The 63,750-nt window shown below is 44.8% G+C and overlaps 1 protein-coding gene across 1 annotated transcript; it reads left to right on the top strand.

Moving 5' to 3' along the window:
• Nucleotides 1-34,213: 34,213 nt before the first annotated feature.
• LOC311117669 (cell migration-inducing and hyaluronan-binding protein-like) lies at nt 34,214-62,568 on the top strand (the record flags this gene model as incomplete). Its single annotated transcript, XM_084192601.1, has 10 exons — nt 34,214-34,298; nt 48,556-48,693; nt 49,535-49,673; nt 50,721-50,957; nt 52,758-52,937; nt 57,759-57,829; nt 59,005-59,100; nt 59,482-59,603; nt 60,546-60,693; nt 62,377-62,568. Coding segments are annotated over exons 1-10 (1,375 nt in total), but the record flags the coding sequence as incomplete, so codon positions are not given.
• Between the last annotated feature and the right edge of the window lie 1,182 nt (nt 62,569-63,750).

Here is a 63,750-nt window from a genome sequence, read left to right as displayed (position 1 = left end):
CCCTAACCCAACCTAACCCTAACCCTAACCCTAACCCTAACCCTAACCCTAACCCTAACCCTAACCCTAACCCTAACCCTAACCCTAACCCTAACCCTAACCCTAACCCTAACCCTAACCCTAACCCTAACCCTAACCCTAACCCTAACCCTAACCCTAGGTGGTACCCTAACCCTAACCCTAACCCTAACCCTAACCCTAACCCTAACCCTAACCCTAACCCTAACCCTAACCCTAACCCTAACCCTAACCCTAACCCTAACCCTAACCCTAACCCTAACCCTAACCCTAACCCTAACCCTAACCCTAACCCTAACCCTAACCCTAACCCTAACCCTAACCCTAACCCTAACCCTAACCCTAACCTAACCCTAACCCTAACCCTAACCCTAACCCTAACCCTAACCCTAACCCTAACCCTAACCCTAACCCTAACCCTAAACCCTAACCCTAACCCTAACCCTAACCCTAACCCTAACCCTAACCCTAACCCTAACCCTAACCCTAACCCTAACCCTAACCCTAACCCTAACCCTAACCCTAACCCTAACCCTAACCTAACCCTAACCCTAACCCTAACCCTAACCCTAACCCTAACCCTAACCCTAACCCTAACCCTAACCTAACCCTAACCTAACCTAACCCCAAAACCTAACCCTAACCTAACAACCTAAACCTAACCCTACTCCTAACCCTAACCCTAAACCTAACCCTACCCTACCCCCTACCTAACCTAAACCTAAAACTAACCCTAGCTCCTAACCCTAACCCTAAAACTAACCCTAGCTCCTAACCCTAACCCTAAAACTAAACCTAGCTCCTAACCCTAAAACTAACCCTAGCTCCTAACCCTAACCCTTAACGTAATTCTAACCCTAACACTAATTCTAACCTTAACCCTAAACCCCCTAGAAATAGTATTTGACCTCGTGGGGACTAACAAAATGTCCCCAGTTGGTCAAATTTTTGTTTTTTACTATTCTTGTGGAAACTTCTGGTCCCAACAAGAATTGTTAAACACGTCCACACACACACAACACACACACACACACACACACACACACACACACACACACACACACACACACACACACACACACACACACTCAGTGCATTTAGTGGTGAATGGGTTGGTTTTGGGGAGCTTCCCAGGTGGAATATGGTCCAGTACACTACTGAAGAATGCACTCCTTACCGTAGCGTGTGTGTGTGTGTGTGTGTGTGTGTGTGTGTGTGTGGTGTGTGTGTGTGTGTGTGTGTGTGTGTGTGTGTGTGTGTAGTGGGTGCTCAGCAGGGCAGAGAGTGCAACAGAGTGAGCGTGTCCACATGGTGAAGAGATGGAGCAAAGATGAGAGAGAGATGCTTTCCAGACAGTTTTTCTGTTAGCTTGGTGTTGGGGAGAGTGATCAATCTTTCTCCTCTCTATCTCTGGACCCCGGATAAATACTTGATCACATATTGTACTGCCCAATATGACTTCTCCCTCTAAGTATCCACCCTGAGTATTGTGTGTGTGGTTTCTCCCTCTAAATATCCACCCTGAGTATTGTGTGTGTGGTTTCTCCCTCAAACTATTCACCCAACACTCTCAGCCAAAAACTCCCTTTGTGGAGCATGGTAATATCCGGGTTTGAGTTTAATGGAAGAATGTCTTCATGAGTTTTTACTAGAGAGTAAATGAGGGTCAGTGTGCTTTGGGGACTCTCCTATTTTCTACTTTGTGTCTGAGCCACTGTAGGAGAGGTGGTTCACTGATCTAAAGCTTACGTAATGACAATCCCTCAGACCAGAGCCTGTATTCACAAAGCATCTCAGAGTATGTATTCATCCATGTGTTTTATTCATTGTGATCTAAAAGGCCAAACTGATCCTAAGTCAGCACTCCCACTCGGAGACGCTTGAGGCATACAGCCCATATTCATAAAGTATCTCAGAGTAGGAATGTTTAGAATCAGATCCCCCTTCTTAATCATTATGATTTTAAACAGTAAAACTGACCGTAGATCAGCACTTCTACTGGGTTTGAGAATACGGGCCCAGAAGATTGATGTAATGCCTAAGCTTTAGCTCAGAGGTATAACTCGTTCTGGAGTCATGCAGACAACTCAGGTTGAAAGTCAGTCCCATCAGGTTAGGATCAAAGGTTGAGTGTGTGTGTGTCGCTGTCTGCCTCGCTGCTGTGTTGCATCATTTCAACATGACAGCGTGGTTTCTAAACAGCCCTGTTTTCCACTAGTCAACAAGGAGAGAGACACGGTGTCACAGAGTTGTGTATTGTTAACAACATCAGCTAACCTGATCCTACAGTACATGGTCATTGTGGCTTTATGTGTGTGTTACTATCAGTTAAATCTATCTAGAGCGCTCACACACACACACACACACACACACACACACACACACACAAAGCTAACCCGATCCTATGGTACATAGCATGTCTGTTACTTAAGTCCAGTCTGTCTGGAGAATTACATTCTCAACCAGAACCAAGGTGTCAGTTACACAAAAACATCTCTCCTGCCATGTCTCCTGCCTCCTGCCTCCTCCTCCTCCTTTGTTTCTCCCATGTATCTGTAATTTGGTCTGGCGGTCTTCACAGGGTTTAGACTTGCTGTCACCACTCTGCCTTTCTGATCTCTCTCTTGGTCTGATCCAGTTTCTCTCTCTATTCTCTCTCTGTATCTTTTTTATTGGGCGATCTCCCCATCACTCTATCCAGGCTAATGAATAGGACAATGGGACATCTTCCCTGGCTTGTTACTGCGCCCCTTCTCTCTCTCTCTCTCTCTCTCTCTCTCTCTTCTCTCTCTCTCTCTCTCTCTCTCTCTCTCTCTCTCTCTCTCTCTCTCTCTCTCTCTCTCTCTCTCTCTCTCTCTCTTTTTCTCTCTCTTTTCTCTCTCTCTCTCTCTCTCTCTCTCTCTCTGTCTCTCTGTCTCTCTGTCTCTCTCTCTCTCTCTCTCTCTCTCTCTCTCTCTCTCTCTCTCTCTCTCTCTCTCTCTCTGTCTCTCTGTCTCTCTCTCTCTCTCTCTCTCTCTCTCTCTCTTCTTTCCCTCTATCCCATTTTCAATGAAATCCCCCTTTTTACACAATGCTTCCATACACACAAGAGAGCAATCCGCTACCGCTCAGATGTGTAGTTTTAATAATAATAAATAAATAATAATTATTAGTTTTAAAGCATAGTAAAGTGCCTTTGACACATTATGCAAACCTTAACGTTCACTGGAATAGATTGAATACCTCTGTCTGTGTGTGTGTGTGTGTGTGTGTGTGTGTGTATGATGTGAACTACGGTTCAGGAACTCATGTTGAGGTTTCACACTCACTACTTCTATTGACACATGGTAGACTATGGTTCAAACGCAGCATTCTGGCATATTGAGGATTCCAGGCCTTTTCCCACTTGTTTAGGCCTACACTTCGGTGTGTATTTACTATTCTGTGTGTGTGTGTGTGTGTTTGTGCGTGCATTCAGGCATAACCATTGTGAGCAGTTGGCATGGACATGTTCAGTTAAAGGGTACAGGACCATTGTGTGTGTGTGTTATTGTTGGGGCCATTGTGTGTAACATGGACGCAAGCCATTCACCGGAATTGAAAAGCCTCGGCCAGTGTGCATCCGATATGCCAAACAATGCATAGAGAAAGAGAGAGACAGAGAAATAGGGAGAGAGAGAAAGAGAGAGAGAGACGCACACCCTCTGTCTTTCTGTCTGCCTCCTCTCTTTATGCCAGGTCAGGGGGTGTGGTAGCCCTTGTAAGATGGGCGCTGCCCTCTCAGTCCTCCGTTGGGGCTGGGTGGCACTGACACTGGACGGGGGAGGAAATGACAAGGACGGGTGGTGTGTAAAATGTAAATTTCAGCATTGAAAAGTCCCCGGAACAATTTACATTAAAGTCTAATGGGTTTTATTGGCCCTAATAGAGGTCATGGGGTCAGCATCCCAAATGGCACTCTGTTCCCTATATAGTGCACTGCTTTTGACCAGGGCCCATAGGGCTGAAAAGGTTGCCATTTGGGACGTAACCAGGCAGTCAATATTAGCTGGGAGTAGAGGGGAGAAAATCAGGCTAATTCAGGATGAGATGAGCTAATGTGGGAGGACAGTATTGAACTGGCAGTTGCACACACACACACACACACACACACACACACTTACTTGCATGAGCACACACACTCCCACTCACACACGCACGCTTGGTGCATATGCACCCGCACATGAGATTGTGTGTGTGAGTGGGAGTGTGTGTGCTTGTGCAAGTAAGTGTGTGTGTAACTGCCAGTTCAATACTGTCCTCCCACATTAGCTAATCTCATCCTGAATTAGCCTGATTTTCTCCCCTCTACTCCCAGCTAATATTGACTGCCTGGTTACGGCCCAAATGGCAACCTTTTCAGCCCTATGGGCCCTGGTCAAAAGCAGTGCACTATATAGGGAACAGAGTGCCATTTGGGATGCTCCCTCTCCTCCCTCCCTCTCGCTCTCTCTTTCTCTCCCTCTGACACCTACACATATATGTACACACACACACACACACACACACACACACATACACACACACACACACACACACACACACACACACACACACACACACACACACACACACACTGATTCAAAGAGACACAAACACAGCAGTAGCTCCTCCCACACCGTGGTTGTTTTTGGAAGTCTAATTGGACCCCATGCCGCCTTTAATCCTGTCCAGCACAAAGCAGAACACCAAGTGTGTGTGTGTGTTGTCTGTGTGAGTGTGTGTGCGCACATGCTTGTGTGTGCATTGTGCTAGTGGTGTGTGTTTGTGTGTGTGTGTGTGTGTGTGTGTGTGTGTGTGTGTAGAAAAACTGAGCTTTCAATAGAATCCAACTATGTCAGGAAACAGCACGAGAAGTTATCTGTACAACACACAGGTTGAGTTGAGTCTCAAATGGCACGCTATTCCATATATAATGCACTACTTTTGACCAGAGGTCATGAGACTCTAATCAAAAGTAGTGCACTACATAGGGAATAGGGTGCCATTTGGGACACAAGCACAGTGTTAGATATACAACAGTCCGGAATTATGATATTCTTGCCATTTTGGAAGGAGCAGTGTGTACGTTTGTGCGTACACACACGTTACACACACATACACACACACAAACACACACACACGTTACACACACGTTACACACACGTTACACACACATACACAAACACACACACACGTTACACACATACACTTTACCCTGTGCCTGCCTACCTGCCTGCCAAGGAGTACACACTCCACTGATCATGTTGCGTGTTAATGACACCCGTATTGTCTTAGTGTGTTCTTAGCATGTGGAGTTTGATAGAGTGACATGGAGTCAGGTGGGGGATTTACTGGATGTGTGTCTACGTGACTGACCAGGTGAATCCAGGTGAAAGCTGTGATCCCTTATTGATGTCACTTGTTAAATCCACTTCAATCAGTGTAGATGAAGGGGAGGAGACAGGTTAAAGAAGGATTGTTATGCCTTGAGACAATTGAGACATGGATTGTGTATGTGTGCCAATCGAAGGATGAATAGGCAAGACAAAATATTTAAGTGCCTTTGAACAGGGTATAGTAGTAGGTGCCAAGTGCACAGGTTTGAGTGTGTCAAGAACTGCAGCGCTGCTGGGTTTTTCACGCTCAACAGTTTTTTCCGTGTGTATCAAGAATGGTCCACCACCCAAAGGACATCCAGCCAACTTGACACAACTGTGGGAAGCAGTGGAGTCAACGTGGGCCAGCAACCCTGTGGAACGCTTTAGACACCTTGTAGAGTCCATGCCCCGACGAATTGAGGCTGTTCTGGGGGCAAAAAGGGGTGCAACTCAATATTAGGAAGGAGTTTCTAATGTTTTGTTCACTCAGTGTATGTAGGTTTCATATTGTGTCATTACTTGTCAGTGGAAGACTGATCTCATGCTATAGGAATTCTGATGATCATAGCTAGAAAGCATCTCTTTCTGTCTGTTTCTCTGTCTCTCTCTCTCTCTCTCTCTCTCTCTCTCTCTGTCTCTATCTCTCTCTCTCTCTCTGTCTGCCTGCCTGCCAGTCTGTCTGTCTGTCTGTCTGTCTGTCTGTCTGCCTGTCTGTATTTTGGCTCTGTCTCTCTCTTTCTCTCTATCTCTCTGTCTCTCTCTCTCTTTCACTCTTTTTCTGCACTCTCTTCCTCCTTTCTTTCTTTCTTTCTTTCTTTCTTTCTTTCTTTCTTTCTTTCTTTCTTTCTTTCTTTCTTTCTTTCTTTCTTTCTTTCTTTCTTTCTTTCTTTCTTTCTTTCTTTCTTTCTTTCTTTCTTTCTTTCTTTCTTTCTTTCTTTCTTTCTTTCTTTCTTTCTTTCTTTCTTTCTTCTTTCTTTCTTTCTTTCTTTCTCTTCTGATCATCTATACCACGCTCCTTCTCTCTCCTCTCCTCTCCTCTAATGGCAGAAAGCTAGCTTCATTTCAAAAGGAAGGCCCTATAACGTCCAGTTCTTTTAATAAATAATGAACCTTTCTCTCTCTCCCTCTCATCCTTTTCTTCCACTCTGTCTATTCCTCCCAGAGCCCTCTGATCACCTTTGTCTTCCACCCTGCTGTGTGCTTCAGCCATGATGTAATACCAGTCTAACCTTATCTAATGTTTTGTATTGATTTATTTATTTATGCGGTGTGCACTGTCCAGAAGAATTATCACTGTGAATTATTGTAATGTTTGTTTATGTGCCAATCCCGTAAGGGGTGGGTTGCCAACTGGCGACTTGACATGAAAATACAACTTCATTCATCCATTCATACACATGCACGCGCACGCGCATGCACACACACACAAACACACACAAACACACACAGTCTTCACACACACAGAGAGGCTTTTTCACACATACACGTTCCACTCCAACCAAATTGCATCCTGTCCCATTTCACATAATAACAGAGGCTGTGGATGCACCAATAAGTCATTATCCTTTTATGCTTTTTGTTTCGGCAATGAGAGGGTTTTCAGACCGCCTTATCTATCGTCGGACACAACAACAATTCATGCAGAACAGCTTCAGTTTGCAGGAAATGACTGTCTTTTTAAGTGGTTATTTTCTAGATGTAAGAGCTGGTATTTACCCTTGCCTTGCCTTAAAGGGATAGTTCATCCAAATTAAGAAATGGATTTAGACATGAAATGCGGAAATGCTAATATCAGTGATGTTGACTTGCATTGGACTTTTTGCCACGAATGCAAAAAAAAATGATATTTTCGGAGACATTGGCCAGGTAAATAAACCAAACATGGAATGCTGTATTACCTTGTCCATAGACTGCTTAAAGGGTAAAGGAAAGCAGTATGTCACTTTGTAATTTAGGTTAACTATCCTTTTAAATGTGTGACTATGGTCTGACTAAAAACCAGAAGTGCTGAAGGAGAGTGTCTTTGGCTGGGAAAGACTGATCCTACGAGCTCGACAAACCTCTAGTAGTAGTTAGTGAAGAGTATAACTATAGTGCCCTGTTAGAAAGAAAACACACACACACTTGAGTGCTCGCTAACCTGTTATTACATAGGCCTGTGATTTACTGTGTGGTGCTGAGTGGACACCGTGGCACATAGTAAAGGGGCTGTGTCTGTGTCGAGTGCTGACTTCATTTATGCAAGTGTGTGGCTGAGTTAGAGAGGAAGAAAGAGTTCCACCCATTAATACACAGTGTGTTTCTGTGTCTGTCTGTGTCTGTGTCGTCTGTGTCTGAATGTGCATCGTCTGTGTGTGTGTGTGTGTGTGAGAGAGAGAGAGAGGTCTTACTTGTCTTAAATAGATCCATTCAGATCAGATGAGCAGACACTTGACTGAAGCCTTCCAGGAGAACCCTTTCTCCTCCTGAGACAAAGGGAAGGAGGGAGGGATCGAGGGATGAGAAAATGAATGAAATGAATAAGTGAAGACTCATCATATGAGGCATCTAGTCGCTGCTCTACTCTCACTAGACGAGCACCACTGAAACTAAAGCTCTGCTGAGCTTCGCATGTTAAAACGGAGGAATTCTCAAGACATCAGACAGGAATTTTTGAGACATATTAATACGGCATAGGCTTCAACTTATTGCTTTCAACGTCAAAACTAAAGATTGGTAGAAAGCCTAAATTCACCTAGGGTTTTAGCGTTTGTGTTTTTAGATTTTGGAACTGACTGTAAGTACGCCAGAAAACCTTTAAATATGTCAAGCCCGTGACTTTGTTAAGTTGGCTCCTGCGCTCAGTTTTCTCAGAGTGCTCCTAACGTTCCTCTCACTGGGGAGTTGGAGTCAGTCATATTGCTCTGTTGGGCTGATAGGAGACGTTAGGGTTAGACTATCGTACACACACACACACACACACACACACACACACACACACACACACACACACACACACACACACACACACACACACACACACGTGCAACAGCAAGCCATTTCAACCTTGCACAACTGTCTGCCAGTTTCCATCAAAACATTTCTCCAGATGAATGGAAAAGATAAGCACCATCTAAAATAATGTAAGTGACGTTCAACAAGTTATTAAACCATTTCAGCCTGACATGCTGCCCGCCAGACTTTGTTTTTCTAGCAGACAGACAGACAGACATATACACACACACCCTCATTATCTTTTTCTAGAAGACAGCAACATTTGAATAGAAAGACAGCTGACATTAAGAGGCAGACATTTCTGTCATTGAATCATGACCAAGCCACAGTGTGTGTGTGTGTCTTTCACTCCCTCTCTGTGTGTGTGTGAGGCACAGCAGTAGGTATTTTGTGACAGTGACTGGCACAATTAACAAGGTCTCAACAATGAACTGAGGGTGTGAGAGAAAGACAGGAGAAGAGAGAAGGATTGATGAACTGATGGTTTCTTTCTCTCCCTCTCCCTCCCCCCCTCCTCCCCCTCTTCCTCTCTCTGTAAGGTGTGGTCAGTGGTGCATGTTTAAGAGGTGTATGTTCAGTGAGCTGTGGGAAACTAAAGTCAGTCTTGACATTTTCACACATGCTGATGACTCTTCCGGAAGCTCAAATTTTCCATCGGTTTGTGTGTGTGTGTGGGAGTTTTTCTGATTCCTGACAGACAAGCTGTGCCTTTTTGAGGGGCTTCAAATGTTACCCTCATTACCTGTGTGTGTGTTCCCTCATTCTCACAGAAAGTTATATCCTTCGGTCCCTACCTCCCTCTCTCCCTCTCACGTTGACACATGACTCTCTCGCGGTCATACAGAAAAACACATACGCCGACGTTGTTACAGAAATACTCTCTACATTGTGGGGGTCGGGGGTCACCTTTCTCTCACAAACACACAACATCTTTACACCCCATGTGAACATGTGTTACCAATGGTTATACTGGCATAGCTAAACACCTGCTATCAAACCCGAGTCATCTGCATGACTCATGACTGTGCTAGCCCACTGAGCTAAAGCCTAGCTCACTATTACCGCCTCCGCTACACATACACACAACACAAAATACACAACACAAAACACACAGCTCAAAACACACAGCTCAAAACACACAGCTCAAAACACACAACACACAGCTCAAACTTAGTTACATTACAGAAAGGAAGCAGTGAGGGTTGTGTAAGAATCCAGGATAACATTCTAAAAGCCTGTTAGGGAAAACAACAGTCTGAGGTCAGAACATGGTTAGGGGTCAGAGGTTAAATAATACTATTGACTTAGCTATAAAGAAAGACTTTGCTCTTTGGAGAGCTGTAGGCAATAATTGCTTTGGGATAATGCACTGTCAGACTGACTAAGCTACACCTGGGAAGCTACTGAAATTCTAGATTAGTGCAGACATTTTGATTGATTGGTTGTTTGGTGGGTTGCTTGTTTTGCATGGACAAAGCTTCTGCATAGAAACAGATATAGGCTGCGTCCCAAAGGCACCCTATTCCCTACAATAGTGCACTACTTTTCACAATTTCCCTTTGGGCTCTGGTAAAAAGTAGTGCATTGTATAGGGAATAGAGTGTCATTTGGGATGCAGTCGTAGCTTCCCAAATATATAATACATCCCTTGTATGTAGCCTATATTCTCCATATAGAGCCTAAAGGGAAATTCTCATTTTATGACCAAACTCTCAACATCTGGTGTTGGGTCCTAGCCGGAATAGAGGCGCTTTGATGCTGCTGTGTGTGTGTGTGTGTGTGCATTACTGTGTGTGTGTGCATGCCTGTGTGTCTGTGTGTGTGTGTGTGTGTGTGTGTCTGGCAGTGTCTGAAAGGCTCTTGTGAAGATGAATAGTAATAGTAATGATGATGAGACAGTGTTCAGCACCTCTGTGTTGATTTATCCCTGAGCCAGCCCACACTCCCAGACCCTTCAATAAAAACCTGCCCTAATCAGCGAGAGAGAGAATTGAGAATGCACACAAATACACACACACATGCTCTCACACGCACATGTGCACACACACACACACGCCTCACACACACACACTCACTCACACACACACTCAGAGGAATAACACGTGCCACCTTAATTGTGGACCAGCAGAGAGGGGATGGAGTGATTTACACAGACACTGAAATCTTGAAAGACGAGTGTTTCACCCCTCTTCTTCCCTTATTCTCTCTTTGTCTCATAACAGCCTTTCATTTCCACATTGTGACTAGTCTGATTTACTGGCATCTTCCTCTGGTTGACAACATCTGTAGGAGGTGTGTGTGTGTGTGTGTGTGTGCGTGCTGGACATCCTGTTCCCCTTCAATCAGTCATTAGCACAGCAGGGTTCACATTTCACAATCAGGGCTCACAATGGGGAGAGAGCAATGTAATTCCAGTTTCAACCGAAGCCATTGAAATACAACACAGGGTCTGGAAGCCATCCTCCATGTTGGCTCTCTATGATAATACAATTTGTAAGCATTTGAGCTCAATTGCTGTTATCGCAGCACCAATATCATTGTCTGCATAAAAGGACACACATTGTGACTATTGTCATTGAACGTTCACTGCTAGCATGGCAGCCATTGAGATTCTAGTGTGTAAACAGAACATTGTTCTATACTGTCATGCTATTGTTGGCAGTCTGATCATTGCTTCCTCTCCCCTGGGGAATGAGAACAAGGACAAATAAGATACACTTTTTTTTATGAACCTGTAGATCTTTGAAAATTACAATAAAAACATTGGAAGAGAGATTCTAGCTTAAGCTAAAACCACTAGTATGCTAAACATCTGTAGTCTGTTGGTTCCAGTTAAGAAGGTAAGTAGCGCTGTGTTGGTTTTAATAATGGCCTGTTGTTTCACCTCATGACTGCCATCAGATTAGACCAAGTATCACCCTGTGTGTGTGTGTGTGTGTGTGTGTCACATGCCATGTCTAATCCAGGCCATTACACAGTTATAGTGCAGCTCCACAGAGGGCCCAATTAGAGTAGATTAGATTACATTATTATGGGGATGCTGGTCGCTCCCTACATGGGTGTTAAAGTGCAGAAGTGTGTGTGTGTGTGTGTGTGTGTCAGATCACCCCATGTGAGGCCAGCCTTGTGTTGTGTGTGTGTGTGTGTATAGTTGTGTGTGTATGTCTCTGTGTGTGTGCGTGCGTGCGTGCGTGCGTGAGTATATCACCCCACGCAAGGCCAGCCACAGCTATGTAATCAATGCTAGAAATGGATGCTTAGAGTTGATCAATCTGTGTTATCCTACATTAAGTTGGTCTTAGTAGTAACAGTGACATAACTATTGCATGAAGACTATACAAACCATACGTTTTGTATAGTTTTTTGTATACAGTAGTTTGAAAAAAAAAAAGGAACGCAGAATACTGATACCAGACTGCAGAAGCTGTGTCTGTGGCTCATCAATGCTTGGCAAACTGAGATATGAGATGTTTTTAAAGCATCCAAATGCTCCTTTTTCTAACCGGCGAGCGTCAAAACAAGACTTTGCCCTTCAGCTCACCACTCTATCTAATGTGATTTTCCAAGACTGCTTGAGACCATTCTTCCAGTCAGTTGTCCACCTCAAGGCCATAACAGGATATCTCCTGTGTGGGTCTCACTTTGCTGCAAAGTACTTCACCTCCCTGCATGAGTTTTGAGTTCCAGTTTCAGATCCAGTTGGTTTTCTCACCAGAGTTTGTGGACATGAGTGACCTGAACAGGCTTGTGCAGCTGAGGTGTCTGACGCTGATGAAAGTGGGCCTCATCGTTCAGCCAGCACTGGGCGTCATGTTCCACAATCTGACCAGACTGGAGAGCCTGAACCTTATCGAATGTAGGATCCTTACTCTCGAGGAGGAGCTGAGCAGAGACCTGCAGTACCTCAGTGTGATTCAATTACATGCTCTCGAGGAGTTCAGCATGTTGGACCGCTTCCCAGAGCCCCTGACCAGCCTGAGGTTTATGGAGTTCTTCGGTCCTCGCCTGCACTGCAGCTGTGATAATACCTGGCTGGACAACTGGGCCAAGGGACAGCAACATGTCCAGGTCATCTTTTGGCTTGAGGGAGAGCTGGAGATGACATGCAAAAATGAAAATGGTATCCAGATCTTCCACAGGTACTCGGAGGCCCACTGTTCCCTGGATGTGGGTTTTATCCTGTTCATCTACACCTCCCTGGGCCTGCTCCTCTTCATACTGGCTGTGCTGCTCCATCACCTGGCTGGGGACTACCTGCTGGCCTTCTGCCACATTGCCCGTGGCTGGCTAGAAGAGGCGGTGCGGAGGCCCAACCCCAGAGAGCGCTACCTCTATGATGCCTTTGTGTCGTACAGCGGTAGAGACGTGCGCTGGCTGGTGGAGCAGCTGCTACCGGGCCTTGAGCAAAAGGGGCCTCCTTTCCTGCGTCTCTGTCTGCACAGCAGGGACTTCCAGCTGGGGAAGGACATCATGGACAACATCACAGACAGCCTCTACGGCAGCCGCCATACCCTGTGTCTGGTGAGTCGTCACTACCTGCGCAGTAACTGGTGCTCCTTGGAGCTGCGACTGGCCACCCTTCGTCTGCTGGTGGAGCACAGGGGCGTCCTATGTATGAAAAGGGTAGAAGTGTCTTAAAAGGAGCTAAATAAAATGCTGTACACTTGTCGACAGTGCATCTGACTGAATCCCGGCCTAATTAACTACAAGGGGTGTGAATACTTTCTAGCTATCTACAGTATAGCTATGTATTAAAAACCAAATTCATATTTATATAAAAAGCTGATATAGTCGTACTGTATGAACTAGTTTCAGGATAAACCACTTTGAGATGGAAATACAACCATTTGTAATAAATATAAACTGATAGTCACTCCCTACATGGGTCTCAAAACTCAGAAGTGTGTGTGTGTGTGCGTGCGTGTGTCACAGTTCTGACTGAAATCAAATGCATTTGTAGAGAATTCATTAATTAATTTGATTTATCTGAACGTTAGCGTGAATCTCAATGTCAAATGTCACAGTGGACTAATTCGTTATTCTGTCTTCTCTAAAGCTTAACACAAAGTCACATGATGGATTAGTAACATAACTAATTCAGTCATTACCTTTCATTAGTTTAACACATACTGAACAGGATTACAGGGTGACTTGATCCTAGATCGGCACTCCTGATCTGAGGAGCTCAGGAATCATGAGTGTCCTTGTAGCGTCTCTGCTCATCTCTGTATCAGACACGTTGCTTTAGGACAGCTGTCTGACGGTACTCTCTGTGTAATCCATTATGGGGGTGTAATACAGCAGTAGAGAGACATATTAGGGCTGTAGAGATCAGCCAAGCTGTCAGGTGGGGAGACATCACAGGCAGATGAATGTGCTACAGACCAATATTCCATCTTGGGCAAATGACAGGGCAGCGCTGTCTAACCAACTGTTTAATACTGCGCCAGGCCAGGCGAAGAAGCAAGGCATCAGACTTGCAAATGTGAGTGTGAGGGAGAGAGAGAGCGTGTGTGTGTGTGTGTAACACCTTGACTCACATCAGACTTGCAAATAGGAGACATTTGGACACCTTCCCTGTTTACGTTTGTGTGCGCTCCCTGGCTCGTTGATGCATGGCACATGCAGATGAGCTGAACTTGTTAAAATCCCAGATTGAGCTTTCGGGAAAAGTTATCAACGCCATGCGTCAGCGCTGCTCGGCCGTGTGTCAGCTCCCATTTATCAGACAAACTGGCTTATTTATGTGTAGTTCAGTCTCGCTACTTCCCATCATGCAACAGGGATTGTTTGTGAGTGCCACGGATAGAAAAAGCCTGATGCATAATTTCTGTAAAAGAAAAATCCCACCTATCAAGCCACTAATATATTAGGTTGTTTTTCAATGGCGTTCTGTCGGCTCTGGCCCTTGAAGGTGTATCTCCACTGACTCGCATGGCTTGATAACACAGAGGGTGTTTAATGGAAGCCTCTCAAACATAATCCAGGTAGAATCAGGAATTCCCCAGGGCAGCTGTCTAGGACCATTGCTTTTTTCCATTTTTACTAATGACATGCCACTGGCTTTGAGTAAAGCCAGTGTGTCTATGTAAACGGATGACTCAACACTAAACACGTCAGCTACTACAGCGACTGAAATAACTGCAACACTTAACAAAGAGTTGCAGTTCGTTTCGGAATGGGTGGCAAGGAATAAGTTAGTCCTGAATATTTCCAAAACTAAAAGCATTGTATTTGGGTCAAATCATTCACTAAACCCTAAACCTCAACTACATCTTGTAATAAATCATGTGGAAATTGAGCAAGTTGAGGTGACTAAACTGCTTGGAGTAACCCTGGATTGTAGACTGTCATGGTCAAAGATGGGGAGAAGTCTGTCCATAATAAAGCGCTGCTCTGTCTTCTTAACAACACTATCAACAAGGCAGGTCCTACAGGCCCTAGTTTTGTTGCACCTAGACTACTGTTCAGTAGTGTGGTCAGGTGCCACAAAGAGGGACTTGGGACAATTGCAGTTGGCTCAGAACATGGCAACACGACTGGCCCTTAAAAGTAGACGGAGAACTAACATTAATGACATGCATGTCAGTCTCTCCTGGCTCAGAGTGGAAGAGAGATTGACTTCATCACTGCTTGTTTTTGTAAGAGGTGTTGACAACCTGAATATACCGAGCTGTCTGTTTGGAATACTGGCACACAGCTCAGACACCCATACCTAACCCACAAGACATGCCACCAGAGGTCTCTTTACAGTCCCCAAGTTCAGAACAGACTATGGGAGGCGCACAGTACTACATAGAGCCATGACTACATGGAACTCTATTCCACATCAGGTAACTGATGCAAGCAGTAGAATCAGATTTAAAAAACAGGTATAAATACACCTTATGGAACAACGGGGACTGTGAAGAGACACACACAAGGGTATAGACACATGCATACGCACACATTGTGATATCGTTGTATGGTGGTATTAAACATTTTGTATTGTAGATAGGTAGTGGTGTAATAATGTCATATGATGGACTGTTTTATATTTTGTTTTATATGTAATGTAAGTGCTTTAATATGTTTGGACCCCAGGAAGAGTAGCTGCTGCCAGCTAATGGGGATCCCTAATTAATACAAATACAATACTAAGTTGCAACACATTCAGATATTTTGATTGAGTATGAATGCATAAAGATGCCTGAGAAATATTTTTATTAAAATAGATAATTATTTAATTCAATAAGATTTCAATCAAGGCCTATATGAGTTAGATTCCTCTGAAGATGAGCTTGGCTGTGTTGGAGTATAGACTGTTGATGGGAGGACAGTTCTGCTTCGATTGCATATTACTGCGGCCTTCGGGACCGCATGTGTAATTTGATTGGAGTCTGGTTGTCTCTCTCTCTCTCTCTCTCTCTCTCTCTCTCTCTCTCTCTCTCTCTCTCTCTCTCTCTCTCTCTCTCTCTGTCTCTCTGTCTCTCTGTCTCTCTGTCTCTGTCTCTGTCTCTCTCTCTCTGCATATCTCTGTCTCTCTCTGTGTCTCTGTGTGTAAGGGACCGAGAGACGGATAGAAGCTGTTTATCTCAAGGCCATCAGACTATTAAATAGCCATCATTAGCACATTAGAGGCTGCTGCCTATAGACTAGAAATCACTGGCCACTAAGAAATGGAACACTAGTCACTTTAATAACGTTTACATATCTTGCATTACTCATCTCATATGTATATACTGTATTCTATAATATTCTACTGTATCTTAGTCCATGCCGCTCTGACATCGCTCGTCCATATATGTATATATTCTTAATTCCATTCCGTACTTAGATTTGTGTGTATTGGGTATATGTTGTGAAATTATTAGATACTACTTGTTAGATGTCGGAGCTAGAAGCACAAGCATTTTGCTACACCTGTAATAACATCTGCTAAACACGTGTATGTGACAAATACAATTTTATTTTATTTTATTTTAAGGCCTCTGATTTGCAGACAGCATTTCTTTGACTGCTGTCGTTCAGTCCCGAGAGAGAACAGATCCAGAACATTCTTTGAATTCATAAAACCATGTTCTCGCTCTCTCTCCATGCTCCATGTGCGCTCTCTCTCTGTCTCTCTGTCTGTCTCTCTGTCTGTCTGTCTGTCTGTCTGTCTGTCTGTCTGTCTGTCTGTCTGTCTGTCTGTCTGTCTGTCTGTCTGTCTGTCTGTCTGTCTGTCTGTCTGTCTGTCTGTCTGTCTGTCTGTCTGTCTGTCTGTCTGTCTGTCTGTCTGTCTGTCTGTCTGTCTGTCTGTCTGTCTGTCTGTCTGTCTGTCTGTCTGTCTGTCTGTCTGTCTGTCTGTCTGTCTGTCTGTCTGTCTGTCTGTCTGTCTGTCTGTCTGTCTGTCTGTCTGTCTGTCTGTCTGTCTGTCTGTCTGTCTGTCTGTCTGTCTGTCTGTCTGTCTGTCTGTCTGTCTGTCTGTCTGTCTGTCTGTCTGTCTGTCTGTCTGTCTGTCTGTCTGTCTGTCTGTCTGTCTCTGTCTGTCTCTGTCTGTCTCTGTCTGTCTCTGTCTGTCTCTGTCTGTCTCTGTCTGTCTCTGTCTGTCTCTGTCTGTCTCTGTCTGTCTGTCTGTCTCAACTCCACAGCCAGAACAGGAATGCAATGTGAGAGTCTTTCACCACTTGTTGTGTAAACTCACCCCAGGGTATCTCTCTCTCTTTCTCCATCTCTCTCTCTCTTTCTGTCTGTTTCTGTCAGTCTGTGTCACTTTTAGAATCACTTTACTAAAATGTCAGGTGTCAGGGTTGCTGATGACCGAAATGATGGTGGTAGAGAAGAACATGATGACAGTTGGAAAGAGAAGGAGGCTTAGGTTAAAAGTAACATTTTTACATACCCATATAATCAATAGAGTAGAAATCAACAAGTGTGACCTTTTAACCTCGCCTAGCCAGTCCAAATGTTGTTGTTTGTTCAACTTCCTGTATTACGTTTGGTTCTCATTGGCGAGGTTGACAACAATAGCTAAAACATTAGCAATATCCTTGCAACAAATGTTTTGTGGAGTATGATAAGGTAAGAAATCAGTACTATGTCATTTGAGGCGTTTCTTTCAATGTCCTTAAAAAAACATGAAGAAATCGATATTTTAAATCTTAGGTTTAGGTTAACTGTTGGGTTTAAGTTAACTCTTGAATGTAATCAGTTGTATGACTGGTGTATTCCATCCTTTCCATGAACATTGTAGCAGATTCTCCTTATTCTCTGTTGTCCTTATTCTATGTTGTCCCCCTCTGGAGGTCCACTTGTATTAACATTACAACTGAATGCTTTGTTGTCAGCTATCTGTCTGACTGATGTGGGGTTGAGAAACTCTGAACGACTATGCTGGTGTGTGTCAGCATTAAAATGAGACATACATATGCAGCATCATCATTAGTGGAAGTCACAGAGGTGAAATGGGAATGTGTGTGTGTGTTTGTGTCAGAGTTTTGCTGGTCAGTGAAATGTGAGTATGTCTGTGTCTGAGTGGGCAGAGGGCAGTGTGGGTAAAGTGCGAACGAACCGCTCGATAGTAGACAGGAAAAGGAAACCAAAGTAAGAGTAGAGTTGGTGTGTGTGTGTGTCTAGACCTGATTGCTACGCTACACAACTCTCTCCTTTTTTAGATTTTCATCTGACACACAGCAGTGTTCCTCCCTCCCTCTCTCTCCCCCTTTCTCACTTTCAGTCTCTCTCTGATTCTCTTTTTCTCTCTCTCCCCTCTTCTATCATGCCCTCTCTGTTTTATCCCCCTCTCTCTCTCCCTCTTTCTTCAGTTTAATCTGTGCCTGTGAGAACCACCGCTGTGCCTAAACATCAGGAGAAAAGTCCTCCTTAATTGAAAAAAGTAATGAAACAACTCGTTAGTCAGTTGTTTATATACTGTATCTCCTTGGACAGTAGGTGATTAGGTGATGGTTGTTGTTGTTGTTGTGCTCAGTCAGCGAGAAGAGAATCATTAGTTAAGTGTTAGCGGCAGGTGTTTGAAGACTAGTGGAGAGTGTGTGTACGTGTGTGTGTGTCAGAGACCAACAGTTATCAGAGCTGACTTTATGTTGTCTGCACAATTCTGAAAGAATCTCTGGACTCTACCAGTGTTTCCCAAACCTTTCCTGGACTACCCAATAGCCTCCTAACCCCTCTAGCCTCCTAACCCTCTAGCCTCCTAACCCCCTAGCCTCCTAACCCCCTAGCCTCCTAACCCTCTAGCCTCCTAACCCTCTAGCCTCCTAACCCTCTAGCCTCCTAACCCTCTAGCCTCCTAACCCTCTAGCCTCCTAACCCCCGAGCCTCCTAACCCTCTAGCCTCCTAACCCTCTAGCCTCCTAACCCTCTAGCCTCCTAACCCCCGAGCCTCCTAACCCCTCTAGCCTCCTAACCCCCTAGCCTCCTAACCCTCTAGCCTCCTATCCCCCTAGCCTCCTAACCCCCTAGCCTCCTAACCCCCTAGCCTCCTATCCCCCTAGCCTCATATCCCTCTAGCCTCCAGCCTCCTAACCCTCTAGCCTCCTAACCCCCTAGCCTCCTAACCCCCCAGCTTCCTAGCCCGCTAACCCCCTAGCCCCCGAGCCTCCTAACCCTCCAGCTTCCTAGCCCGCTAACCCCCTAGCCCCCGAGCCTCCTAGCCCCCTATCCATTCCACTTGATCTCTTCCAGTACCAGAACACCTGATTAGTCAACTAATCCCCAAGCCATTGACTTGTTGAATCAGGTGTTTTACTTCAGGGACCGTATTCATTAAGTGTCTTAGAGTAGGAGCAGGGCTCTAAAGTAGATTTTGCTATGCAACCAGCAGTTTAAATTTGGGAGCACTGTGCGACTATGAAAAAAATCTCCCAGATAATGATTTTTGCAATGATAAGGCTTGACTGTACCGTTGTTTCAGAGTGCCCTAGAGAAACAAGTGAGTGCAGATTCGTTAGCATCAGTGGCGATTTTAGCATGTATATCTTGGTGGGGCAAACTCCCCAAATGTGTTTTTAATGCATGCCAGCAAAGCCACTACACAACACTAAACAATACATTAATTGGACTATAACGGTGACAAACGGTGCCCACAAACTGTTAGGGCCTACATAAAGCTGTCCCAACAGCAGGGTCCCAACAGCAGTCCCAACACTTTACAACTGTTACACCTGGCTATCAGCGGAGCCTTGTCTGGTAGCGAAACAGTTCATTCAGCCTCATTTACTGCCTTTAAAAAAAACATAGCTGAAATGGCTGACTTGCTTAAACAAATGTGGTTTCTACTGACAATTGAGATGTACAAACTATGGCATAAGGGGATGAGGTGCGGATAAGAGTAAATCCGTAATTTCAATTAAGACATTAATGAGCGAGCTAGGACGGACGTAGTCAATATAGCTATTTGTTCAGCACTTTTGAAATGTACAGTGACAGAATTCAGAACATGGGCCGTTCTTACAGTATTCTCCCTGTACACCAAGTCACAACCGTAGGATAAATAAAGGGGGCATATAAGCAGACAATGAAAGCTCTTACAATATTTGATGATGCCATTTTTCTAAAACAGGCTATAGGCTACATGTGCACCACAAAGTCAGAACAGAAGGCTAAATTATGAGGGGAAAAGGGACCAAATTATTAGGGTGAGGTACATGGGCTACTAACAGCTTACTACACAACATACACTTAGTTTTACTTTCTTAAATACAGTATACATATCTCCCTGGCATATTACATCATTTATGCAGCAGCATACAATACATTCTTGGACTCACCTTTTTGTGCTGTGCTCACTTGAACAGGAAGGTGGCGCGGTGGTCCTTCGTGGGAAAGTTTTGTCATCAAACTTTGTCATCAAAGTCTGGCATTCTCTGGATTGATGGTGTTTTCAAGACAACTGGGAACTCAGGAAAAAAACAAGGGCGAATCATTACATTAGTGATCTTCAGGTCAGAGCTCTAGAAAGAGCATGACCAATGATGTTGAATGTTTATCCTTTTAAGCTTGGAAAAGAGACCCTTAAACCCAGACTTGGACCACACATCCACTCCACTGAATAGCAGCCTAGTGATTGCTTTGCTTCTTTCCAAACCACTCATTGTTGAATTTGTGATTTCCAACTTGTTGTGTAATGTTTATGTCCAATGGCCGATGAGCACCGATACGTTTTATCTATAATTTCTCTTCATCATTTCTCGTCATATGACAAAGATTGAAAAGGATTTGCCAGTAGATTGTCGACTTGATTCGTGATGATGACCGCTAGCTTGCTAGCTAAGATTTTGAAAGTATGATGTTGACATGATCAGTCCATCAGTCCAATCAAAGCTACTGTAGATATAACGTGATTTGACGTCATTTTATCTGTGGCCAATGACCTTGAGCCTTCTTGGATGGGCACTTCTAATGTAACTCTATGGCAGCACCCAAGGGGCTTGAATTTTCGAGCTCTCCCCGTAGATTTTGCGGTAACGTAATGTCCCCATGAATGACAGAACACTGAGCGAATCACTGCGCAACTAGAGAACATTACCAACCCCTACGCTCCGTATTTTCCGCTGGTTGCCCCACCACCACAGAAAGCACTGAGCTAGGCTGAAACACCTGCATTTTGGAGCTACCTCAAGAAAGCAAAAAAGAGACCATGTTTGTATGCGGCTTTATTAACTCAATGATATATATATATTTTTTTACATTGTTTGCAAACTCATATGTGACACGTATTAATGCCAAAATAACGTGCCAAAAAAATGACCCTGACAAAGTTGTCCACTGGTTAACATCACGGTTGCACCATTACTCTAGTGAAAACTGCTTGCTTCTAGCCCAACCAGGTCCAAAGATCTTACCCATATTACCGGCGCAACATTTTTATCTTCTATTGCGGATCGCCGGGACCGCATTTTGACACACTCGCGTCGTTAACCATTTGTTTACACTTTGTTCAGTCATGTTACCTCATTGGCTAGCTAGCTAACAACCTGGTAAATTGACCAGTATATCCAAAAATGTGGGGGCACAGAAAGAAAGGAAAAGGGATAGCTTCTTCAGGAGATAAATGAATGAATGAATGAATGACATATCTCTTGCATGTCATCATCACAAACCTGATATTTTTTAAGAGTTTGTAAAGTGTTCAATGCAATGCATCTGAATAGGAAAATACTGATTTTACACAATGTAGAAACCTAATATTCCACAAATGACTTTGACATTTCAATGACAGGTATTCATATCAACATTTTAGCTTTTATAATAAACTATTGTGTTTACAGTGTTACATGTTAGTTTCTAGGGCACAGCATGTGCTTCAAAAGTAGCTAGAATTCAGATAGGCCCAGTATAGGCTGTATCTCAATCAATTTAACTATTCTTATTTTCTGGTGCTCCTAAGTGCTACCAATAAAAATGTTTTGTTTAGAGCCCTGGTTGTAGCCCTGCTGAGTGCTGATCTAGGATCAGGTCCCCCCTGTCCATGTAATCAAAAACAGGTTTGTAGAAATTCCTGCAAATGTGTGTATAAAAGGGAAAAAAAAGGAAATATTACATTTACATAAGTATTCAGACCCTTTACTCAGTACTTTGTTGAAGCACCTTTGGCAGCGATTACAGCCTTGAGTCTTCTTGGGTATGACGCTACAAGCTTGGCACACCTGTATTTGGGGAGTTTCTCCCATTCTTCTCTGCAGATCCTCTCAAGCTCTGTCAGGTTGGATGGGGAGCGTCGCTGCACAGCTATTTTCAGGTCTCTCCAGAGATGTTCGATCGGGTTCAAGTTCGGGCTTTGGCTGGGCCACTCAAGGACAAACATAGACTTGTCCCGAAGCCACTCCTGCGTTGTCTTGGCTGTGTGCTTAGGGTCATTGTCCTGTTGGAAGGTGAACCTTCGACCCAGTCTGAGATCCTGAGCGCTCTGGAGCAGGTTTTCATCAAGTATCTCTCTGTACTTTGCTCCGTTCATCTTTTCCTTGATCCTGACTTGTCTCCCAGTCCCTGCCGCTGAAAAACATCCCCACAGCATGATGCAGCCACCACCATGCTTCACCGTAGGGATGGTGCCAGGTTTCCTCCAGACGTGACACTTGACATTCAGGCCAAAGAGTTTAATCTTGGTTTCATCAGACCAGATAATCTTGTTTCTCATGGTCTGGTAGTCCTTTAGGTGCCTTTTGGCAAACTCCAAGCGGGCTGTCATGTGCCTTTTACTGAGGAGTGGCTTCCGTCTGGCCACTCTACCATAAAGGCCTGATTGGTGGAGTGTTGCAGAGATGGTTGTCCTTCTGGAAGGTTCTCCCATCTCCACAAAGGAACTCTAGAGCTCTGTCAGAGTGACCATCGGGTTCTTGGTCACCTCCCTGACGAAGGCCCTTCCCCCCGATTGCTCAGTTTGGCCGGGCGGCCAGCTCTAGGAAGCGTCTTGGGGGTTCCACACTTCTTCCATTTATGAATGATGGAGGCCACTGTGTTCTTGGGGACCTTCAATGCTGCAGAATGTTTTTGGTACCCTTCTACAGATCTGTGCCTCAACACAATCCTGTCTCGGAGGTCTACGGACAATTCCTTCGACCTCATGGCTTGGTTTTTGCTTTGACATGCACTGTCAACTGTGTGACCTTATATAGACAGGTGTGTGCCTTTCCAAATCATGTCCAATCAATTGAATTTACCACAGGTGGACTACAATCAAGTCGTAGAAACATCTCAAGGATGATCAATGGAAACAGGATGCACCTGAGCTCAATTTCGAGTCTCATAGCAAAGAGTCTTTTTTATTTTTTATAATTGTAAACATTTCTAAAAACCTGTTTTCCCTTCTCATTATGAGGTATTATGTGTAGATTGATGAGGATTATAAAAATAAAAATAAATCAATTGTAGAATAAGGCTGTAACGTAACAAAATGTGGAAAAAGTTAAGGGGTCTGAATACTTTCCGAATGCACTGTACAGTAACCAGCATATGGACCCCCATAACTAGCATATGGATTCCCATCTCATTAATTTTTTTACACACACACACACACACAGCATAGGAGTCACAGGATGTCATCAGCTAAAGGGGTTTAAAGTGAACCATAGAAGTGCTACAGGGGATTTCTTTAGAATGTTATCTACCAAACCACCTGTCCTCTGATATGTCTGTTCCTTCTTCAACCAGCTGCATGTTATATTGTGCGTGTGGAAGCATTTTCAAACAGTTCTCAAACTCAAAGTCATGTTTCCTAGCCCTGTGTTCGTAGGTTTCATCATCTGCTGCATTTGTGTGTGTGTATCTCCTCTGTGTGTGTGTGTGTGTGTATCTCCTTCGTGTGTGTGTGTATCTCTGTGTGTGTGTGTCTCTCTGTGTGTGTGTGTGTGTATCTCCTCCGTGTGTGTGTGTCTCTCTGTGTGTGTGTGTCTCCTCCGTGTGTGTGTGTGTTTGTGTACATGCTGCGTTTTTTCATCACACTAACATTTCTGTTCTTTCATCTCCTTCTTCTTTCAGATTGAACTGTGTTGCGTTGCTCCAGGACCTATTACGTACTCACTTACTTTCTTCTCTCTAACTAATGAGACGATTTTCCCTCTCCATTTCCCTCTCCATTTCCCTCTCATTTTCATTACATTTTACATTTTCTTATCCAGAGCGACTTACAAATTGGTGCATTCACCTTATGATAGCCAGTGGGACAACCTCTTTACAATATATATATATTTTTTAAATATTTTTTTGGGGGGTGGGGTAAGGGGGGGTAGAAGGATTACTTTATCCTATCCCAGGTATTCCTTAAAGAGGTGGGGTTTCAAGTGTCTCCGGAAGGTGGTGAGTGACTCCGCTGTCCTGGCGTCGTGAGGGAGCTTGTTCCACCATTGGGGTGCCAGAGCAGCGAACAGTTTTGACTGGGCTGAGCGGGAACTGTGCTTCCGCAGAGGTAGGGGGGCTAGCAGGCCAGAGGTGGATGAACGCAATGCCCTCGTTTGGGTATAGGGACTGATCAGAGCCTGAAGGTACGGAGGTGCCGTTCACCTCACAGCTCCGTAGGCAAGCACCATGGTCTTGTAGCAGATGCGAGCTTCAACTGGAAGCCAGTGGAGTGTGCGGAGGAGCGGGGTGACGTGTTGTCCAGGATCACGCCAAGGTTCTTTGCACTCTAGGAGGAGGACACAACGGATTTGTCAACCGTGATGGCGAGATCATGGAAGGGGCAGTCCTTCCCCGGGAGGAAGAGCAGCTCCGTCTTGCCGAGGTTCAGCTTGAGGTGGTGATCCGTCATCCACACTGATATGTCTGCCAGACATGCAGAGATGCGATTCGCCACCTGGTTATCAGAAGGGGGAAAGGAGAAGATTAATTGTGTGTCGTCTGCGTAGCAATGATAGGAGAGGCCATGTGAGGATATGACAGAGCCAAGTGACTTGGTGTATAGCGAGAATAGGAGAGGGCCTAGAACTGAGCCCTGGGGGACACCAGTGGTGAGAGCACGTGGTGCGGAGACAGATTCTCGCCACGCCACCTGGTAGGAGCGACCTGTCAGGTAGGACGCAATCCAAGAGTGAGCCGCGCCGGAGATGCCCAACTTGGAGAGGGTGGAGAGGAGGATTTTGTATGATGTCTTTCACCCATTGAAACAAGTCACACACACTGCGTTGTGGGGGGTGGAGGGAGGGAGGGGGGGGGGGGTGTGTCTGTGTGTGTTGAAGTGTGTGGTTTAAAGTGTGGTTGCTGGTTGCTTCTCAGGTGTGTGCTCAAGGGTTAATAAATGTCAGAACTTCCAAGCTCCTCGCGCGTGTGTCCGTGTGTTTGTGTCCGTCCGTGCGTGTGTCTGTGCGTGACTAACTTGGTTAACTGGACCTGTATCAGGTTGACTGCTCTCTCTGAGGACAGTATGTACAGTATGCAGCAAAATATTTTTCTGAAACCAAATCTGCCCTGTTTTTCTAAAGAAAGAAGGACCTCATTTCCTCCCTACCTCCTGTTGAGATGTGTATCCCTGTTTGTCGGTGGTTTTCTGTGTGTGCATGCCTCCCGAGTGGCGCAGTGGTCTAAGGCACTGCATCGCAGTGCTAGCTGTGCCACTAGAGATCCTGGTCGAATCCAGGCTCTGTCGTAGCCGGCCGCGACCGGGAGACCCATGGGGCGGTGCACAATTGGCCCAGCGTCGTCCAGGGTAGGGTAGGGAATGGCCGGAAGGGATGTAGCTCAGTTGGTAGAGCATGGCGTTTGCAATGCCAGGGTTGTGGGTTCGATTCCCACAGGGGGCCAGTATGAAAAAAATTAAAAATAATGTATGCACTCACTAATTGTAAGTTGCTCTGGATAAGAGCGTCTGCTAGATGACTAAAATGTAAATGTACTATGTGTATGTACATGAATGTCTGTGTGTGTGTGTGTGTGTGTGTGTGTGTGTGTGTGTGTCTGTGCGTGCCAATGTTCATGTGTGTATCTCCCCCTCTCCCTCCCTCCCTCCCTCTCTCCCTGCCTCCATCCTTGTGTTCAAGGTAGAGACAGGTCTGTGTTATTGCAGAAGTAAAACAGCTGTTGAGTTAATCATATAGCGCCTTGTCATCAACTCCATACTATGTGGATAATGTATAGTTTCAGCACTGTGCTATAAGCACTACTTAGAGAAGACTGGTGTTTTACTTGATTTCATCACAGTCTGTAGATAGATGGAATTGCTCAATTTATTCACACATCGTCAGATACAGGCCGTGTCCCAAATGGCACCCTATTCACTATGTAGCACACTACTTCTGACCAGGGCCCATAGGGCTCTCGCTTGTTTTTCTCCTCTTTATTCTCTGCGCTGTCATCCTTCGTTCCTAGCCTGCCTGTTTCACAAAGGACAAGAAGGATGTTTTGTTGAGGTAGGCTGTCTGACTGTGTATAAAGACTTGGTACAATAGGTCTGTTACTGGGGTTATGTAGGAGTGTCTGGGGAACAGGATTGTAGGGTGCAGTTACCCAGAGAGAGAGAGAGAGAGAGAGAGAGAGAGAACATTCATGCTTTGCATATGCGAGTGTGTGTGCTTGCCTCCATGCGTGCATACCTGCATTGATACGTATGTGTAGTGGGAAGAGAGAAGGACAGGAACGTCTGCACAGCCTCTCCAAGACCAGGGTTGGTGACCACTCTATAGAGTTAACACATACATTACCCCATGTATTGTTCAATCATGGAGAGCGATAACAATCTGGACTCCTTGTGGAGACAGACAAACACTTTACAGCACCAATGTAACTGGCTTACAGGCAGGGTGTGCAGACTTTTGTTCCAGCCCAGCACTAACACACCTGATTCACTTAGTGAATGAGAATAAGAATGTAGGTGCTGTAGAGCTGTGGTCACCTAACCCCGTTCTTAGACAAGCTACAGTACGAGGTGTGCAGGCTTTTGTTCCAGCCCAGCACTAACACACCTGATTCACTTAGTGAATGGGAGAAAGACTGTAGGTGATGTAGAGCTGTGGTCACCTTCTACAGTACGAGGTGTGCAGGCTTTTGTTCCAGCCCAGCACTAATGCCAAGAATACTTGAACGGATTCCAGGAACAGCAAAGGGTTGGTGACTACTGGTGTGGAGTTTCTCCCTTGCTGTTCAGAACGCTCCCGGCTCATCTGGGTGGCTCCTGTTCAGTAGAGAGAACTTTTTAAAATGGGAAGGTGCTTAAGTGAACTCGTCCAATAAGAACACTGATATTCCTATTGCGTTGCGAAATGTTCCTCTACGGTGTGCCCTACTGAACGCGACCCTTCTGTTCCCTGGCCCTGAGGCCTTCTGGGGGATCTCTCCATCTGGATTCACTTGTTGACAGAAGCCTTTGCTGGGCGTTTTAAGAAGGAAAGTGAGCCTTTCTTCTAAATGTCACCCGCAATATGAGTCATATAGATAGATTTCTCAATTAAAGTGGCATTAAAGAGGAATTGACTGCACTTGTGCTTAACTTTGTCTAGGCACACAGGGAGACAGACAGGCAGACGGACAGACTGACACGCAGATGGACAGACAGACAGACAAGGGTATATTGAACAGGATTAGTGTGTCTGGACAGAGGTCTATAAAAAGCTGTTTCAACAGACAGTGAGCTCTGCTTTCACTGAGTGATCAGACCAGAGAAACCATCTTATTGCTGTGACCTCCGATAGACAATAATGCAGGGATCATCAACTAGATTCAGCTGCAGGGATCATCAACTAGATTCAGCTGCAGGGATCATCAACTAGATTCAGCTACAGGGATCATCAACTAGATTCAGCCGCAGGGATCATCAATTAGATTCAGCCGCAGGAATCATCAACTAGATTCAGCCGCAGGGATCATCAACTAGATTCAGCCGCAGGGATCATCAACTAGATTCAGCCGCAGGGATCATCAACTAGATTCAGCCGCAGGGATGATCAATTAGATTCAGCCGCAGGGATCATCAACTAGATTCAGCCGCAGGGATTATCAATTAGATTCAGCCGCAGGGATCATCAACTAGATTCAGCCGCAGGGATCATCAACTAGCTTCAGCCGCAGGGATCATCAACTAGATTCAGCCGCAGGCATCATCAACTAGATTCAGCCGCAGGCATCATCAACTAGATTCAGCCGCAGGGATCATCAACTAGATTCAGCCGCAGGGATCATCAACTAGATTCAGCCGCAGGCATCATCAACTAGATTCAGCCGCAGGCATCATCAACTAGATTCAGCCGCAGGGATCATCAACTAGATTCAGCCGCAGGGATCATCAACTAGATTCAGCCGCAGGGATCATCAATTAGATTCAGCCGCAGGGATCATCAACTAGATTCAGCCGCAGGGATCATCAACTAGATTCAGCTGCAGGGATCATCAACTAGATTCAGCCGCAGGGATCATCAACTAGATTCAGCCGCAGGGATCATCAACTAGATTCAGCCGCAGGGATCATCAACTAGATTCAGCCGCAGGGATCATCAACTAGATTCAGCCGCAGGGATCATCAACTAGATTCAGCCGCAGGGATTATCAATTAGATTCAGCCGCAGGGATTATCAATTAGATTCAGCTGCAGGGATCATCAACTAGATTCAGCCGCAGGGATCATCAACTAGATTCAGCTGCAGGGATCATCAACTAGATTCAGCCGCAGGGATTATCAATTAGATTCAGCCGCAGGGATTATCAATTAGATTCAGCCGCAGGGATCATCAACTAGATTCAGCCGCAGGGATCATCAACTAGATTCAGCCGCAGGGATCATCAACTAGATTCAGCCGCAGGGATTATCAATTAGATTCAGCCGCAGGGATTATCAATTAGATTCAGCCGCAGGGATTACCAATTAGATTCAGCCGCAGGGATCATCAATTAGATTCAGCTGCAGGGATCATCAACTAGATTCAGCCGCAGGGATTATCAATTAGATTCAGCCGCAGGGATTATCAATTAGATTCAGCCGCAGGGATTATCAATTAGATTCAGCCGCAGGGATCATCAATTAGATTCAGCCGCGAGATGATTTATTCTTGTGCGGATGGTCAAGGGGCCGCTAGAAGCCCAATCATTTGACTATAACATAATAATTTCAAACTATTTGTATATGATCACATATCTAGGTGTCTCTCTATTATGCGTGGGAATACTTTGGAACAGATTTCCAAAATAAAATGACTTGGAGCTGATTTGCTGGTGTTTTTACAGATTTTATGTCTAAAAATAAAAAATAAAAAATAAAAAAATAATTATTTGGCTCAGAAAACTTGAGGGGCCAAATAAAATCACCCGAGGGCCAAATTCGGGCCGCGGGCTGCCGGTGGGGGAACCCTGCAATAGAGGTTAGCATTACTGCTACATGTCAATTATCTCTGCATTGACCATATATCAGTCTGGACGCTGTGTGTGATGTGTGCAACTGTGTGTGAGTGTGCATGTGCGAGTGTGTGTGTGTTATGCTAGGGCGTGGTGTAGATTTTAGGGTGTGTGTCTCATCAGCAGAGTTCTAGGGGGATCATGTTCGTCTCATATTCAGTGTTTTGGGTGAAATACCATTACCTACTGTAGCTACTGTAAATCCAGCTGTCCATGGTTTTACAACACCCACCTGCTACAATAGTCCTGCTTTGTATGTCATTTGGTATTCTACCATAATAGTATATTATTTATTGTAGTTTTAGGTTTATACTGCTGTGTTTTACCCTAAAAGTATATTATTTTAAACTATTCATGGAGGTAATGGATGTTTATACAGGACATTTGGGTCTGGTTTTAGTTTAGAAGGAAATTATGGTGTTTTGAAGGTCCGGTCTCCACCCCGTTTTCCATGGGCGGGCGTGTGTATTTGTGTGTGTGTGTGTGTGTGTGTATGAGTGGCTGGCGAGCGCACTTCAGGAAGAGAAAAAGGTGAATCCCTCACCGAAGTTCTCTGTTCTATTAATCCTGTGGGAAGTGTGTGTGTGTGTTTCCACAGAGCAGTGCTGAGACATAGAGTAACTCCAGCTTTTTATAGTTCCGCTGAGCCCATAAACTCTCTCATAACCAGCAGGCCTGGACACTACTGTGTGTGTGTTACAATGTAGACAGCTACTGAACTACTGTTCTGTTAATATTCCCCTTGCTGGAGGCGGAAGAAACACACACCTGTTTAGGCGAGGTGCTGGCTAGCGGAGTAGAACACCTGTTTAGGCGAGGTGCTGGCTAGCGGAGTAGAACACCTGTTTAGGCGAGGTGCTGGCTAGCGGAGTAGAACACCTGTTTAGGCGAGGTGCTGGCTAGCGGAGTAGAACACCTGTTTAGGCGAGGTGCTGGCTAGCGGAGTAGAACACCTGTTTAGGCGAGGTGCTGGCTAGCGGAGTAGAACACCTGTTTAGGCGAGGTGCTGGCTAGCGGAGTAGAACACCTGTTTAGGCGAGGTGCTGGCTAGCGGAGTAGAACACCTGTTTAGGCGAGGTGCTGGCTAGCGGAGTAGAACACCTGTTTAGGCGAGGTGCTGGCTAGCGGAGTAGAACACCTGTTTAGGCGAGGTGCTGGCTAGCGGAGTAGAACACCTGTTTAGGCGAGGTGCTGGCTAGCGGAGTAGAACACCTATTTAGGCGAGGTGCTGGCTAACGGAGTAGAACACCTGTTTAGGCGAGGTGCTGGCTAGCGGAGTAGAACACCTATTTAGGCGAGGTGCTGGCTAACGGAGTAGAACACCTGTTTAGGCGAGGTGCTGGCTAGCGGAGTAGAACACCTGTTTAGGCGAGGTGCTGGCTAGCGGAGTAGAACACCTGTTTAGGCGAGGTGCTGGCTAGCGGAGTAGAACACCTGTTTAGGCGAGGTGCTGGCTAGCTGAGTAGAACACCTGTTTAGGCGAGGTGCTGGCTAGCGGAGTAGAACGCTTGAAAAATAAAAAGAGAGCCTCAATCTCTAGGAGCTCAGATGTTATAATTTAATAACCAACGTTTGGACAGACGAGCTGTCTTCATCAGGGTATAATGACAGACAGTGTGGGTCACTAGTTTATATAGTGTCAAAGGACACACAGGTGTCTGTAATCATGGCCGGGTGTGGCTTGATATCATTGGTTAATTTACAAATATAAATAGAACATATAAAAAGCATATTCCCCTTGCTGAAATATGTGCCAGAAACACATTTTGAGCCAGGTAAATAATTGAGTATTTGGGAGGAGTTTTTCTGAACTTGTTTTTCTCCCACAGATAATATTGATTGAATCCAAACTTGCATTCTCACAGTAGCGTAGGGCAGAAGAAAAGTATTTTGTCCCACTTTGAAAACAAAGGTATCTGTATCTCAGTGTACTTCCATTGAACGCTGCTCTTCTCAGATAGTCTGGAGGTTAGTCAGCATTAAAGACAGAGATGGATGTGGAGTTATCTTTCCTTTAACGCTCTTTCAAGCTCCCCTCCACTTCTGAGAGACACTGGGGCTGCGTTGCAAATGGCACCCTATTCCCTTTCATAGTGCACTACTTTTGACCAAAGCCCTATGGGCCCTGGTTAAAAGTAGTGCACTATATAGGGAATAGGGTACCATTTGGGGCACACAGGGAGTATTTTCTTTTTCACACCTCAGGAAAGAGTGATGTTTTAGTCTGGGAGGACCTCTCAGTCTATAGATTCTAAGACATGTTGGTCTAGACAGAACCTCTCAGTCTATAGATTCTAAGACATGTTGGTCTAGACAGAACCTCTCAGTCTATATATTCTAAGACATGTTGGTCTAGACAGAACCTCTCAGTCTATAGATTCTAAGACATGTTGGTCTAGATAGGACCTCTCAGTCTATAGATTCTAAGACATGTTGGTCTAGACAGAACCTCTCAGTCTATAGATTCTAAGACATGTTGGTCTAGACAGAACCTCTCAGTCTATAGAGTCTAAGACATGTTGGTCTAGACAGAACCTCTCAGTCTATAGATTCTAAGACATGTTGGTCTAGACAGAACCTCTCAGTCTATAGATTCTAAGACATGTTAGTCTAGATAGAACCTCTCAGTCTATAGATTCTAAGACATGTTGGTCTAGACAGAACCTCTCAGTCTATAGATTCTAAGACATGTTGGTCTAGACAGAACCTCTCAGTCTATAGATTCTAAGACATGTTGGTCTAGACAGAACCTCTCAGTTCACTCTGACTATGGTATACAATAATAGGGGTGGTGTGACTGACATGATCTGAGGGTGATGGATTTGGTTGAATATACACACACACACACACACACACACACGTACACATGACAAACTTACTTTAGTGAATACTGTGGGGGGGGGGGGGGATGTGTGATCCCCCAGATAAAACATCAGGTCAGTTTTGAACAGAGGAATGTACGTGCTGTTAATACCCCTTTAGTGGATCTCACACACACACACACACACACACACACACACACACACACACACACACACACACACACACACACACACACACAAACACACACACACACACACACACACACACAGTAACCCTTATCTTATCTTCTCTCTCTGCAGGACTGACAGGACCAGCTGTCCTGTGGCATTGTGGGACTGAGAACACCAGTATTGATGAGGGCACTGTTTAGTCCCAACCTCCCCTCTGTCTGCAGGTCCAGTTGTGTTTTGACAAGAGGATACTCACTATACTTTGACTAATGGAAGCCTCTCTCTGTATACAATTCCTCCCTTGAGATGGATGGAATAAACTCACAACTGTTCCACAAATCTATGTTACGTCATTTATTTATTTGTGTGTAATGTCTTCATGCATCTACAAATTATTTTAGCCTAGTGTTGATTTTGGGTCGGGCGGCAGGTAGTCTAGTGGTTAAGAGCGTTGGGCCAGTAACCGAAAGGTCGCTGATTCAAATCCCTGAGTCAACTAGGTGAAAAATCTGTCTATGTCCCCTTGAGCAATGCACTTAACCCTAATTTCTCCTGTAAGTCGCTCTGGATAAGAGCGTTTTCTAAATGACTTAAATGTAATGTAATGGGTATGCTTTATCCAACTCCACTATGGTTAAAACAACAGACGAAAAACTAAATAGCAACTATAGGCTACCATGTATAATAGGAATACTGACACTAGAATTCAATCAAATCCACTTTAGAAATGTTTATGCAATGTCTTTGTTCAAAATCTACTCCTCAATAGGGTTGCAAAAATCTGGGAACTTTCCCAAAATTCCCAGGTTTTCCAGAAACCTAGTTGGAAGATCCCAGAATCAGCAGGGAATAAGCAGAAAACCCAGAATCCTCCAACCAGGATTTCTGGAAAAGGTCGCTGATTCAAATCCCTGAGTCAACTAGGTGAAAAATCTGCCTATGTCCCCTTGAGCAATGCACTTAACCCTAATTTCTCCTGTAAGTCGCTCTGGATAAGAGCGTTTTCTAAATGACTTAAATGTAATGTAATGGGTATGCTTTATCCAACTCCACTATGGTTAAAACAACAGACGAAAAACTAAATAGCAACTATAGGCTACCATGTATAATAGGAATACTGACACTAGAATTCAATCAAATCCACTTTAGAAATGTTTATGCAATGTCTTTGTTCAAAATCTACTCCTCAATAGGGTTGCAAAAATCTGGGAACTTTCCCCAAATTCCCAGGTTTTCCAGAAACCTAGTTGGAAGATCCCAGAATCAGCAGGGAATAAGCAGAAAACCCAGAATCCTCCAAACAGGATTTCTGGAAAACCTTTACTGGAGTTTTGCCACCCTACTTAAACACATCTGTACATCTACCTGAAAGGAGTCGACCAGTAATAGGTTTAATATCATTTATTTTAATGCCCATAATGACTTCTTTCTTTTTTACCTTTGCAAAAACAGGTACTGCATCAATACAACGCAACACAGTCCATTTAATTGGGCCTTACATTTAGTCTGTGATGGGTGTCCTCGTACAGTAGGGCTTTTCCTCCTTGTTACGTAATTGTTTTATATAACTAGTTTAAAACAAGTGAGGTATAACAGTTATTATCCCAGTGGCGATGCTACGTTAGTCATTGTGCTACTCTTTGATCCTGTTGAGAGATGGGAGATAACGGGAGAAAGCTTCTCTCCTCCAACTCTTTGAAGATGAGCCCAAAACACCAACGTTTTCAAATCCTCCAAAGCCTTCACTGTGAAGAGCATGGCCCCATGGAATGTTGTACGTCAGTCGTGTGTGTGCGCACGCACATGTTTGTTTGTGTGCACACGTGTGCATATGCATGAGTGTGTACGTATGAGTGTGTGTGTGAATGTGTGTGTGTGTCTGCACGTTTCAGTGTCAAGTTACGATGCCAAGCCTTAACAATCTTCTTCTATCTGATCTTATTGCAGGTGCCTTTGGCCTCATCCCCCTGTGAGCCCCTGCTAACCCACATTAAACCCTACGAATTGCACACGCTGAAGTGCACACTCTGGAGAACTCTTCTCACAGTAGTCCATACTTCTCATTGAGAGATGAAGATGTGCGTCCCACTACTGATGGCTGTGCTGCCTATCATACAGGCAGGTCAGTACTGCACCTATTACAGCTCTTATGAATGTTATGACTGTGTTATGACAGGTATTAGAGAGGTATTAGGGGTTTACAACAGGTCAGTACTGCACCTATTACAGCTCTTATGAATGTTGTGACTGTGTTATGACAGGTATTAGAGAGGTATTAGGGGTTTACGACAGGTCAGTACTGCAGCTATTACAGCTCTTATGAATGTTATGACTGTGTTATGACAGGTATTAGAGAGGTATTAGGGGTTTACAACAGGTCAGTACTGCAGCTATTACAGCTCTTATGAATGTTATGACTGTGTTATGACAGGTATTAGAGAGGTATTAGGGGTTTACGACAGGTCAGTACTGCAGCTATTACAGCTCTTATGAATGTTATGACTGTGTTATGACAGGTATTAGAGAGGTATTAGGGGTTTACAACAGGTCAGTACTGCACCTATTACAGCTCTTATGAATGTTGTGACTGTGTTATGACAGGTATTAGAGAGGTATTAGGGGTTTACGACAGGTCAGTACTGCAGCTATTACAGCTCTTATGAATGTTATGACTGTGTTATGACAGGTTTTAGGGGTTTACGACAGGTCAGTACTGCAGCTATTACAGCTCTTATGAATGTTATGACTGTGTTATGACAGGTATTAGAGAGGTATTAGGGGTTTACGACAGGTCAGTACTGCAGCTATTACAGCTCTTATGAATGTTATGACTGTGTTATGACAGGTATTAGAGAGGTATTAGGGGTTTACGACAGGTCAGTACTGCAGCTATTACAGCTCTTATGAATGTTATGACTGTGTAATGACAGGTATTAGTGGTTTAGGACAGGTAATTCCGCTGTTATTACAGGCATGAGACTATATACCGCCCCAAGTCCACCATATAGTCACTAGAGTTGCTTGAGTTATAATGGGTAGAGTTCTCTGTAGTGGAATATAGCCCTGGTAGAGGGTAGAGTTCTCTGTAGTGGAACATAGCCCTGGTAGAGGGTAGAGTTTTCTGTAGTGGAATATAGCCCTGGTAGAGGGTAGAGTTCTCTGTTGTGGAATACAGCCCTGGTAGAGGGTAGAGTTCTCTGTAGTGGAATATAGCCCTGGTAGAGGGTAGAGTTCTCTGTTGTGGAATATAGCCCTGGTAGAGGGTAGAGTTCTCTGTAGTGGAACATAGCCCTGGTAGAGGGTAGAGTTTTCTGTAGTGGAATATAGCCCTGGTAGAGGGTAGAGTTCTCTGTTGTGGAATATAGCCCTGGTAGAGGGTAGAGTTCTCTGTAGTGGAATATAGCCCTGGTAGAGGGTAGAGATCTCTGTTGTGGAATATAGCCCTGGTAGAGGGTAGAGTTCTCTGTAGTGGAATATAGCCCTGGTAGAGGGTAGAGTTCTCTGTAGTGGAATATAGCCCTGGTAGAGGGTAGAGTTTTCTGTTGTGGAATATAGCCCTGGTAGAGGGTAGAGTTCTCTGTAGTGGAATATAGCCCTGGTAGAGGGTAGAGTTCTCTGTAGTGGAATATAGCCCTGGTAGAGGGTAGAGTTCTCTGTTGTGGAATATAGCCTTGGTAGAGGGTAGAGTTCTCTGTTGTGGAATATAGCCCTGGTAGAGGGTAGAGTTCTCTGTTGTGGAATATAGCCCTGGTAGAGGGTAGAGTTCTCTGTAGTGGAATATAGCCCTGGTAGAGGGTAGAGTTCTCTGTAGTGGAATATAGCCCTGGTAGAGGGTAGAGTTCTCTGTTGTGGAATATAGCCCTGGTAGAGGGTAGAGTTCTCTGTGGTTGAATATAGCCCTGGTAGAGGGTAGAGTTCTCTGTAGTGGAATATAGCCCTGGTAGAGGGTATAGTTCTCTGTTGTGGAATATAGCCCTGGTAGAGGGTAGAGTTCTCTGTTGTGGAATATAACCCTGGTAGATGGTAGAGTTCTCTGTAGCGGAATATAGCCCTGGTAGAGGGTAGAGTTCTCTGTAGTGGAATATAGCCCGGGTAGAGTTCTCTGTAGTGGAATATAGCCCTGGTAGAGGGTAGAGTTCTCTGTTGTGGAATATAGCCCTGGTAGAGGGTAGAGTTCTCTGTAGTGGAATATAGCCCTGGTAGAGGGTAGAGATCTCTGTTGTGGAATATAGCCCTGGTAGAGGGTAGAGTTCTCTGTAGTGGAATATAGCCCTGGTAGAGGGTAGAGTTCTCTGTAGTGGAATATAGCCCTGGTAGAGGGTAGAGTTTTCTGTTGTGGAATATAGCCCTGGTAGAGGGTAGAGTTCTCTGTAGTGGAATATAGCCCTGGTAGAGGGTAGAGTTCTCTGTAGTGGAATATAGCCCTGGTAGAGGGTAGAGTTCTCTGTTGTGGAATATAGCCTTGGTAGAGGGTAGAGTTCTCTGTTGTGGAATATAGCCCTGGTAGAGGGTAGAGTTCTCTGTTGTGGAATATAGCCCTGGTAGAGGGTAGAGTTCTCTGTAGTGGAATATAGCCCTGGTAGAGGGTAGAGTTCTCTGTAGTGGAATATAGCCCTGGTAGAGGGTAGAGTTCTCTGTTGTGGAATATAGCCCTGGTAGAGGGTAGAGTTCTCTGTGGTTGAATATAGCCCTGGTAGAGGGTAGAGTTCTCTGTAGTGGAATATAGCCCTGGTAGAGGGTATAGTTCTCTGTTGTGGAATATAGCCCTGGTAGAGGGTAGAGTTCTCTGTTGTGGAATATAGCCCTGGTAGATGGTAGAGTTCTCTGTAGCGGAATATAGCCCTGGTAGAGGGTAGAGTTCTCTGTAGTGGAATATAGCCCGGGTAGAGTTCTCTGTAGTGGAATATAGCCCTGGTAGAGGGTAGAGTTCTTTGTAGTGGAATATAGCCCGGGTAGAGTTCTCTGTTGTGGAATATAGCCCTGGTAGAGGGTAGAGTTCTCTGTTGTGGAATATAGCCCTGGTAAAGGGTAGAGTTCTCTGTGGTGGAATATAGCCCTGGAAGAGGGTAGAGTTCTCTGTAGTGGAATATAGCCCTGGTAGAGGGTAGAGTTCTCTGTAGTGGAATATAGCCCTGGTAGAGGGTAGAGTTCTCTGTAGTGGAATATAGCCCTGGTAGAGGGTAGAGTTCTCTGTTGTGGAATATAGCCCTGGTAGAGGGTAGAGTTTTCTGTAGTGGAATATAGCCCTGGTAGAGGGTAGAGTTCTCTGTAGTGGAATATAGCCCTGGTAGAGGGTAGAGTTCTCTGTTGTGGAATATAGCCCTGGTAGAGGGTAGAGTTCTCTGTAGTGGAATATAGCCCTGGTAGAGGGTAGAGTTCTCTGTAGTGGAATATAGCCCTGGTAGAGGGTAGAGTTCTCTGTAGTGGAACATAGCCCTGGTAGAGGGTAGATTATTCTGTAGTGGAACATAGCCCTGGTAGAGGGTCGATTATTCTGTAGTGGAACATAGCCCTGGTAAAGGGTAGATTATTCTGTAGTGGAATATAGCCCTGGTAGAGGGTATAGTTCTCTGTAGTGGAATATAGCCCTGGTAGAGGGTAGACTTCTCTGTAGTGGAACATAGCCCTGGTAGAGGGTAGATTATTCTGTAGTGGAACATAGCCCTGGTAGAGGGTAGAGTTCTCTGTAGTGGAACATAGCCCTGGTAGAGGGTAGATTATTCTGTAGTGGAACATAGCCCTGGTAAAGGGTAGATTATTCTGTAGTGGAACATAGCCCTGGTAAAGGGTAGATTATTCTGTAGTGGAACATAGCCCTGGTAAAGGGTAGATTATTCTGTAGTGGAACATAGCCCTGGTAAAGGGTAGATTATTCTGTAGTGGAATATAGCCCTGGTAAAGGGTATATTATTCTGTAGTGGAACATAGCCCTGGTAAAGGGTAGATTATTCTGTAGTGGAACATAGCCCTGGTAAAGGGTAGATTATTCTGTAGTGGAACATAGCCCGGGTAAAGGGTAGATTATTCTGTAGTGGAACATAGCCCTGGTAAAGGGTAGATTATTCTGTAGTGGAACATAGCCCTGGTAAAGGGTAGATTATTCTGTAGTGGAACATAGCCCTGACTAGCTGCAGAATGGCTATTTTTAGGTCCTTGACCTTTGTAGTTGTGTAGGATGGAGAGAGAGAGAGATGAAGGATACATGGATGGAGAGAGATGAAGGGAGGAAGAGAGATGAAGGGAGGAAGAGAGATGAAGGGAGGAAGAGAGATGAAGGGAGGCAGAGAAATAGAAGGAGAGGTTAGGAGGTGGAGGGAGAATGACTGAGAAGGATGGAGGGGGTGAAATGGAAGGAGAGAGAGGGAAAGAACGAGGTAGTGAGAGGGATGGGGAGGGTTTGGAAGGGAGGTAAGGAGAGGGAAAGAGGGAGAGGGATGGAGGGAGGGAGGAGGAGGAAGTAGGTCAGTCTGAGCGATTGAAGGTATAACTGTGTCTGCCACTTGTGAGGAAAGGAGAGTGGATCTCCCTCTCCTCCTTCTCCGTGTGTGTGTGTGCGTGCGTGCATGCGTGTGTGTGGCAGGGCAGCCTCGAAAGCCATGGCTAGACTCCACAGTATTTCATATTAACAGACACATAACAAATATTTCTAGTTACATTTCCTTCTTTCCTTCTCTCTCTCTCTCTCTCTCTCTCTCTCTCTCTCTCTCTCTCTCTCTCTCTCTCAATAACATTTCAATTCAATTCAATTCAAGGGTCTAATTGGCATGGGAAACATTGCCAAAGCAATGTTTCTCTCTCTCTCTCTCTCTCTCTCTCTCTCTCTCTCTCTCTCTCTCTCTCTCTCTCTCTCTCTCTCTCTCTCTCTCTCTCTCTCTCTCTCTCTCTTCTCTTCTCTCTCTCTCTCTCTCTCTCTCTCTCTCTCTCTCTCTCTCTCAATTCAATTTCAATTTTCAATTTAAGGGCTTTATTGGCATGGGAAACGTGTGTTAACATTGCCAAAGCAAGTGAAGTAGATAGTAAACAAAAGTGAAATAAACAATAAATATTAACAGTAAACATTACACTCAGAAGTTTCAAAAGAATAAAGACATTTCAAATGTCATATTATGTATATATACAGTGTTGTAACAATGTGCAAATAGTTAAAGTACAAATGGGAAAATAAATAAACATAAATATGGGTTGTATTTACAATGGTGTTTGTTCTTCACTGGTTGCCCTTTTCTTGTGGCAACAGGTCACAAATCTTGCAGCTGTGATGGCACACTGTGGTTTTTCACCCAGTAGATAAGGGAGTTTATCAAAATTGGGTTTGTTTTCGAATTCTTTGTGGATCGCTGTAATCTGAGGGAAATATGTGTCTCTAATATGGTCATACATTTGGCAGGAGGTTAGGAAGTGCAGCTCAGTTTCCACCTCATTTTGTGGGCAGTGTGCACATAGCCTGTCTTCTCTTGAGAGCCAGGTCTGCCTACGGCGGCCTTTCTCAATAGCAAGGCTATGCTCACTGAGTCTGTACATAGTCAAAGCTTTCCTTAAGTTTGGGTCAGTCACAGTGGTCAAGTATTCTGCCACTGTGTACTCTCTGTTTAGGGCCAAATAGCATTCTAGTTTGCTCTGTTTTTTTGTTTGTTCTTTCCAATGTGTCAAGTAATTCTCTTTTTGTTTTCTCATGATTTGGTTGGGTCTAGTTGTGTTGTTGTTGTTGTTGTCCTGGGGCTGTGTGGGGTCTGTTTGTGTTTGTGAACAGAGCCCCAGGACAAGCTTACTTAGGGGACTCTTCTCCAAGTTCATCTCTCTGTAGGTGATGGCTTTGTTATGGAAGGTTTGGGAATCGCTTCCTTTTAAGTGGTTATAGAATTTAACGGCTCTTTTCTGGATTTTGATAATTAGCGGGTATTGGCCTAATTCTGCTCTGCATGCATTATTTGGTGTTTTACGTTGTACACGGAGGATGTTTTTGCAGAATTCTGCATGCAGAGTCTCAATTTGGTGTTTGTCCCATTTTGTGAATTCTTGGTTGGTGAGCGGACCCCAGACCTCAGAACCATAAAGGGCAATGGGTTCTATAACTGATTCAAGTATTTTTAGCCAGATCCTAATTGGTATGTCAAATTTTATGTTCCTTTTGATGGCATAGAAGGCCCTTCTTGCCTTGTCTCTCAGATCGTTCACAGCTTTGTGGAAGTTACCTGTGGCGCTGATGTTTAGGCCGAGGTATGTATAGTTTTTTGTGTGCTCTAGGGCAACGGTGTCTAGATGGAATTTGTATTTGTGGTCCTGGCAACTGGACCTTTTTTGTAACACCATTATTTTTGTCTTACTGAGATTTACTGTCAGGGCCCAGGTCTGACAGAATCTGTGCAGAAAATCTAGGTGCTGCTGTAGGCCCTCCTTGGTTGGTGACAGAAGCACCAGATCGTCAGCAAACAGAAGACATTTGACTTCAGATTCTAGTAGGGTGAGGCCGGGTGCTGCAGACTGTTCTAGTGCCCTCGCCAATTCGTTGATATATATGTTGAAGAGGGTGGGGCTTAAACTGCATCCCTGTCTCACCCCACGGCCCTGTGGAAAGAAATGTGTGTGTTTTTTGCCAATTTTAACCGCACACTTGTTGTTTGTGTACATGGATTTTATAATGTCGTATGTTTTTCCCCCAACCCCACTTTCCATCAATTTGTATAGCAGACCCTCATGCCAAATTGAGTCAAAAGCTTTTTTGAAATCAACAAAGCATGAGAAGACTTTGCCTTTGTTTTGGTTTGTTTGTTTGTCAATTAGGGTGTGCAGGGTGAATACGTGGTCTGTCGTACGGTAATTTGGTAAAAAGCCAATTTGACATTTGCTCAGTACATTGTTTTCACTGAGGAAATGAACTAGTCTGCTGTTAATGATAATGCAGAGGATTTTCCCAAATTCTGCTGTTTTCTACCATAGTGTTTTATTGTAATTGCACATGGAAGATTTGACATTAAGCTACCCTGTATAATCACTAACATGAAGGCCTAGCTTTGGTTGCCAGGTTGACTATCCTCCGGTTGCCAGAGTGGGTTGTAATCCCACCTACCCTTCAAAGGGCAAAAAAGTAACATGAGCAGTAGGAAGGAGGCACGTGTTTATGCTGCTGTTTTTGTCAGTTGTAAATACACACACACACCAACACACACACACACACACACACACACATGCACACACACACACGACATCATGCCTTTCTGTGAGTGTGTGTGTACGTGTGTGTTCTGCTTTTTTTGTCAGTGTGCTCTTAAAACACAGCATGAAGTTACAACATAATGACAAAGACTTTAAACAGTAAATGTAATTAGTGCATGCTGTTGTTTATTAACACCCTCTGCTACCCAGTGGTAGAGCCCAATGGAGTAAGGTGAAGATCCCCCTTAGACACTGATCTAAGCTCAGTTCAGAATATTCCTCATAATGGTTAGGGTTAAGCTCCATGGAGGAAAAGCTGATCCTAGATCTGTGCCTAAGGGCAACTTCTTCAAATAATCATCTCATCTGCCTTTCCATAGGGATTCACAGAATGAGTACTAGTGGTTGGGGGCAGAAATAGACAATAGCTACAGTATGCTTTGTGGGGTGTTGTTGTGTTGTTGTTTACAGTATGCTTTGTGGGGTGTTGTTGTGTTGTGGTTTACAGTATGCTTTGTGGGGTGTTGTTGTGTTGTTGTTTACCGTATGATTGTGGGGTATTGTTGTGTTGTTGTTTACAGTATGATTGTGGGGTATTGTTGTGTTGTTGTTTATCAATCAATCAATCAATTTTATTTTATATAGCCCTTCTTACATCAGCTAATATCTCGAAGTGCTGTACAGAAACCCAGCCTAAAACCCCAAACAGCTAGTAATGCAGGTGTAGAAGCACGGTGGCTAGGAAAAACTCCCTAGAAAGGCGAAAACCTAGGAAGAAACCTAGAGAGGAACCAGGCTATGAGGGGTGGCCAGTCCTCTTCTGGCTGTGCCGGGTGGAGATTATAACAGAACCATGCCAAGATGTTCAAAAATGTTCATAAGTGACAAGCATGGTCAAATAATAATCAGGAATAAATCTCAGTTGGCTTTTCATAGCCGATCATTAAGAGTTGAAAACAGCAGGTCTGGGACAGGTAGGGGTTCCATAACCGCAGGCAGAACAGTTGAAACTGGAATAGCAGCAAGGCCAGGCGGACTGGGGACAGCAAGGAGTCACCACGGCCGGTAGTCCCGACGTATGGTCCTAGGGCTCAGGTCTCTCAGTTGGCTTTTCATAGCCGATCATTAAGAGTTGAAAACAGCAGGTCTGGGACAGGTAGGGGTTTCGTAGCCGCAGGCAGAACAGTTGAAACTGGAATAGCAGCAAGGCCAGGCGGACTGGGGACAGCAAGGTGTCATCATGCCCGGTAGTCCTGACGTATGGTCCTAGGGCTCAGGTTCTCAGAGAGAAAGAGAGAACGAGAGAATTAGAGAGAGCATACTTAAATTCACACAGGACACTGGATAAGACAGGAGAAGTACTCCAGGTATAACCAACTAACCCCAGCCCCCCGACACATAAACTACTGCAGCATAAATACTGGAGGCTGAGACAGGAGCGGTCCGGAGACACTGTGGCCCCATCCGAAGAAACCCCCGGACAGGGCCAAACAGGAAGGATATAACCCCACCCACTCCGCCAAAGCACAGCCCCCGCACCACTAGAGGGATATCCCCAACCACCAACTTACAATCCTGAGACAAGGCCGAGTATAGCCCACAGAGGTCTCCACCACAGCACAAACCAAGGGGGGGGCGCCAACCCAGACAGGAAGATCACGTCAGTAACTCAACCCACTCAAGTGACGCACCCCTCCCAGGGACGGCATGAAAGAGCACCAGCAAGCCAGTGACTCAGCCCCTGCAACAGGGTTAGAGGCAGAGAACCCCAGTGGAGAGGGGAACCGGCCTGGCAGAGACAGCAAGGGCTGTTCGTTGCTCCAGCCTTTCCGTTCACCTTCACACTCCTGGGCCAGACTACACTCAATCATATGACCTACTGAAGAGATAAGTCTTCAGTAAAGACTTAAAGGTTGAGACCGAGTCTGCGTCTCTCACATGGGTAGGCAGACTGTTCCATAAAAATGGAGATCTATAGGAGAAAGCCCTGCCTCCCGCTGTTTGCTTAGAAATTCTAGGGACAATTAGGAGGCCTGCGTCTTGTGACCGTAGCGTACGTATTGGTATGTACGGCAGGACCAACTCGGAAAGATAGGTAGGAGCAAGCCCATGTAACGCTTTATAGGTTAACAGTAAAACCTTGAAATCAGCCCTTGCCTTAACAGGAAGCCAGTGTAGGGAAGCTAGCACTGGAGTAATATGATCAAATTTCTTGGTTCTAGTCAGGATTCTAGCAGCCGTATTTAGCACTAACTGAAGTTTATTTAGTGCTTTATCCGGGTAGCCGGAAAATAGAGCATTGCAGTAGTCTAACCTAGAAGTAACAAATGCATGGATTAATTTTTCTGCATCATTTTTGGACAGAAAATTTCTGATTTTTGCAATGTTACGTAGATGGAAAAAAGCTGTCCTTGAAACAGTCTTGTTTACAGTATGATTGTGGGGTATTGTTGTGTTGTTGTTTACAGTATGATTGTGGGGTATTGTTGTGTTGTTTTACAGTATGATTGTGGGATGTTGTTGTGTTGTTGTTTACAGTATGATTGTGGGGTATTGTTGTGTTGTTGTTTACAGTATGATTGTGGGGTATTGTTGTGTTGTTGTTTACAGTATGATTGTGGGGTATTGTTGTGTTGTTTTACAGTATGATTGTGGGATGTTGTTGTGTTGTTGTTTACAGTATGATTGTGGGGTGTTGTTGTTTCAGTATGATTGTGGGGTGTTGTTGTTTCAGTATGATTGTGGGGTGTTGTTGTGTAGTTGTTTACAGTATGATTGTGGGGTATTGTTGTGTAGTTGTTTACAGTATGATTGTGGGGTATTGTTGTGTTGTTTTACAGTATGATTGTGGGATGTTGTTGTGTTGTTGTTTACAGTATGATTGTGGGGTGTTGTTGTGTTGTTGTTTACAGTATGATTGTGGGGTATTGTTGTGTTGTTGTTTACAGTATGATTGTGGGGTATTGTTGTGTTGTTTTACAGTATGATTGTGGGATGTTGTTGTTTACAGTATGATTGTGGGGTGTTGTTGTTTCAGTATGATTGTGGGGTGTTGTTGTGTTGTTGTTTACAGTATGATTGTGGGGTGTTGTTGTGTTGTTGTTTACAGTATGATTGTGGGGTGTTGTTGTGTAGTTGTTTCAGTATGATTGTGGGGTGTTGTTGTTTACAGTATGATTGTGGGGTGTTGTTGTTTACAGTATGATTGTGGGGTATTGTTGTGTAGTTGTTTCAGTATGATTGTGGGGTGATGTTGTTTACAGTATGATTGCGGGGTGTTGTTGTGTAGTTGTTTACTTTATGATTGTGGGGTATTGTTGTGTTGTTGTTTACAGTATGATTGTGGGGTATTGTTGTGTTGTTTTACAGTATGATTGTGGGATGTTGTTGTTTACAGTATGATTGTGGGGTGTTGTTGTTTCAGGATGATTGTGGGGTGTTGTTGTGTTGTTGTTTCAGTATGATTGTGGGGTGTTGTTGTGTTGTTGTTTCAGTATGATTGTGGGGTGTTGTTGTGTTGTTGTTTACAGTATGATTGTGGGGTGTTGTTGTGTAGTTGTTTCAGTATGATTGTGGGGTGTTGTTGTGTTGTTGTTTCAGTATGATTGTGGGGTGTTGTTGTTTCAGTATGATTGTGGGGTATTGTTGTGTAGTTGTTTCAGTATGATTGTGGGGTGTTGTTGTTTCAGTATGGTTGTGGGGTGTTGTTGTGTAGTTGTTTCAGTATGATTGTTGGGTGTTGTTGTGTAGTTGTTTCAGTATGATTGTGGGGTGTTGTTGTTTACAGTATGATTGTGGGGTGTTGTTGTTTCAGTATGATTGTGGGGTGTTGTTGTTTCAGTATGATTGTGGGGTGTTGTTGTTGTTTCAGTATTATATTGTGGGGTGTTGTTGTGTAGTTGTTGAAACACTCAATGAAAACCGTCCTAATTGGAAACAAACATCTTTATGTTGTCATCCAGAGTCACATTTATTTATTTTCCAAGTTATAGCACCAAATATTTTACATGCAGCAGGTTTTTAAAGGACCAAAGAGTCAAGTCGGCTTTGTGTTTTCATGTTTGGCCATGGAAAATCGAGTATCAAAGTATCTTGATACTCGTATCGTGACAACCCTAGCACACACCCACACACACACACACACGCACACGCACACACAATTTCCTATTGAAAAACTTGCATCCAGTCCGTTGTTTCTGTTTATAAATCATTCCTGGCTTTCAAAACCTATTCCCTAAATATAAATATAAATATAGTGTCCTGTGTTTGACCAGAGATTTATGTGGCTATCCCTATGTGGCTCCAGTCAAAAGCAGGGCACGTGTGTGTGTGTGTGGCTGTGTGGCTGTCTGTGAGTCTGTGTTTGTTTGTGTGTGTAGTGGTGTCATTTGAGATAGAGTTCAGTCAGGGTACACTGTGTCTTTTTGCTGAAACAGTCTGAAAAGCGTTGAGGTCAGCGTTTCCACATGTCCGCTGCCAGGCACGCCGAGACTTGGCCTCTCTTCCTTGGGAATAATATTATTATCCGCTCACTCTGAATGCTGGGAGAGTTGTGGAGCGAGGACGTACAGCGCATTCGGAAAGTATTCAGACCCCTTGACTTTATCCACATGTTGTTACGGTACAACCTTATTCTAAAAAGGATTCAATAGTTTTTTTTTCTTCATCTATCTACACACAATACCCCATAATGACAAAGCAAAAACTGGTTTTTAGACATTTTTGCAAATGTATATAAAAATTACATAAGTACCCTTTACTCAGTACTTTGTTGAAGCACCTCTGGCAGTGATTACAGCCTCGAGTCTTCTTGGGTATGACGCTACAAGCTTGGCACGCCTGTATTTGAGGAGTTTCTTAGCTGCAGATCCTCTCAAGCTCTGTCAGGTTGGATGGGGAGCGTCGCTGCACAGCTATTTTCAGGTCTCTCCAGAGATCGGGTTCAAGTCCGGGCTCTGGCTGGGCCAACCAGTCTGAGGTCCTGAGCACTCTGGAGTAGGTTTTCATCAAGGATCTCTCTGTACTTTACTCCATTCATCTTTCCCTCGATCCTGACTATTCTCCCAGTTCCTGCCGCTGAGAAACATCCCCACAGCATGATGCCGCCACCACCATGCTTCACCGTAGGGATGGTGCCAGGTTTCCTCCAGACTTGATGCTTGACGTGATGCTCAGGCCAAAGAGTTCAATCTTGGTTTCATCAGACCAGATAATCTTGTTTCTCATGGTCTGGGAGTCCTTTAGGTGCCTTTTGGCAAACTCCATGTGCCTTTTACTGAGGAGTGGCTACCGTCGGGTCGCTATACCATAAAGTCCTGATTGGTGGAGTGCTGCAGAGATGGTTGTCCTTCTGGGAGGTTCTCCAATCTCCACAGAGGAACGCTGGAGCTCTGTCAGAGTGACCATCGGGTTCTCCCTGACGAAGGTCCTTCTCCCCCGATTGCTGGCCGGTTGGCCAGCTCTAGGAAGAGTCTTGATGGTTCCAAACATCTTCCATTTAAGAAAGCCACTGTGTTCTTGGGGACCTTCAATGCTGCAGAAATGTTTTGGTACCCTTCCCCAGATCTGTGCCTCAACACAATCCTGTCTCAGAGCTCTACGGACAATTCCTTCGACCTCATGGTTTGGTTTTTGCTCTGACATGCACTTTCAACTGTGGGACCTTATATAGACAGGTGTGTGCCTTTCCAAATAATGTCCAATCAATTGAATTGACCACAGGTGGACTCCAATCAAGTTGTAGAAACATCTCAAAGTTGATCAATGGAAACACGATGCACCTGAGCTCAATTTCGAGTCTCACAGCAAAGGATCTGAATACTTATTTAAATAAGGTATTTCAGTTTTTGTATTTTAATACGTTTGCAAAAATTTCTAAAACAATGTTTTCACTTCGTCATTATGGGGTATTGTGTGTAGATTGATGAGAAACAAAAACAATTTAATCAATTGTAGAATAAGGCTGTACCGTAACAAAATGTGGAAAAAGGGAAGGGGTCTGAATACTTTCCGAATCCACTGTATGTGTGTATGTGTTTGTTGTATCAGTGTGTGTGTGTGTGTGTGTATGATTGTGTTGTGTCAGTGTGTATATGAATAATGTGTGATAAACCCAATACATTTTAGTCTACTTAGCAAAGGTAAGATCATAACAATTCCTTTAATTCCTTTTCTACAAATGCAATGTATCTACTAATTTTACCTGCAATGCTCCGGGTAGACGCAGTCCCTAGTCCCTTGCATTCTAATTTGAAGCACTATGACGCCATAGACGCCGTTGACACTCGTGGCCTGTCTGTTTTCTCTCATTCACTCATATGCATTCTATTTCCAGCATGAGCACGCTCGTTCACAAGCTTAAAAAAAACGCTTCCCATTTCAAGTAAGCTTAAGTCTTTTTCTTTTGCCTTGGGCTTCAGGGCTTCCATAAGTTTGTGTTGTTGCCTGTGTCCACATTTTATTTGAGTTTGATAACGTTGTTTGTGTGGAATACTGTGTGTATGTGTGCGTGTGTGTGTGTCTGTGAACATGCACATGTCATTACCCAGTGTAGTGCAAGGCCTGTTGCAGATCACCCTACTGAGCTACTGTCGTCCACATCGTGATCACACAGAGAACAGAGGAAGTAGGAACTCTGAACCTCTTGGATGACCCTAGATACTTCCCTTTACTCTCTCTCTCTCCCTGTCTCTTGCTCTCTCTCTCTCTCTCGCTCTCTGTCCATTTTTCTCTCTCTTTCTGTATGTTTCTCTATCTTTCTCTCTCCTCTCTCTCTCTCTCTCTCTCTTTCTCTCTCTCTGAACCTCCAGTTTCCCCCAGAGCTAGACTACTAGCCATCTAACTCATTGTTACAGTAACAGTTAGTTCTTTAGCCAACTCCTTGAGTCAGACACGACATGAAAATGACAAATGAGTTGGCTAAAGCACAGACAGATGTAGTTTCAAGACCTAACCCACAAACTGCTGTGTCCGATGGTTTCTCAGCTGGGTTCTTTCATGGAGAAAACCAGTCGATTAGAACCTATTAATCAATCTGTATTAGCCCAGGGGAAAATCTGGTTGGCCAGCCCGTTTGTTGTCCGGCCAATAAATGACATTGACTAATGAATGAATTAGAGGATGTTGGCATAGTGTTGTTTGTTGTTGGAAACTATGGGCCAGATCAGAACATCAGTTAGATCTGTGGGTGTGTGTCATGATATTAACCCTATTGGTCTATCCAACAGTGTGTCCAGACAGGGAGCCCGGCCTGCAGCCATGGACCCCCGGCCACAGTGAAGCCCACCAAGTTACCATTGGTTACGGCAGAAAGGTCATCCTCACCTCGTCAGCTACTGTCCACTCAATAGAGATCCTCAACGGAGGTACGTCTGTGTGTGTGTGTGTGTGTGTGTGTGCGATAATATTGTTAAACTGTCACCCGAATTTATGTTATCCATCAGTTGTGTGTGTAACAGTCTGGCTTCCAGCTCCTCGCCCCAAACTGGGTTCCAACCAGGGACCCTCTGCACACATCGACAACAGTTACCCTCGAAGCATCGTTACCTATCGCTCCACAAAAGCCGCGGCCCTTGCAGGGCAAGGGAAACAGCTACTTCAAGGTCTCAGAGCGAGTGACGTCACCGATTTGAAATTCCACTAGCGCGCACCGCTAATTAGCTAGCCATTTCACACAGGCTACACAACCCCCTTTGACCTCCTCCTTCTCCGCAGCAACCAGTGATCTGGGTCAACATCATCAATGTAACAGTGTTACGTGTGTGTGTATGTGTGAGTTAGGAACCTGATACTATGTGTCCAGGTATGTGTCTAACCACTAACACACAGTGTAATCAAAGTCCCCATCTCTCATCCACTTCACTACAGGACTATATAACCTCTGTCAGATGGACATTATCGTGAAATGCAGCCCTCATAAAGGGTTATTGAGTTTTCCTGTGTGTCTGTGTGTGTGTGTGTGAGCCACAGCTCAGTGCCATAAAAGGAAGGGTGATGTGATGTGTTGGGCGCCAGGGCATGAAATACCTGTCAGGACACCTCACCAGTAAAGATATCTTTCTCTCTCTCTTTCCTCTCTCTCTCTCTCTCTCTCTCTCTCTCTCTCTCTCTCTCTCTCTCTCTCTCTCTCTCTCTCTCTCTCTCTCTCTCTCTCTCTCTCTCTCTCTCTCTCTCTCTCTCTCTCTCTCTCTTTCCTTCTCTCTCTAGGAAAGTTAGTGATAGCAGATTCGGATCGTCCCATCCTACTGCGTACCAAACACATTCTGATCGGCAACAGAGGACAGCTGCACATAGGAAGTCCTGACTGCCCGTATAAGGGCAACCTTACCATCTCCTTATTTGGAAGGTGGGTAATGTACCCGGACCTCGTAGCCTTCAGCCCTCAATCTATTTGGTAGCCTCTAGACTGTATCCTCTTTCTCCTAGCCTCTTTGTCTTAGTGCCTATCCTCTATCTCCTAGCTCCTAGCCTCTAGGCTCTTTCTCCTAGCTCCTAGCCTCTATCTCCTGGCTTCTCCTAGCCTCTAGTTTCTTTCTCCTAGCTCCTAGCCTCTATCTCCTGGCTTCTCCTAGCCTCTAGTTTCTTTCTCCTAGCTCCTAGCCTCTATCTCCTGGCTTCTCCTAGCCTCTAGTTTCTTTCTCCTAGCTCCTAGCCTCTATCTCCTGGCTTCTCCTAGCCTCTAGTTTCTTTCTCCTAGCTCCTAGCCTCTTTCTCCTAGCTCCTATCCTCTATCTCCTAGCCTCTCCTAGCCTCTAGGCTCTAGCTCCTAGCCTCTATCTCCTAGCCTCTCCTAGCCTCTATCTCCTAGCCCCCAGCCTCTATCTCCTAGCCTCGCCTAGCCTCTAGCCTCTTTCTCCTAGCTCCTAGACTCTTTCTCCTAGCTCCTAGTCTCTATCTCATAGCCTCTAGTTTCTTTCTCCTAGCTCCTAGCCTCTTTCTCCTAGCTCCTATCCTCTATCTCCTAGACTCTCCTAGCCTCTAGGCTCTATCTCCTAGCTCCTTTCCTCTATCTTCTAGCCTCTAGGCTCCATCTCCTAGCTCTTAACTCCAATCCACTTGTCCATAAGCTCCACCTCTGCCCTCTATCTCCTAGATTCTAGCCTCTACATGTATCTCCTAGACCCTAGCCTCTATCACCTAACTCCTAGCCTCTATCTCCTAACTCCTAGGCGCTATCTCCTCCCCCCTAGTCTCTATCTCCTAGACTCTATCTCCTAGACCCTAGACTCTATCTCCTAGCCCCTAGCCTCTGTCTCCTAGCCCCTAGTCTCTAGTCTTTAGTCTTTATCTTTAGTCTAGTATCTTCTAGCCTATATCGCCTTATCCCTTATCGTGTAACCCTCTAGCCCCTAGCCTTGATTAATTGGTTGATCAATCATTTACTCTTCTCCAGGTCTGACGACACAGACACAGAGCACAGTTACTTTGGCCGTAAGTACATTGGCGTGGGGACTGGAGGGACGCTGGAGATCCACGGGGAGAAGAAGCTGTCGTGGACGTTCCTCAACAAGACCCTGCACCCCGGGGAGAGCGAGGACAACAGCTACCTGTTCGAGAGGGGCTGGGGCAACCGGGGTATCATCGTTCACATCATCGACCCCAAGACTGGAGAAGTACTCCAGAATGATAGGTATTTTTTATGTTCTGTTTTTATTTCACTTTTAGGCTTCCACAATTCTGGTACATTTTTCAAAAGTTCCCAGGTTTTCCAGAACTTAGGTTGGAAGACTCCTTCCTCTGGTCCTCTGTAGCTCAGCTGGTAGAGCATGGTGCTTGTAACGCCAGGGTAGTGGGTTCGATCCCCGGGACCACCCATACACAAAAATGTATGCACGCATGACTGTAAGTCGCTTTGGATAAAAGCATCTGCTAAATGGCATATTATTATTATTATTATTATTATTATTATTATTATTATATCATTATTCCGGAAATCTTCCAACTGGGATTTCTGGAAAACCAGGGGACTTTTAGAAAGTTACTGGAATGGTTGTGAGAAGCAAACATGTTTTTTTTTTAATCACTGGAGGAAATTGTCTCTTTAAAGCTGGAATCCTTCATAGTGAAACTGCCATGTCCGTTTGGGATATTACAACAAAGAAGTTACTGCAGACAACAAACACAGTTTTTTTTCCGTCTAACATCATTGCACCCGCGATAGAACAGCAGAATATGTACTGCACATTTTTTTTTACCATGCTGTTCGACGCACCTCACCTCCGTTTCGTCCACAAAACTAAAACAATAGCAAAGGTGCTGGGGCGGACAGTGGCGCTGTTTCCCCTAATGCAGATTCCATCTTTAAGTCATGACAGATAATGAGGGAGAATAAAGACATTCCTGTTGGTATTAACTATCTATTCGATGTGTTATGTTCTCCCCATCCCATCGTTCAACATCTCTGATTGAATAAAGAATGTCATAAAACATTTAATACGTAGTTAGAAAAACATTTAATATGCCGTCAGAGTACTGGTAAACAATAATTAAAAAACCAATTAAACAAAACAAACTGCTTCCAAGAGAAGGCAAGTCTTGAGTATTTTGTCAGAAACTGAACCCCATTGAGAAATTAAAACCCCATTGACAAATGGGCTTACTATTGGTTAGACCTCAATTACCATTGACCTCAATTTCCTCACAAAATCTTGAGACCTCACCCTCAAGATCTTACTTACAGGAAGCTTCCATGGGGCTGTGTGCAATCATTCATTGATATTTGTTGACACATTTATCAGAAGATCCACCACAAATCAACATTCAAAAGAAGACTTTTGTTGGAGTAATTGTGTGAAGGTCTTTTTTTGTGCTCTGTTATGTAGCTATGATATAGGCCAGTGTTTCCCAACTCCAGGCCCCCTGTAATATAACTCAGTAACATGTGTTCTGTTATGTAGCTATGATATAGGCCAGTGTTTCCCAACTCCAGGCCCCCTGTAATATAACTCAGTAACATGTGCTCTGTTATGTAGCTATGATATAGGCCAGTGTTTCTCAACTCCAGGCCCCCTGTAATATAACTCAGTAACATGTGTTCTGTTATGTAGCTATGATATAGGCCAGTGTTTCTCAACTCCAGGCCTCCTGTAATATAACTCAGTAACATGTGCTCTGTTATGTAGCTATGATATAGGCCAGTGTTTCTCAACTCCAGGCCCCCTGTAATATAACTCAGTAACATGTGCTCTGTTATGTAGCTATGATATAGGCCAGTGTTTCCCAACTCCAGGCCTCCTCTACCCCCAACAGTACATATTTATGTTGTGGCCCCAAACAAGCACACCTGATTCTACTTGTCAACTAATCATCAAGCCCTTGACAAGTTGAATCGGGTGTTTTTGTCCGACACAACAAACATGTGTGCTATTGTGGATACTGGAGGACCGGAATTGGGAAACACTGATATAGGCTAGCCATTCGCCTCCCCCAGGTTTGACACATACCGCAGTAAAGAAGAGAGTCGTCGCCTGGCCCAGTATGTGGATGTGGTAGACAATGGGATGATTCTGGCCATGGTGGTCAACGACGAGGGATCTAACAACCTAGAGGACTCGGCCAGGAAGTCCCTCACCAAGCTGGGGAGTAGACACTTCCACCGCCTGGGCTTCCGGTAGGTTCCCTGACCCCTGACCCCTGTCCTCCAACCAGGGAATTTTGCAACCTATATTACGCTATACATGTATATTATTATTATGATTAGCTGATTGATATTAGTATTTGGTAATTTTTTGGAAGACCATCACTAAGCTGGGGAGCAGACACTCCTTGACCCCTGACCTCTAACCCAGGGGTTTCCAAAAACCTTTTATGCATTGTGATCCATCTGTAGCCAACCATTTCTACAGCTGCTTGGCCTGAACCAACTGCCTTTGGGGCAACTGCCAGGGCTGGAAGGAACTTGAAATCAAAGGACATGGGCAGATGCAATGTTAGAGTACTCTGTTCTGCTGGCAATTGTTTAAAATAGATACTAAGTGGTATGCTAAATGGTAAATAACTTGTTGTTGCTTTACCATTGAAGTCTTATTTCTAATCTATAGCCACAGCCAAGGGTTAAGCCACCAATTGGCCCTGACTTGGTGTGTTGTGAGTTGAGTCCTGAGTCACTGGAGAATCCAGTTCTCTCTCTCTCTCTCTCTCTCTCTCTCTCTCTCTCTCTCTCTCTCTCTCTCTCTCTCTCTCTACCTCTCTCTCTCTCTCTCTCTCTCTCTCTCCCTCTCTCTACATCTCTCTACCTCTCCCCACTTCCCTCTATCTCTCTCTACCTCCCTCTCTCTCTCTCTCTCTCTCTCTCTCTCTCTCTCTCTCTCTCTCTCTCTCTCTCTCTCTCTCTCTCTACATCTCTCTACCTCTCTCTACATCTCTCTACCTCTCCCCACCTCCCTCTACCTCTCTCTATCCTTCGCTCTATCTTTCTATCCCTCCACACCCGAATGGATGTGCTCCATTCAAGCATTTGAGCTAGAGCATGATAGCACTAGCGTAGCCACCTAGTGTGGCCACCCAGTGTAGCGACCCAGCGTAGCCACCTAGCGTAGCACTAGCAGATCACTCCTCTCCTGACCTGTTTGTCAGGCAGTGCTGCGCTGGCTGACCTAGCATAGCAATGTAGCGTAGCATAACATCACACTCTGATTTATAAGCCACTGACAGGCAGCCGTCTCCCTCTTTCTCCCTCTCACTTTCTCTCCCTCTCCCTGGTCTAGCCACCAGAAATCTCCACATTTTTGTTTGTGCAGTGTCTCTTTATCTCTCCTGGCACAGGACTGCTTAGTGAAAGCAGGGCGGAAAATAAGAAATAAAAGGAAAAACATATGCTAGCAAGTCTCTCTCTCTCTCTCGCTCTCTCTCTCTCACACTGTATTAAAGTATCTCAGGAATGCATGGAAAATGGAAAGTAAATTGAGCCATGATAACAAAACCTAATACAGCTGGATTCAGTCCTTGGAGAGAAAAAACCTCTTAAACTGAGGGTTAGTGAGGAGCATTTAAGTGAGCTAATCGTATTCAGACTTATTGCATTCCTCCCATACAGTAGAACTCAACTCAACCACCAGTATATCGGAATGTCCTACAATGGCTGTCAGAATGGGGGGTTAGAAGATTCAGTGTATGTGTGTGTCCGTGTGTGCGTTTGTGTGCATGCGCGTGCGCGTGTCTGGTCAGGAGAGTTTACCATGGCTTAGAGCAAGGGTGTCAAACATACCCATTAAATCCATCCCACGGGTGGTTTGGGGGAAAAACAATCTTAATCAACAATGAAATGACTAAAACTAAATGCGAACTGTGTAGAAATGATAATGGACCTACATCTATACTCTCTTCACTCTGTCCAGCTTGATAACAGTCATTAATAGTCTCTTCACTCTGTCCAGCTTGATAACAGTCATCTATAGTCTCTTCACTCTGTCCAGCTTTATAACAGTCATCTATAGTCTCTTCACTCTGTCCAGCTTGATAACAGTCATTAATAGTCTCTTCACTCTGTCCAGCTTGATAACAGTCATCTATAGTCTCTTCACTCTGTCCAGCTTGATAACAGTCATCTATAGTCTCTTCACTCTGTCCAGCTTGATAACAGTCATCTATAGTCTCTTCACTCTGTCCAGCTTGATAACAGTCATCTATAGTCTCTTCACTCTGTCCAGCTTGATAACAGTCATCTATAGTCTCTTCACTCTGTCCAGCTTGATAACAGTCATTAATAGTCTCTTCACTCTGTCCAGCTTGATAACAGTCATCTATAGTCTCTTCACTCTGTCCAGCTTGATAACAGTCATCTATAGTCTCTTCACTCTGTCCAGCTTGATAACAGTCATCTATAGTCTCTTCACTCTGTCCAGCTTGATAACAGTCATCTATAGTCTCTTCACTCTGTCCAGCTTGATAACAGTCATCTATAGTCTCTTCACTCTGTCCAGCTTGATAACAGTAATATATAGTCTCTTCACTCTGTCCAGCTTGATAACAGTAATATATAGTCTCTTCACTCTGTCCAGCTTGATAACAGTCATCTATAGTCTCTTCACTCTGTCCAGCTTGATAACAGTAATATATAGTCTCTTCACTCTGTCCAGATTGATAACAGTCATCTATAGTCTCTTCACTCTGTCCAGATTGATAACAGTCATCTATAGTCTCTTCACTCTGTCCAGCTTGATAACAGTCATCAATAGTCTCTTCACTCTGTCCAGCTTGATAACAGTCATCTATAGTCTATTCACTCTGTCCAGCTTGATAACAGTCATCTATAGTCTCTTCACTCTGTCCAGCTTGATAACAGTCATCTATAGTCTCTTCACTCTGTCCAGCTTGATAACAGTCATCTATAGTCTCTTCACTCTGTCCAGCTTGATAACAGTCATCTATAGTCTCTTCACTCTGTCCAGCTTGATAACAGTCATCTATAGTCTCTTCACTCTGTCCAGCATGCTAACAGTCATCCAAATGAAAGCTAGACAGTCAGGGAGCATAAACAACTCCAAAAGCAATGGACAGAGGACTATTTTGATGGCGAGGAAATATAATATATTTGAAGACCGAATGCGGCCCGTGAGGCAAAATGAGTTTAATACCATAGAGAATGGGAAGCTTGGCAGCAACGCCAGTGCGGTTAGCCTGTTAGTGTCCAAATTATAAAACCGTGTCAGTGTGTGTGTCAGTGTGTGTGTGTGTGTGTTTATCTACTGTTGCCAAGTAAGTCGCAGCTAATTTTCTCCAACAACCAGAGAACCAAAGTTTACAAGTATTCACACAGAAATATCTCCACACCATGTCTTGAGATGAGAAGAGAGAGAGAGAAAGACGGATGAAGGAGGACGAGGAGGATGTACTTAAAGTCTCTTGTCGTCTATCGTCCTGACACTCGTGCCAAACAGTGTTAAAGCAGAAGAAGGAATATATTATTTGAGGTGTGCCAGAGCACATTTTAATAAGGCAATCATTTTGGCAACACGAAGATCTCTGCAATCCATCCTCCAGGAATGCAATTTACATATGTTTACCAAAGTCATGGTGCTATTTATGAGTGGGGGATGGTGTGTGTGTGTATTGCTCTTACATTTCATGAAAGCCAATAGTTGTTGATATAATGTCATTACTGTAGACACCTTTAGAGACATATCTGGCATGCTGATCTATATAAAACCTCACATCATTTTGCAGTTGTGTTTTGCTTGTCTCCAGTTGCTATTAAATGAGAACATGATGGCTAGCTAGTGTAAAGGACATCACGCTGAGAACATGATGGCTAGCTAGTGTAAAGGACGTCACGCTGAGAACATGATGGCTAGCTAGTGTAAAGGACGTCACGCTGAGAACATGATGGCTAGCTAGTGTAAAGGACGTCACACTGAGAACATGATGGCTAGCTAGTGTAAAGGACGTCACACTGAGAACATGATGGCTAGCTAGTGTAAAGGACGTCACACTGAGAACATGATGGCTAGCTAGTGTAAAGGACGTCACGCTGAGAACATGATGGCTAGCTAGTGTAAAGGACGTCACGCTGAGAACATGATGGCTAGCTAGTGTAAAGGACGTCACGCTGAGAACATGATGGCTAGCTAGTGTAAAGGACGTCACGCTGAGAACATGATGGCTAGCTAGTGTAAAGGACGTCACGCTGAGAACATGATGGCTAGCTAGTGTAAAGGACGTCACGCTGAGAACATGATGGCTAGCTAGTGTAAAGGACGTCACACTGAGAACATGATGGCTAGCTAGTGTAACGGACGTCACGCTGAGAACATGATGGCTAGCTAGTGTAAAGGACGTCACACTGAGAACATGATGGCTAGCTAGTGTAAAGGACGTCACGCTGAGAACATGATGGCTAGCTAGTGTAAAGGACGTCACACTGCGTGCTTAGCGAGTACTGCTTCCTACCGATTGGGCCCGTACCTGGCGCGAACTCGGGACCTCTGCCTTGCTTGCACACGTGACCACCCTCCTGAAGTGTTCTAATGCCAGTTCTCTGACTGTTCCTGGTGGAATCATAATGCAATATGTAGTTGGAATGTCCTGGTGTGAATATCACATAGACTCTCGTCAGACACCTAGTACACGCCACACACACACACGCACATCTCTCCCCTGACACTCGTGTCACTGTGTCCTCACAAGAGTGAGGCATGATGGGATTGCTACTGTAATTACCCATCCTGCCCCTGGGTTTTTCCGACAGCCCGTCACTCCTTATGTCAACATCATTACCAGGGCTGGCTGGAACTGTGTGTGTGTGTGTGTGTGTGTGTGTGTGTGCGTGTGTGTGTGTGTGCGTGCGTGTAATGGACATATATCTCTCCCCCTCTCTCTTTTTCTTTTCTTTCCATCCATCCTTATCGTCTTGCACCTCACACTGTCAATCTCCCTATTTCCCTCCCCCTCTCTCTACTTTATGTCTCTTCACCTCTTCTCTCCCTTTCTCCAGTCATCCCTGGAGTTTCATTGCAGTGAAAGGCAACTCGTCCTCTGCAGTGGAGGATCATGCTATCTATCAAGGTGAACCGCACTCTCTCTCATCTCTCTCTCCTTTCTCGACCCTCTCCTCTCCTTATCTTTCCCTCAACCTCTCTTTCTCTCCCTTTGACCCACCTCCCTCTCTCTCTCTTACTTTCTAGAGTATCTCTCCCCCGTCTCTCTCTCTCTTACTTTAGAGTATCTCTCCCCCTTCTCTCTCTCTCTTACTTTCTAGAGTATCTCTCCCCCTTCTCTCTCACTTTCTAGAGTATCTCTCCCCCTTCTCTCTCTCTCTCACTTTCTAGAGTATCTCTCCCCCTTCTCTCTCACTTTCTAGAGTATCTCTCCCTCTTCTCTCTCTCTCTCACTTTCTAGAGTATCTCTCCCCCTTCTCTCTCTCTCTTACTTTCTAGAGTATCTCTCCCCCTTCTCTCTCTCTCTTACTTTCTAGAGTATCTCTCCCCCTTCTCTCTCACTTTCTAGAGTATCTCTCCCCCTTCTCTCTCTCTCTCACTTTCTAGAGTATCTCTCCCCCTTCTCTCTCTCTCTCACTTTCTAGAGTATCTCTCCCCCTTCTCTCTCACTTTCTAGAGTATCTCTCCCTCTTCTCTCTCTCTCTCACTTTCTAGAGTATCTCTCCCCCTTCTCTCTCTCTCTTACTTTCTAGAGTATCTCTCCCTCTTCTCTCTCACTCTCTTACTTTCTAGAGTATCTCTCCCCCTTCTCTCTCTCTCTTACTTTCTAGAGTATCTCTCCCTCTTCTCTCTGTTTCTCTTTCTCTCTCTATTGTACTTGTATTTCTTAGTTTACATAGTGTTATAGATGTTATAAACCAAACACCTGTCTGGACAGACAGACAGACAGACATACAGACAGATGGACGGACAGACAGATAGAAGGACAGACAACGGACAGACAGACGGACAGACAGACAGACAGACAGACAGACATACAGACAGACAGATGGACAGACAACGGACAGACAGACCGACAGACAGACGGATGGACAGACAACGGACAGACAGGCGGACGGACGGACGGACGGGCAGACGGACAGACGGACAGACGGACAACAGACAGACAGACAGCTAGCGGGAGAGTGAAAAAAATAAAGAGCACACTGTTAAAGTATGCTGGACATGTCCTCTCCTTACTCTGCTGACTCCTGTGTGTCTGTGTGTGTGTGTGTGTGTGTGTGTGTATGTGTGTGTGAACAGGGACCAAGGCCTCCTCGGAGGCTCGTAGTTCACGCATGTTCCAGTCAGAATACGGAGAGCACTTTACCATCACCACCTCCAGTCAATGGGTGCAAGGTAACACACACACACTTCTGACTTGCCGTCGGGGTCATATCATCACTGTTTGAAAGCCTTTGATTTAAATTCAGCTCAACAGAGCAGCAAGAATCCCCTACGTTCATTACACAACACACACACACACACACACACACACACACACACACACACACACACATGGTCCCTACTGAACCCAGACAACATAATATGGAAAAATTCCCTTCAACTACTCTCCTACTAATGCTCTTTGTCAGAACACATTAGAAAGAAGTCTAATCCTTGATGTAAATTTGATTAATCTCCACACACACACACACACACATTCATGCGCACGCACACACATCAACATCTTGGCAACGGTGTGTAGGAATCCCATTGAAATGAGTGTGTGTGTTACAGAGGCAGAGTGGACTGAGTGGTTTGACAGAGATGATGAGAGAGGATCAGGAGACTGGGAGAAGCTGTCTGACCTCCACAAGGCTTACCCTGACCGCCTCTGTAGCACCCCCATGGATATACAGGTAGAACGCACAGACACACACACACACACACATTCAAACGCACAGACACACACACACACGCACGCGCGTGCACACACACACACACACACACACACACACACACACACACACACACACACACACACACACACACACACACACACACACACACACACACACACACACACACACGCACACACACACACACACACACATATATGAACAGCTGGTGCCTATAGCTCTGTAGCAGCCAAATAACTTTGGAACAATGATGCGCCAAAAGAAGGCAACGCTTAGCTTGATCTATTTCCATTTTTATTGGCTGTAATTATGATGAGGTCACAGCAGCCAGCGCTGTGTGTGTTCACAGATACTAAATTCACTCTGTCACCATGTATGGCATAAGCAGAAGCTGTTTGGCATCCACAGGGAAGACTAAACACACACACACTGTCACTCTCTTTGTCTGTCTGTCATACCCACACAGTCTACTGTGACAGGAAAAAGCTGACTTCTTTCTCCTTGGTGCTTTAAACAGACATTATTTTACCGTAAACAAACTGCTGTCTTGGCTTCTTCTTTGGATGTTGAAGCCAAGGCTTCTGTTAAGCACTGCTGTGACAAATGTAGTTATTATTTTCCCTCTACCTCTTCCTAACTCTAACCCTTTTCCTCTGTTCTTCTCTTTCTCTCTCTCTCGCTCTCGCTCTCTCGCTCTTTCTCTCTCTCTCGCTCTCGCTCTCGCTCTCTCTCTTTCTCTTTCTCTCTCTCTCTCTCTTTCTCTTTCTCTCTCTCTCTCTCTCTCTCTCTCTCTCTCTTTCTCTTTCTCTTTCTCTCTCTCTCGCTCTCTCTCTCTCTCTCGCTCTCTCTCTCGCTCTCTCTCTCTCTCTCTCTCTCTCGCTCTCTCTCTCCCTCTCCCTGCCTCTCTCTCTCTCCCCCCCTCTCTCTCTCTCTCTCTTCCAGGCTGAGTCCCATGATGGTGTCCCATCTAACGAGACAGGAGATGTCATCTATAAGTCTGACAGGGACTACGGCTTCGTCTGTCTCAACAAGGACCAGAGCCACGGCCTCTGCCACAACTACAGAGTACGCTTTCTCTGCGGTAAACTAGGTACGGACACCTGTGTGTGTCTGTGTGTGTGTGTAGGGGGAGGTCTGTAGTTGGGTGCCCGTGTGCGTCTGTGTGTGTGTATTTGTGTGTGTCCACGTGCGTGTGTTTATTTGTGTGCCAACGGCTTTACCCTTAACTGTATAAGTGTGGGTTTTTTGTGTGGGTTACCCGGTATGCATGGATCCCTTATGATTGAAGAAGAGAACACTGCCAACTCAGTGACTTCACACACAGCGAAGCTACAACCATAGACACACAGTACCTTCAGAAAGTAATCACACCCCTTGACTTTTTCCACATTTTGTTGTGTTACATCCTGAAAAAAATATGGATTACATTTAGATTTTGTGTCACTGGCCTACACACATTACCCCATAATGTCAAAGTGGAATTAGGTTTTTAGAAATGTTTACACATTTATTAAAAATGAAAGTGAAAAAAAATCACAGATGTCAAAGGTGATTCTAACATGTATTGACTCAGGTGTGGATACTTATGTAAGTTAGATAATTTGTAATTGCATAATCGTGTAGCTGATGATTATGGATGAAGACTGTGAATAAAATAACTGTCATAACGTTCTAATACATTCACTGTGTTGTATTTTTAAGTCAATATATCAACAATACCCAACATCAGTAGTGTAAATGAATGCTTTTCTACCTTAATCAGTCAAACTGTCTCCATCTCCTCCCTTCCATAACTGTCACAGCCCGACTTGTCTCTGTGTAGATTGTTGAGCGTCATGTGTTAACATCATTACAGTCAGAACAGTACTGTAACATCATTACAGTCAGAACAGTACTGTAACATCATTACAGTCAGAACAGTAGTGTAACATCATTACAGTCAGAACAGTACTGTAACATCATTACAGTCAGAACAGTACTGTAACATCATTACAGTCAGAACAGTACTGTAACATCATTACAGTCAGAACAGTACTGTAACATCATTACAGTCAGAACAGTAGTGTAACATCATTACAGTCAGAACAGTACTGTAACATCATTACAGTCAGAACAGTACTGTAACATCATTACAGTCAGAACAGTACTGTAACGTCATTACAGGCAGAACAGTACTGTAACATCATTACAGTCAGAACAGTACTGGAACATCATTACAGTCAGAACAGTACTGTAACATCATTACAGTCAGAACAGTAGTGTAACATCCTGTCCTCTATGTCATTATACAGCCATGTGTCCACAATGCCATCATGAGCCATGGTTTAGGTGATTCTGATTTGATTAAGGCAATTTAGGTGTGTGTGTGTGTTTGTGTGTTTGTGCGTATGTGTGTGTGATATCCTTTAGCTGATAGATTGAAGGTGGTTTGGGGTATTCCCCTATTAGTCCATTAGTACCATGTCTATCCTCTTACAATGTTCTATTCATCCATGATCCTCCTAGACGTCAGCCCAGACAGAGGACATACTGTACAGCACATGAGTTATGAATAACACACACACACACACACATTCAGCAGGAGAGTTATGGCTCCTCTTCATTGGAGTTTATTCTATTCAGTTAACCTGACAGCCCAGCTGCTCCAACTGATTTATGGGAAGAGTGTGTGCGTAAGGGTGTGCTTGTGTTTGTGTGTCTGTGTGTGTTTTTGTGTCTGTGTATTTGATATAACCATATTGATTGACGTGTTTCTCTGACTCTGTCCCTCCAGTGCGTCCCCAGGCCTCCATCTCTATAGAGCATCTATACAACAGCACTGTCCTGGAGTTAGATGAGCCAGCTGAAGGCTGGGGCCCAGGAGACAGAGTGGTGGTGGCCAGTACTGACTACTCTATGCACCAGGCTGAGGAGTTCACCATACTACCCTGCCCTGCCTGTGGGCCCACACAGGTTAAAGTCCAAGGTGAGTGTGTGTGTACATTTACATTTACATCATTTAGCAGACGCTCTTATCCAGAGCGACTTACAAATTGGTGCATTCAACTTATGATAGCCAGTGGGACAACCACTTTTAAAAAAGCGGGAACTGTGCTTCCGTAGAGGTAGGGGAGCTAGCAGGCCAGAGGTGGATGAACGTAGTGCCCTCGTTTGAGTGTAGGGTCTGATCAGAGCCTGAAGGTAAGGAGGTGCCGTTCCCCTCACAGCTCCGTAGGCAAGCACCATGGTCTTGTAGTAGATGCGAGCCTCAACTGGAAGCCAGTGGAGTGTGCGGAGGAGCGGGGTGACATGAGAGAACTTGGGAAGGTCGAACACCAGACGGGCTGCGGCGTTCTGGATAAGTTGTAGGGGTTTAATGGCACAGGCAGGGAGCCCAGCCAACAGCGAGTTGCAGTAATCCAGACGGGAGATGACAAGTGCCTGGATTAGGACCTGTGCCGCTTTCTGTGTTAGGTAGGGTCGTACTCTGCGAATGTTGTAGAGCATGAACCTACAGGATCAGGTCACCGCCTTGATGTTAGCGGAGAACGACAGGGTGTTGTCCAGGATCACGCCAAGGTTCTTTGCACTCTAGGAGGAGGACTCAATGGAGTTGTCAACCGTGATGGCGAGATCGTGGAAGGGGCAGTCCTTCCCCGGGAGGAAGAGCAGCTCCGTCTTGCCGAGGTTCAGCTTGAGGTGGTGATCCGTCATCCACACTGATATGTCTGCCAGACATGCAGAGATGCGATTCGCCACCTGGTTATCAGAAGGGGGAAAGGAGAAAATGAATTGTGTGTCATCTGCGTAGCAATGATAGGAGAGACCATGTGAGGATATGACAGAGCCAAGTGACTTGGTGTATAGAGAGAATAGGAGAGGGCCTAGAACTGAGCCCTGGGGGACACCAGTGGTGAGAGCACGTGGTGCGGAGACAGATTCTCGCATGCCACCTGGTAGGAGCGACCTGTCAGGTAGGACGCAATCCAAGAGTGAGCAGCGCCGGAGATGCCCAACTCGGAGAGGGTGGAGAGGAGGATCTGATGGTTCACAGTATCAAAGGCAGCGGATAGGTCTAGAAGGATAAGAGCAGAGGAAAGAGTACCTGTGTGTATGTACCTGTGTGTGAGTGTGTGTGTGTGTGTGTGTGTATATGCAATGTAATGCT

Source organism: Coregonus lavaretus (assembly GCF_964263955.1).
Source record: "Coregonus lavaretus genome assembly, contig: HAP1_SCAFFOLD_3402, whole genome shotgun sequence".
Lineage (NCBI taxonomy): Eukaryota > Metazoa > Chordata > Actinopteri > Salmoniformes > Salmonidae > Coregonus > Coregonus lavaretus.
The sequence above is the reverse complement of the archived record's forward strand: the minus strand, read 5'-3'. Positions and strand labels throughout refer to the sequence as shown.